We start from the raw sequence: 72,089 nt of genomic DNA, 5'->3' as shown, positions 1-72,089 counted from the left end.
AAGAAGAAAGCAAGAATTATGTTACTACTGTGATGAAAAATACTCCCTAGGTCATAAATGCAAGGAGCCCAAATTTTTTCAAATTGATGCCAATGATTACAGCTCATCAGAGGAAGATCCACCACTGGAGGAACATGAGGCGGTCGAAGAGGACAACCAAAAGGATAATGTCCCTAACGAACCAGTTATTTTGTTGCATGCTTTGGCAGGGATTTATTCACCTCAAACTCTCAAATTCAGAGGTTTTATTAAACATCGCCCAGTAGTAGTCTTGCTTGATAGTGGAAGTACACATAATTTCATCCATCAAAAAGTCGCGGAAGCAGTGCATTGTTTTGTACGAGCAGTTTCTAACTTCCAAGTCCAAATTGCGGGTGGGGGCACAATGAAATGTGAAGGCCGCTGTGAAAATGTCAAACTTCAAATGGGGGATTATCAGTTGAAGACCCACATGTTTGCCATACACATGGGAGGGTGCAGCATTTTCCTCGGTGCTGAATGGCTTCGCACTCTTGGGCCAATCACAATGGATTTCCAGGAGTTATATATGAGTTTTAAGCAGAACAACTCCACACATACCCTCCATGGACTCCAGGCGGGAGCTCCCTCTATCATCAACTCACATAGGATGGAAAAATTGATAAAAAAGGGCCATCATGGAGTTGTAGCTCAATTTAAAGCCATCCAGGCAGCCGAAACCAAGTCTCTGTTGATTCATCCTGAGATGCAACAGATTTTAAATAACCATCTGTCGGTCTTTGACAAGCATCATGAGCTTCCATCCTCGAGAGGGGAACATGATCATAGCATCACCTTGGTTCCAGGGGCCCAACCCCCAAATGTGCACCCATACAGATATCCGTTCACCCAAAAGAATGAAATAGAAAAAATAATCAAGGAACTTTTGGAAGCAGGTGTCATTCATCCCAGCATTAGTCCTTATTCATCAACGGTGGTCATGGTGCTAAAGAAAGATGGGGAGTGGCGGATGTGTCTAGACTTCAGGGTCCTCAATAAGTTGACAGTCAAAGATAAATTTCCCATCCCGATGGTTGACGATTTGCTGGATGAACTCAATGGGGCTCAATTCTTCACTAAGCTGGATCTTCGCTCGGGATACCACCAAATTCACATGAAGGAAGTCGACATTCCAAAGACTACTTTCAGAACTCATGAAGGCCATTATGAGTTCCTGGTCATGCCATTCGGTATTTGTAATGCACCCTCTACTTTTCAGAGCCTTATGAACCACATTCGCAAACCATATCTCAGGAAATTTGTCCTTTCCTTCTTCGATGACATCCTCATCTATAGTTGCACTTGCGCCGCACATCTTCAGCATGTAGATCTACTCTTGCAACTGCTCCACAAGCATAAATTATTTGTCAAGATGTGCAAGTGTTCTTTTGGCATGGAAGAAGTTGAGTATATGGGCCACATTGTGGGGCGTGAAGGTGTCAAGGTGGACCCCAAAAAGATCCAGAAAATGCAGGATTGGCCCTCAACCTAAGACCTTGAAGAGCTTGAGAGGATTTTTGGGTCTCACAAGCTATTATTGTAAATTTGTCTGCAGCTACGGTTTCATAGCGAAGCCCCTCACTCAACTCCTGAAGAAAAATTCATTCTTCTGGAATGAGGACGCACAACAAGCATTTACAGCTCTCAAAAATTCCATGTGTTCCACTCCAGTCTTAGCACTACCTGACTTCACCAAATCTTTTGTCATTGAACGTGATGCTTCAGGTACAGGTATTCGGGTGGTCTTAATGCAGGAAGGGCGACCTTTTGCCTTCAGAAGCCAACAACTAAGTGGGAAGAATCTAGGCCAATCTACCTACGAGAAGTAAATGATGGCCATCTTACATGCAGTAGAGACCTGACGACCTTACTTATTGGGGTGACGTTTCCAAATCCGCACAGACCATCATAGTCTTAAATATTTTTTGGAGCAACGCCTATCCTCCCCACAACAAAATAAATGGCTCGCCAAAACGCTGGGATATGATTTGAGATCATTTACAAGAAAGGGAAAGACAATAGTGTAGCAGATGCATTATCCCGCCAACTTGAGGAGGAAAGTACTATGTTAGCAATTTCCCTCCCCATTCCAGAATGGATTGAAGAGGCTCGCAGGGAATGGTTTTCACATCCCGGGCTCTCCCAACTCATTTCTCAATTGCAGGTAGATCCAAATTCCACCAAGGGATACTCATGGCAGGATGATATTCTTCACTAAAGGGACAGAGTCGTAATATCACCAACATCCACCCTCAAAAGTTGCATTTTGGAAAAATTGTACTCATCCCCCATTGCAGGACATTCAGGCTTTCAGAAGACATATGCTCGCACCAAAAGATCATTTTTTTGGACAGGCATGAGAAAGGACATCCTTACTTTCGTAGAAGAATGCGATGTCTATCAATGCCACAAAGGGGAGACCATCAACACACCAGGCACATTACAACTGTTGCCCATCCCGACATCAATTTGGACTGAGGTTTCTATGGATTTCATTACAAGTCTTCCAAAGTTAGGAAACAAGTCAGTCATCATGGTGGTTGTGGACAGACTTTCGAAGTATGCTCATTTCTGCGCCCTACCCCACCCGTTTACACCGAATTTGGTCGTTCAATCTTTCATGGATAAGATCTTCAAATTGCATGGCATGCCCACTTCTATTGTGTCTGATCGCGACCTGGTCTTCACCAGTAATTTTTGGTAGGAACTCTTCAGGCTACAAGGCACTCAACTAAAACTTAGCACATCCTACCATCCGCAAATGGATGGTCAAACTGAAGCCGTCAACAAATGTCTGGAAACATACCTTACGTGTTTCACTTCAGAAAAGCAACATCTTTGGGTACAGTGGTTACCTCTGGCTGAATGGTGGTATAACACCAACTATCATGCCACCACCAAAATGACTCCCTATGAAGCAGTATATGGTCAACTCCCTCCTTCCCCTACTTCTTATATCAAGGGGTGCTCAAAGGTACAAGCAGTGGATCAACTCCTACAACATCGCGCAACCATGCTTGCCCATCTTAGAGAGAATATTCATCAAGCCCAAAACCGCATGAAGCAACAGGTAGACCAGCATCGCTCAGAGTGCCAATTTTAAGAAGGGGATCAAGTCTTTTTGAGGTTGCAACCATATAAGCAAACATCACTCAAAGACAAGGGTTGTCAGAAACTATCTCCAAAATTATGCGGACCATATCAAGTACTTCAGCGCATTGGAGAAGTGGCTTACAAGTTGGCTTTGCCACCTACTATAAAAATCCATCTAGTTTTCCATGTCTCATGCCTCAAGAAAGTGATTGGGAAAAATTGCAGAATTCAAACCAGTCTACCTGAATTGAATGAAGAAGGGTCAGTCTGGCTCCAACCTGAACAGGTACTAGACACACGAGACAGGCACCTGCAGGGCCAAATGATTAGGGAAGCCCTCGTCAAGTGGAAAGACACCTCTCCGGAAGATGCAACTTGGGAACCAGCCACTATTCTGCAACAGTTTCCGCAGCTTCAGCCTTGAGGACAAGGCTAGTCTTAAGGGGGAGGGCATGTTAGGGTCCCACACTAACCCCCTTATTTATGTAATGGGATCGAGTCATAGTCAAGAGTCAATAAAGCCCATATTAGTAATTGTAAGTGGTTAACCTGTAATTAATGACGGGACCACAGTTAGTTGCAAATGGGTCGCAGTATTAGATAGATGATATTAATAAAACCCATGGTATTGATCCTTGGTATTGCATGTATGAGTCATATATAAATGATAGAGACTCCTTGCGAGGAGCATTGTGTCTTATTTTTGTATCGAGCTCTGCTCTATTGGAGGTTGCCCCCTCGAAGAGGCCAGTGAACATTACTTTCTGAATAATAAAATATTTGTTGTTGTCTCTCACTATTCTATGTTCTGGGTATCTTTATTCACATATTCTGTATTTGGGTATCTTTTTGCAGGTTAAGAGCATAACAAGGAGAATCCCAATCCCAAAGGGAAACACAAGAACATAGTGAGCAACTAGCAGAAGAAGGACATCAAGAGCAAGAAAAATCAGAGCAACTAGACATATCATAAGAGTTGGGTCAGCCATAACACATCATGCGTAATCCTCCTATTGTACAAACTCCTCTAAATGAGGAGAAGAATCCCAAAAGAGATAGAGAGGAGGCCACTCCTTTAGCAGACCTGTTGCACAAAATTATGTCAAGAGGCAAAGGTTAAATCCTTTTTCAGAACAAGAATTCACAGAGGAAACAGCTGGAACCATAGGTACATAAAGAGGAGAAAGTAGGCAGGCCGCTCCCTCTGGAGGTACACAAGAACCTTCCACTTCACAGGCTCAAATGCTAGAGAGACAATAAAGCGTGGAAGTATACTCATTTAGCGCTTCAATGGGCCAGAACTAGGACATTAGAGAGAAATACAAAGAAATAAAGGCCAGAAATGAAATATTGAAGGCCCAAAGTTATGCACAGTACCTTAAAATGGCACCCACAAATAAAACAAGGCTAATGTCATCCCTTGATGTAAAAGAAGGTAAAATGAAAATGACTTTCATGAAGCCTACCACACAGTAGCCCAGGTCTATAGACGATTACTTGAAGATAGATTTTTAGGTGTTTGCGAAGGATATACATCCTATTTACCAAATAGAATTACACAAACAGATCGCGGAAATGGTCTATTATACATTGACCAACAAGGCCATTTCAGCACATCAACTCCAAAATTCGTTGAATAATATATCAGCGCAATTCAAGTTAGAGAAGGCCTCTTCACAAGCCAAGGTTACTACGATAAAGTCCTTAGAGGAACTAATCATAGAGATGGGACATGATCCCAAGGATGTAAAGGCTGCATAAAAGCTAATTAAAAATAAAAATGATGACATATTTGCATTGAAAAATCAGCTTAAAATTCCTCCTCTACATCATCCACAAACAACTAAAGTATTGGAAACTCGGAAGGAGGAAGAGCTTATAGACTTAGTCATTAAGCTGAATGATCAGCTAAAATAAATAGAGAAGGAGTTGGATAACTTGATTTAGTCTAGATAGAGTGAGTTGGCCACCACTCCACAGACTGTCATTCCTACTGTCTCTACAATAGTGCCCTCCACATTGGATACTTCCTTAGCACCAATAGTTCCACTAGCTACAGCTATGCCAGTCATAGGTACACCTACAAGTGTAGGGACATCCACAGAAAAGACAGCTGAATTGGTAAAAGCCATGGAGGAAATGACCATCCAGGCTACCGAGATTAAAAAGCTTAGAGAAAAAGTGTCAAGTTTGGAGACTGATTGCAAACTTGCACAAATACAACAGAAGGAAGAAGCTCAGAAGAATCAAAGAATGGGATAAAGGATAAAAGTCCTTGAAAAGGACTTGACATTGCAATGGCCACTAGGAGATATGAAGGAAATGATCTGGGCCAACATCATTGACTCTGTCAATGATGTTTGGCCATCTATTCAAGTAGTTTTTGAGCAAACTGAACTGGTGAAAGTGGCCACTGAAGCAATTCATAAGACAAGAGAAGAGCTGGGAGACAAGCCTAAAGAGGCCAACCAATTGATAGCACTCTTGAATAGCAAGAACAGGTATCATCTGGATGAATTGGGCATAGAATATGGGATATGGACCATCATAGAAATCAAGAAGATTCTCACCAAAAGGAACCTTATGCTCAATCTTGAGAAAAGATGCCAAAGCATCCAAGCTAATATTGATAGATTTATGGCATAGTTTGGTATTTTAAGGGAAAAAGGAATCCCCAGTATTATGGTAATCCATGACAAGCTAATGACCTAGGATGATTACATTGAATGACTAAACAAGTTGGCTAGCAGCCAAGCTAGTACTTCATGGGTAAAATCTCTGCCCATGGGAACGGTATTATATGATAATTTGGAAAATCTATTTTTTCTAGAGCATGAGATAAAGCACCTATTCGTCAACAAGCCAAATTTTTCCAAGTACACTTAGGCTGATGAGATATATAGAAAAATGCTAAAGATGAAATTACTCGAAGGTGAATGGTGGATGAAATTAACAGATTTACTATAAAGTTACTGCAGTAAATCTATATGGCAGCTAGGTAAAACAGAGGAAACTAGTCAAAGTGTAGCAGGTAAAGAGTATCAATAGATTGAAGACATAAAGTTATTCCAGCACACAACTATAAATAAACTGAAAGAGCCAAATTCGAATTACAACAGCCAACACAATCACAATACAAGGGACAACAAGAAGGTAGTTCTCCATCTGTCTCTATCTTCATGCTTAAATATATTTTTGGTTTCCTAGAATAATTCTCATATTGTTATGAGATATTTTGTAACATTTTTTGTATAAATACTTCACATTTTGAAGTAATTAGGGTGGATTAAAATACATTTCTGTAGACATTTTATATCAAGCTAAGGAGTTATTGTATTCAAGACTGGACTAGTTTTGCTGGCTCATGAAATAAAGCTAAAGACATTTCACTGGATTTCTTGTGCACAGTTGGAACCAAATAAGTATTATCTCTTCATGTTTAATTATTGTTTTCTTGTCATGTTGTAAATATTCACATGTTTTCTCTATGAAATCTGAATAGTAAACAAGGAATGATATTTTAGAATTAGCTTAAATTCTCTCTATCTTAATTGTTTACTTTCTCATTGTTTTCTACTAAACTATCTTGGTTTGGGAATTCTTAATTGCTCCCTTACTTCCGTAGTTTCCCCCCTTAGGTCCATATAAAGGATTCTTAGTTTCTCTTTGCTACTGATCTCCTTCTGTTCTTCATCTTGATCTTGGTTTAAGGATTCTTCATTGCCATTTTACCCTGATTAGGACTACCTCATCCATTTGAACCTGCAGATTTGCTTTTTTCTGTGCTAGCTTTCCCTGCGAACTCCTCCTTTAGTAATTGATTTGATCCTGTTAAGGCACTCCTTGATTGACTCCATAGCCCAATGGCCTGAATACTTGTTCTACCCATTTGTTTTCTTAAGTCCACCACCCAATGAAAACCAAAACATCATGGGCACTAAGAACTAGCTTGAAATCCTACTCAAAACAAAGTTAAATTATAAAGAGAGAGGCCTCTCTAGACTTAGGTTGGCTAGAACCTGAGTCTAAAAGATTAGGTTTGTGGTTACCTCAGATTATTCCTTCTTTTATAACTTCTAAGGAAGACTTCTGAGTGCTAACACCCTCTTTACATTTTTTAATATTTAATATGGAAAATGTTTGTAGAAGGAAAAGGTATGTACAATATTACAAGGCTTAACCTTAGTCATTCAAAATTATGACTCCTATTGGTATAGGAACCTAATAATGGGTCCACATGAGGATGGAATTGCATGGTGAAATGTCAAGAACTTTGAAATCATTAGCCCTTTCAATTACGATTGAAGTTACGTTGTAAATTGTTCTTCTGTGATTGCCGCCTTATTGTATAATCTTTGTGACTAAAAATATTCAACTAAAATCATAGCCTTTTCTGCAAACTGAAATCTGACACATGTTGTACTGAAATCTCATCTGAAATAAACTTGCTGCTAAAAAATTGAATTTATTCAAACTGAAATCCTACCTACTTTTTCTAATCATTAGTCCAACTAATGGTTACATAAAATGAAATATCCAATGCAACCATTCAAGCATCATATACATTGGTGAATTTTGTTTCTCGTGCTTGTTTTTTATTAAAACTAAGATTCTAAAGCCAATTATAACCTAGTCAACAAATGAGAAGATAAGGAAATACTTGATTTCCTTTGTTGACTCTAGAAAATGTACAAAAGGATCTTCCAAAATATATACACTAATGTTTAACTGATGTAAGCAACTGTACAATTGTTCTGGATGGCCTCCATGCCATGAAACTAAAATATCAATTTCACCTTTATCACCCTGCATATTTTCAAACAAGCTTTGTGATGATGTTTCTTTTGATTGAAATGTTTGACTGATGAAACCTTTATCATCTTGATCTTGAATCTAATTGTTAGTTAATGAAGAACATTTTTGATTTCATTTACTGTCCAACCCATTAGTTATGGGACCATGAAAAACTTGGAAGGATTGCTGCAACTTATTACTCATAGGTTCAAATGGGACCTCACAAACTTCTACAAGCTCCCCATCCTTTTCTTTATAGTTTCATACCACATTTCCTTTAAAAATTGAAATGATTCAAAACATAGTGGTAAAGAAGCTTCACTTATTTCCAAATATTCTGCACTTCTTCCCCACATTCATAGCTGATATGGATAAGATGATCACTATTTTCAAGCTATTGAAACTCAATTCCTTTACTTCCCAAACTATTTTATGATTGCTTTGTAAAGCTAGTTTGGATTTGAAGAACATAATTATCATCATACTGATCATATTTATGAAAATCATTAAAATAAGTAATGTCATCAAACATGCACATTAGATCAACAGATTGCTTCTCCACATATTTCTCTATAAATCTATCTTCTGATCTATGGTAGTTGGAATTAGCAGGAATTTTTTCATGGCTATTGATCTCTTCTTTTTGTGAAATAAATGTGTCATGGTGATTTTGAGCAAAAAAATTATCTTTCATGGTGATATTATGTATCCTTTTCTCTATCTTTCTTACCAAAATGTCGAGTTTTACCTCTGCAATGTTGTTTTCCTCTACTTCTACTTTCAACTTTTCTCTTATAATTTGCAGATTAACTTCTACACCTCTGCAATGTTCTGCATCTGTTCCAGTGTTGAGGGGTTTATTTCTCTTAGCTGAAATTCTATCTCTGCATCAAATGATTTTGGATAATGCAAAAGAGTTGAATCAGGAGGAGGTATTATATTTGATGGCACTGAGTAATAGACATGATTAAATCTATCAAAAAATTGTTGTATTGTTTCATTTGGCTGTCTTTTTGACTGATTATATTCTTCTATGATCACAAAAATATTGACTTTGATTATCCATCTATCAAGGAAAAATTTGAAAAACTGTTGGAAATTTGAGATGCTTGCAATAGGTAAATTCTTGAACCAACTCTTTACTTTGCAAAGAAAGAGAAAAAGCCCGATAATAACATCATCTTAATCAATTTCAAATAAGTCGAGATAATTCTTAAAACCTTGAATATTTTTTTCAGCCGTGATACCCTTCTCTCCATCAAACCTTGGGAGATACTTGTAATAATTGTTAGGGAAAGCATGGAGTGCAGGAGGTAAGATGAGTGGCTTATATCTATCAGGAACTTTATAAGGTACAAGAATATGTATAGGGATTGTATGATTAGTCTTGATTGTTTGATGCTCCTCAATTGGAAAATGATCTTCATAAGAGTTAGAATAATGCTGCTCAAATGTGTAAGGAGACTTTATATCTACAATTTTCAAAGAAAAATAATAAAAAATTAATCTAAAATCTTCTATAAAATACAATATACATTGAAAAACTTTATTAATGAGAAAGAACATAATGCCTTGGATAAGTTAAAAGCCTGATCTTTTCATATTTTTTTTGCAGGTTCATTCCTCTAGTGGAGTCTTGATTGTGAAATTGATTTTGAGTCACTAGGTGGACGATTTTAACCTTTGTATGTCTCATCACTGTCCACCATCATAGATCAGATCTGAACCTGTAAAATATTTCTAAAGAAAATGTTAGTCTTCCCAGTATGGTCGCTACTATGTTATCACTCAGTTTTTTCTCAAGGTTAAAGAAATAAATTACCGAGATAACCACAAACCAACTTTGGAGCATAGGCTCTAGCCAATCTAGGCTCAAAGAGGGCTCTCTCTATATGATTTAGCTGTGTTTGTTGGGATTTTAGGCTAGTTCTTAAAGTTTAGGGCGTTTTGATTTGTATTGAAGGTCGGATGGTGGAATCCTTAAAATAGATGGATAGAATGATGCCTCCGGACTATTGGTCTATTGAGCCAAAGAAGGGCAACATAACTAGAATTAACTCATTAAAGGGAGTGTTTAAAGGGCAAGCTAGCAGAGTAAAGTGCAGGTCTTTGGGCCAGATGGGTGGAATGAATCTTAACCAGGGTGGGAGAGCACTTAAGAATTCTTATACTGGGATTAAGATGAGGAACAAAGGTTAATCACAAGAAAAGGGAAATTAAGAATCCTTTACTATAGATTAGAGGATGACTACCTATACTAAGGGGAAATTAAGAATTCCTTAATTTAGATAATTTGCAGAAAACATTAAAATGCATAATAGTTAAAACAGAGTGCAATGACGCAAATTCTGAGATATCATTCCATATTATAGCATTCAGATTTCAGATACATTAAAGATTATGGAAATTTTTTTAAAGAAAGATAACAACACAAGAGAAAATACTTGTATGTACTTCGCACTACACATGAATCCAGTGAAATGTCTTTTCTTTATTCATTAATCCAGCTTGCTAGTCTAAATAGTGATACAATAGCTTACAATATTTTGATCAAGGAAGTCTATAGAAATGTATAAGAATCCACCCAAAATACTTCAAATGAAGAATTATTTATACAAATTCTAAACTGAAATATCTTGAAAAAATATCAAGATTGGTTTTACAAATATCTCAAACTGTTTTATATTAATAGAAATTAAATAAAGGACACGCAAAAATAAGGAATCTATTTGGCACTATATTTATGGATGGATGGTGGCAAAGAAGAGAAGCTTGAATTTGATAGAAACTCTTAATTGATGGTTAGGCTTCCAAGTCATTAACTGCCTCCTTCCTTTGTGCATTGTGCTGTAGCAATTCTGCAAAATTAAGGTCCAGTGATACCTTTGTATATCTCAGTATGAGATAGATATGTAAACAGTGAAAGGGTTTATTGTATATAAGTATGTTATTTGAGATAAACCTCTTTCAGTTTCCCAAAATTCAGCTCCAGCTGTTCACAATATTATCTACAAAAATATGTCAAGAATAGGACATCGCATAGTCTGAAAAATAGGATCTGAAGATATGCATTTATCTCCCTTTTTGTAATACCTGTGTAAAACATGAGATAAGTTTTTGTATGCAGGCCTTTAGGAACACAAACCTCCTCTAGTTTCTAAAAATGCATCTTGGATTGGTGATAATAGTTTCTAAAACATTATGACTTAAACAAGAAATTTTTGGAAAATGTACCATTGTTGTTCTGATTTCATCTTTTTTCACTTTGATTTTTCAATCTAATACACTTTTACTGATACTCTTTCATTTGATACAATTTTAGTTTGATGACCTGTCAATATCCTTTACTGTGTTTTTACTTTTACTGTACATTTTAGCTTTTTACTGTGTATTTCAATAGTAAATCATTTAGTTTTTTATATGTATGAGCATATGGTAATGGATATTGATCAACTTTCTGTATGTTTCATTTGTTTGTATTCTAACTTCATACTTTGTATGGTCCCTCTATTTTAATAGTCAAGGCTCTATATGAATGTTTTCTTCTCGTCTCTATGTGTAATTGTCTTCTTCTCTGTTCCTTGTATAATTGTGTTCTTCTGAATATAGGTTTTTTGAATAGGTTTCCTACCAAGTCTTGGAGTAAACAGGTTTTGCAACTAGTATCAGAATTGTTTATCCAAGGTCTAGTCTTTTGCAGATTACATGCAAAATTCAATAATTATTAAGAAAACATAGGTTCACAGGGAAGGAGCCGGGGCAACATTCTGAACGTAAATAGAGGTTAGATGATGTTACAGAGGTTCAGGGTGGTGCTGAAGGGTTAACAGTTTGAACTCTGAAAGGAGTGAAAGGCACGAAAATGAAGGTTTTTGGGGTTTTAAGCTTAACAAGAAACTTTTTGAATATGGCGTGAAAATTCATATTAATGGATAATAGGTGGTTTTACGGGTTGGTGGGGGGTGGTATTAGAGGTCATCGCATCGCTTATGAGGCGAAAGCTATTTTTAGGAGGGGTCACCCGATATAGTCTAGAGCTTGACACGTAGACTTCAGGTGGTAGGGGAAAAAACACTTTATGGAGCGGGTAATGATCGGCCATCGGGCGCGGCCGATATCGCTGTGGACCACTAGATGAGGGGGATGGTGATCAGGCAACAATCGGGCAAGGGAAGCGTGTGCGTGATATGAACTAAGGTGTCGGGGGGGGGAGGACTTTGATCATAATGGATTGTGATTATTTAAGATTTAATCATGGGTTTAAAGCGATCGGGCAAGGCTTAATGACGATTTTATTCTAGGTTGATCATGCATGGGTGTATTAAAAGGGTTTTGTCGGGATATGGGGTGAATTGTATAGTTTTTATTAAAACTAAGCGTTGGGATATTACATAGGGGATTTAATTAATATAGGGGAAAAGGTATTATGGGAATTATATAATAAATTTAAAATCAATATGAAGTTGGCAGAGTGAATATACCCTTAAGTATAAATGTTAATGTAATATTTTCACACTCTATTTACATACACTTAATACTTAGGATATGATGTCTTTTGTGGGCTTTTAAATGAAATAGGATTTCAATGGGGGTTTTCACTTTTCCTAGGTAACTGAAGTTTATCCTTAGGAAAAGGGGTTTTATTTAGGGTAATGAGGGGGAAATGAATTTCATGAAGGGGATTCCAACACTTGATGTCGATAAGTCATTAAGTCGAGGGTCCAGTCCCACCAAGAGTTAGAGAAATGCTCTAAGCCTCTTTGACTTGAAGGATTTAAAGTGCTAGAATATAATTGTAGATAGGAAATTAGTGAGTAAGGGGAAAAATGAATGAGGGGGAGTTAAACATATTAGCTTTCAAACCTTTGTTTTTTCTTCCATAGTTGATCATACATATTAGCACATATGTATAGGCATGATGAATGTGTTTTGATCCAATCAACTTTATACTTCAACAACCTTTCTTCTACTTACCCCTTACCTACCCTAACATTTTATTCTTCTTTATACTTATTAGGGTGGATTTAGGCTAGCAAACCCTTTTCCTTCCTTTTATTTTATAAAAAAATTATCTACTTCTAACCTTATATCTTCCAAGGGCTCAGATTAAACTCATAAGCTCCTTTTATTTCTCTACCTATCTACTAATCTGCCAAGGTTAAGTTGTTTGGTTAGATTTTATTCTCTAAAAAACATAAAATTCAAATCATGAAATAACCAAGATTAAACAATTTGATTACCATGGACTGTGGCATGAATAACAAGCTACACACAATCATTATTATGCATGGAAGTAAATAGTAGTGGCATTTAGACTTGCACACTTTCATGGTCTCTTTTTGTTTTTGGGGTTCACATAAATTTCATTTTTTGACCTTCTCTTATTCTTTTTGTCCTTTGATATTTATTTTAGGACATACCCTCTTTACATTTTTTAATTTTTAATATGGAAAACATTTGCAAAAAGAAAAGGTATGTACAATATTACAAGGCTTAACCTTAGTCATTCAAAATTATGACTCCTATTGGTATAGGAACCTAAAACCACCTCCACCTCCAGGGAATTTCAGTATGGAAAATACAGTGAAGCTTCCTTTATTCAAAGGCTTGGGAAATGAGGACCTGGACCAATTCTAGTTCATTTTGAGGGTTGTATGGGAAGCTCAAGGTGTTATAGATGATCATATAAAGAAGGCCACACTAGTAGTGCTATACAAGATTGTGCGCTAACCTGATATATTAAGTACTCTAATGATAACTTGAATGCTGGAGTGGAAGACATCTAGACAACACTAAATAGAGAATTTAGTAGGCCTAAATCTGAGGCGCAGTCAATTGTGGGATTCAAAGAAATCGTGATGCAACCAGGCGAGATGGCTTGGTAACTAGATCCGAGGTTGAAGTGTACAATATGTGAAGCCAACATGAATTTGACAGACGGACAACATCGCGAGTGGTTCGTGGCTTCACTACTGCCACATTTAAGGGCCGCGTTGTAACAACAGAAGATAAAAACTTAGGCAGAGGCCTTGGAGATTTCCATGAGACTACATGAAACTTTAACGCAAGATCCAAACCTGGGGGTTCAACAGATCCATGCATAGCTAAAAAATCTGTGCCTTGAGATGAAAATTCTGAAGCAGGACAGAACGGTTTGACCAGAGGTGTGTGAGGAGGTATGGTGCTTGAAATGCAAGAGTCAAGGGCATGACAAGGACCATTGCTTGGTCTTTGCGAACTATATTGCAGGAGGGGGACCGATGCCTTTAAGGCCAGAAGCTGAAGCAAGACCTAGTGCGGGGCTTGTATTATGGTGTGCTATCTATTAGGTAGCAAGAAAACATGCCACAAATAATTGTCACAGGCTATAGAAGTTTGTACAAATACTGCAACAATTGTTCTACAACTTTTGTAGGTCACTAGGGCATGATGAGCGTACCTGCAGGAGCTATGAATTGATGATGGATAGAAATCCCACCTATAGGGTTTAGGCTAAAATGTGGCACAATAACCAGAGCACAGGGATGGTGCGGATGAGGTCGAGGCAGAGGAGGACAATTGATTTGTTACAATTACGGAGGACTAGGACACTATGCCCATGATTTCACTAACCCAACACATCCATCGTGCAAGTATTACACATTTTTTGATCATGAGATGGAAGACTATCCTACACTGATAGCTAGGATAGATGACAAAGGGGCACGACCACCTTCACCAACTTAGAATCTGCAGATGATGAGGTCTGATCTACACGAAGAGGATCCAAATGTAAATATAGTGGTCAGAAGTGGAATCGCGAGAGGAAATGACAAGGGGAAGCATCCCAAAGATAGTACATGGGCTCGCAAAGCTCCTATGAAGGAGGCTGAGTTTGATTTGGAGCGTGCACGTGAAACCTTCATGGAAGCTAAGAAGAGCTTCGCTGAGGCTTCCACCTCAGGAAGCAAGGATAAGCCTGAGTAGGAGATGGACCCCTCTATGCTCACAACTTTCTTGGAGACCTGTATGAAGTTACTACATGATAGTAAGGCTGTGAAAGGGTTACAAGAGCTCATCAATAGATGTGCTGGAACCACGTCAAGTGAGCCGCACATAGTATGAAAGATTGGCAAGCATAAAACAAGGACGGGATGGGAGATGAGACTGACTGTGCAGATAGGAGAGTATGAGATGGATTAAGTTATTTTGGACCTGGGGTCAGACGCAAACGTCCTACCGAAGCAGAATTGGGAAAGAATGGGGAGATCCATGCGACAATGGTCTTCGATTCGGCTAAGGATGGCTAATCAACAAAAGATCATCCCCATGGGGCGGCTGTAGGGGTTAACTATGGATATTGAGGGAGCAAGCGCGCTAGCTAACTTTGAAGTAATAGAGATAGTGGATGACATCAATCCCTATCGCGCACTCCTAGGAATTGATTGGGTCACTGATATGAACGGGGTAATCAATATAAAGAAGTGAAAGATGATCTTTGAGAAGAAATCACTATACGTAATAGTACCTCTAGATCCTGCTGAGGGGTCATGGTATACGGAACCCATCCGTGATTATGAGAGCAATGATGATTTGAACTGTATCTATAAGATAATGGTGCGAGATCAAGATTGGGAAAATCCCACCATGTATGGATGAATTACTTGGGATCGTGAGAGTTCCTGCACTTCGGACTCCGATGAAGAGTTAGAGCATTGGCAGAACTGGTTACATGAAGTGACTACACTGAACTACAACACGATGATCTGATCGTTGCACTGTGTGTCCTCAGAGGTAAGAAATCTTCCTACTTATGATGGCTTGAATGAGGTAGATATATTTTGGATGCATTTGAAAGGGAGGTACTAGAAAACCAATGCTTCCAAGCATTGAACTAGGCACTGCGCGCTACGCCCACATGATGGTGTGGTATGCACAAGGGAAGCTTTGATGATTGGCACGAAAGATGGAGAATGATGAGAACTTGTTTTGAGAAGCCGAAGATGCAAATGAAATATAGGTATGATGGGCAGGATGATCCATGCGTAAATTTTTCCAAATGGACCCAGGCTTACGGAGAAAAGCCCCAACCTAAATGGGTGCACTTGTTCTGTCATACACTAGATATTATCCCGATGAATTGGTATATAGAAATAGAGCTTCACCACAAGATAGGTGAATGGGATATCCTACAAGAGGGATTCATGATGACATTCCGTTTTGATGACGGGTTTGACAGTATTGATGAAGCACTACAAGAGGTGAAAGAAACAATCTTTACGATACCACAAGATCCTTTAGATGTGATTCAGACGGAATGGGCTACTCAGCTGAATCATGTGCTAGAACATTATAATGTAACTACTAAAGAAGAATATGAGGATCCATGGAAGATTGACATTCTAGAAACAAAAGGTCATCATGAGGTTAAAGGATCGCGGATTGAGAACCCTGATATAACCCCGCCATTGAAAATGAAATAAGTAAACATTGGTACAAAGGAAAAACCCAAATTCACGAAGATTGGAGACTACTGGGATGACGTGATGGTGGATAAGGTCATTGAATTCCTCCATGAATACCATGATTTATTCCCCACCAAGTTCAAGGATTTGAAAGGGATAATTGGGGACCTAGGAATGCTGAAGATTATGTTGAAACTAGATGTGAAGCCAGTTAAGCAAAGACCTTACCGTCTCTATCCAAAGTATAAGGAGAAGGTCCACTTAAAGCTATAAAACATGCTTGCAGCATGCATCATTGAGCCTTTGGAAGAATCTGACTGGGTAAGTCCAATGGTGTTATAGGAAAAGAAGCAGAAGGATGAAATAAGGATATGCGTGGATCTCAGAAAGCTGAATGACGCTTGCGTACATGATCCTTTCCCGACTCCGTTCATGGATGAAGTGTTGGACAATGTAGGTGGCCAGGAAGCATATTCCTTCACTCATGGGTTCACTGGGTACCACCAGATCAAAATCGCACTAGAGGACAGGAGCAAGAAATCCTTTGTGACTAAGTGGGGTTGCTTTCAGTACACTATAATGGCATTTTTATTGAAGAATGTGCCTACAATTTTCTTGCACATAGTTGTTGCTGCATTCAAGGAATTTATTCATAAGTTCCTGGAGGTATATTTTGATGACTGGACTATGTTTGGGTTGGTTAAACGCCATGTAGTAAGCTTGTGCGTGATGTTGGATACCTGTCGAAGTTACTAGATAGCACTCAATCTCATGAAGTGTTTATTTTTTGTTCCTTTTGGCAACTTGTTGGGGCATGTGGTTTGCAAATAGTGACTAATGGTAGATCCCACAAAGATCACGGTGATATTGAATTTGGAAGCGCCAAGGAGTGTGAAGTAGCTTCGCGCTACTCTGGGACATACGAGATATTACAAATTTTTTATCAAAGGCTACACCCATATCACTGCACCTATGGAGAAATTGTTGAAGAAGGATGTCACATTCTGTTGGAATGATGATTACAAGAAGAGCTTGGATATATTGAAAGAAAATATGGTCACCACGCCGATTCTAGTATTCCCTGATTTGAAGAAAGGTTTCATGTACATGTCGACGCATCATGTATTGCGCTGGGAGTAGTACTGACACAGGCTGGCAGAGAAGGCTTGGATCATCTTATCACGCTCGCAAGACGAAGATTATCCAAACTGGAGAAGAACTATTCCACCACCAAGCACGAAGGGCTAGCTATGGTGTATGCGCTCCAGAAGTATAAGCACTACTTGTTGGGAGGCCATTCTAAGATGTATACAGATCACTCTGTGCTGAATTTCTTGGTCAATAAGCCTAAGTTGGGGGGGGGAATCGACATATGGATCTTATTGTTCCAGGAGTATGATTTTGAAGTTGTTGTGAAGCCTAGACAACTGAACATAGGAATAGACCATTTGTCATGCATTGAAATAGGGGAAGAGCCCACTAATTTGGAGGAGGGATTGCCTGACACACAACTATTTGTAGTGCACATCACGGATGGTCATTTTTAGGATATAATGTAGTTCCTAATGACATGTATTGCACTAGAAGGATACACTATCCAACAAAAGAAGGAATTAGTGGTGTGCATGACAGATTTCTTTGTCATTACGGGCATTTGTACAAGATGGGGACTAATGAGATATTGCGACAATATGTACCTGAGTTTGAAAGAAGCAGCATCCTCGTGGATGCTCATGGGGGCGTCGTGGGAGGAAATTATGCAGGGAGAGAAACCACGCAGGGTTGTGGTGGCAAACCCTTCAACAGGATTCAAAAGCATATTGCAAGGTGTGTGATGTGTGTCAATGGACTGGCAGGCCATCGTGGAGGAATGAGATGCATTTGAATCCACAGATGACATTAACCCTTTGAAAAGTGGGTAATAGATTTTGTGGGACCTATTCAGCCATAAGGAAAGATGGGAGCAAGGTACATTGTCACTGTGATGGAGTATTTGATTTGTTGGGAAGAGGCACATCCTGTGAAGGATTGCATAGGTGCGAACACTACAAAATTCCTCTTTGAACATGTATTGACATGATTTCGATGTCTGAATTTCTTGATGAGTGATCGTGGTACACACTTCCTGAATGAGGCGATCAATGTGCTAACGAAGGAATTTCAAGTATACCACCAGAAGAGCACACCTTATCACCCCTAGGCTAACGAGACAGTGGAGGAATTCAACAAAGTGCTCGAAAATGTGCTGATCAAGGTTTACAATGCTCAGCAAAGTGACTGGGACCTACGCATACATGCAATACTATGGGCTTATTGAATGACATGCAAGAACTTGCTTGGAAAAACCCCCTTTATGCTTGTCTATGGTGTTGAAGTGGTAATGCCTATGGAATATATTGTGCATAGCAGTGCTCACAGGTATGACTAATCATAGAGCCCTAGAGGAGAGGCTCACATAGGAAGAAGAGATATTTTTGGCTAGATTTCACCAGCACGTCCAAAAGCAGTGCGAAAAGGCATGGCATGACCGACACATCAAGCTGCGCACATTTAAGGTAAATGACCTGGTTTTATTATATGATAGTATGTTTGATAAGTTTCTAGGGAAGTTCAGGATGCACTGGTTAGGGCCTTATGTTGTTAAGGAGATTACCAATGGAGGAGCGGTACAGCTAGTCAAATTGAATGGAGAACCCTTCCCAGGAAAGGTGAATGGCAGTTGCCTGAAGCCATACACCAGTGGTCCGGCCATGTGACTAAATGAAAGTAGCACAGTCTTAGCTCTCCAGGAAGCTGACAGGAGGCATGAGACTATAAAATACACTTCTTGGGTTGGGAGCTACGTGATTGGAGAATGGTGTGAAGCGAGGAAGTGTCACCAGGTCCATGGCAGTGTGGAGGGAGTTTCACTACCTAGCAATAAATCGCACAGGTTGGCCGGAAAGTGACTGTTACGGTCGCTGTTCGTGAAAAGATGATAGAAGTGAGGCCAAATGGAGCGGGCAATAGACATTTAAGACAAAATTTATGGCTTAGATCCTTGAAAATCTGCCACCAATCCAGCATTGATGAACTGATTTTGGGGGGAACAATCATATTTGAATTCAAAATGACCTATAAATTACAAGTGGTTTTCCAACAAGAAACACTTGGCATTTTGAGTATTCAATTGTTGAGTTATCATATGCCTATGGACCAAGAGTTCTTCGAGGCTCTTAAATAGGCTCCTGCATTTGCAAACGTACCTGAGACATCCTGTGCACTGATAGAGAGTGTTATGTCAGCACCCCCAGAAGTTATCAATACAAAGAAAGTAGTGGAAGAGCCGACACAAGAAATGGAAACATAAGCAGAAGTAGCTGAAGTATTGGTAGAGGTCCCTAAGTCACCGAGAACACTGAGACTGAAGCCAACGCCAGCCAAGGAAGCTAGGAAGGAAGAAAAGGGCAACTAGCCTACCATACCAGTGTGCACCTCGCCAAGGTGAAACCCACTGCACAGGAAAAGGGCAAGGCCATAAACTTAGAGATAGAGGATGAGGACATTGAAGACATCCCGATGGATGATGAACATGTGGGAACCGAAGTGGAGGAGGTTGAAGCCCATGGTACAGACCCTATTACACGGTTGTCGGAGTATGTCCCTCCGCGCAAGCCTAAGTCCATGTTATCACCCCAAGAAACTCTCGTAGGCTGTAGCTTGGAGATGCTCAGGAACATTACAAATTCAACTTATTGGCGCAAATGGATGAATGGAAGAGATGATGCTTGTTCAAGCCAGATAACCACTTCTACCTTGCTTGACTACAGACATGCGTGAACACCCCCAAACTACAAGGCTTTAGACCACCAGTTACTCACAATTTAAGGATTGGGTGAATATGGAGAATACTTACCACACTAGCATATGCACAATAACATGTGATGGCTGGCTGCACTAGTAAGGAAGCCTGTAAATCTAATTCCCCAACACACAAATACGATGAAAGCTCTCTGGCATTAAGTGAAAAGAAACCTGAATAACTCATTCACTGATACAAACGAGACTTTAACATAGAGGTAGGATGACAACTCCTCTAATGCTAAATATCAAGAGCTCAGAAATGCAGCATATCAGGCACAACTTAGAACAGAAAGAGAATAAAAAGTGAGAAATTAACAACAAAAGAATCTTGTATTAGCTGAAAATGAAGACGAGACACTGCAAGTATCAAAATAGTCACAGTTTCTAGAAGTTGAACCTTACATCAAAACATCAACCATCAATCCTAATTACATCTTGTTTCTAGGTATATATAGAATTTCATTACAAAGGTACTCAGCCATTCTAAGTATGGAGGGGTCATAATTAACCACCAATTGCTTTAACTACCTGATGGAGTCTAAGTGTGATTGCTTGTTGTAGTGGATGAATTTGATCTTCTTGGGTGCTCTTCTATCCTCTCAGGTGGCTGGCGTGTTGTATGGGATGAAGTCCCATAATTGTTAAATGCATTTACCTATTTTTGCTCTATCCTTTTCCTTCTTGGCCATACTGTCTGTTGCATGTGGTTGTTGAGGAGGAAATGCACCTAGTACTCATAGACTAGTCACCTTCATCCTTCGGGAGCACAAAACAGTTAAGAGACGTGGACTGCATAGCAGGTGGACGAGTAGGAGGAAGGAGAAGGGTCGGTCGTTGGATCAGGAGGATAGAAGGTGGAGATGGCTTGGCAAGGGATATCAGAAGAAGCGGGAGCGGAATGAGTGTGGGCCATTGGATCTTGGCAGAGGGATGATCGGATGAGTCGCTTTATCAGGCATGACGAGAGTCATCGAATCGGGTTTTTGGATCATGGGCCTTTACGTATGGTGACGTGTGATTGCAATAAAATTGCATCGCAATATCGCATCGACGGAAGTAGAGGGGCACGACTTTTATACATACACGGATGTGATTTGTGATTAGATCACATTGCAATATTGCATCAAAGGAAGCCAAGGGGCATGGCCTTGATACACACACGGATGCGAATTGCGATAGCAATTAAACCTGAACTTGGTAAATGAATTAATTTTTTTTGGGACTGATGAAGGGAGAATGAGCGGTGCAAGGGAAGGATAAAATGACCATTGTGAGCTTCATTTTAGTGGAACCAAGCGAACAAAGATCATCTTTGACTTTAAAAATCATCGTCATACAACAGAGCTAACACTAGCTCCTTCTGGGGATGAGATCCTCCCTATGAGGTCTCAAGAACTGCAGACCAATGTCTTTCCTACAAAAACTAGATCAACAAAATTTCCTAGTGTTCCATTGGGCATGGAGTCTAATTAATCTTACACTAAAACTGATAAAACAACATATTTACAACATTAAGGCCTGAAGACCTTAAATAACATAAATCTTCAAAAACTGCACATTTACTGGGCCATCAAAATTGTTTCTCCTTCCAAACTCTGCAGCATGAGGGTATTGTTTCCCTGGACCTAGGCGATGATGAATGATCTGGTCCATAGAGCATTTGTTTTACCAGGACCTCCTTGCCTTTCCTTCAGTGCATCCCTTTGAAGAAAACAATCATTATACTGAATATTGACCTCCTTTTCCTTTCTATGAAAGGGCTCCTTCTCTAGGCCAACATGCATGTCAGCCAATTCGTCAAAGATTTGCAAAATCGAGTTAATTTGATCATCTACCTCAAAACGTTTAGGGAATTTGACCTTATCAGGCAAAGATGGTTTACATTTCACCCCCTCTCTCTATGCTCTCATCGTTGGATGTTCTTCATGGGAGCTTTTGTACACCTGCTGAATAAAAAGTGCTAATGTGTACTCGGCTATGTCCTTTGCAGCCCAAAAAATTAATATAAATGGTGAATTGATGTATTCTCATGTGTGGGGCACAAAGATTTCACCTGCTTCTGTAGCTTGGTTATAACTAGCCCCATCCAAGGAGGTGTCTCAAATCTGTGCACCTTCTTCCTCTATGATATGGAAAACTGCCCTTTCAAGATGTGTGGAGGCCAACTGGGCAGGCTTCATGATATCAAGATTGAGATTGTCCGTGCTAGCCTTTGACACTGAGTTATGGCTGGCCTCAGCTCCTAGGGAGAAATTATGAGGGCTTGTCTCTTGAAAAGACAAAGAAACATAAGATGATGGGGAACTAACTTCACCCTTTTTAATCATTGGGCTGGGGATAACAGTGGGTTGGTCAATTTGCAGATTTGCATAGTCATGGGAAGTTGGGCTGGCTTTAAGCTCAAGATCTTCAAGGGTAGATTTCTTGAGGGGCTCATTCTTCACTGGTTCAATCAGAGGCATATATATTCTTTTCTTCTGAATTCCTAATTTAAAACTTAAAGAAGAAGGGGAACCCTCAAGGCCTTCTACCTCTATGGCTGGAACTTTGAGGATGATGGGATCTGCTGTTGGTTGCCTCTGCTGATAAGCTTGTTGTTCTGCAGGGACAACAAAATTATGAGCAGGGCCTTTGGAAAATGACTTCTCATAGGCAGCGTTGGTTAAGAAAGGGGCACTACCCTTGTTTTCCATACCATGGACCTCATCCTCCTCTTCAAATTTCTCTTCTTCCATGACTATGTCATGAAAAAGGGTCTTCACCCTTTGGTCTTTGCTTACATCTTTGTTTCTTTGCAAAATTTGCAGCTGCTCCTTTTCTCCTCTATATGGACTTGGATTTGGAAGAGCAAAGGTATAAGGAGCTCGTCCTTTCCCTGAATGTTGCTCAATCCTTAATTTGGAAACTTCAGAGGCTAATGACTCTATCATCCTGGCCATTTGATCGATCTTAGGATCTGACGATGATGAGAGCTCACCCCTCTGTCTTCTCCTATCAGTATTTCCTTCAAGCCTTTCTGCAGCCATGATGTTTGATTTTGCTTCTAGGGATGCATCTTGCATATCAACCAATGAAGCACATCTTCTCTCCCTCAATAGTAAGCAGAAAAGAGAATCGAAGGCATTGTCATAAGTAATCTTAGCAGAAGTGGGAGTGGGTTTCACTTTAGCTGGTATCCTGTTGTACATGCGGTTAAATCTCTTATTTAAATCATATATCAGCTCACCATTTCCCCTCTTCAAGTTCCCAAATTCAGTATGATAATAGAGTAGGTCTTTCTTATCCCCCCAATGCTTTAGGAGCACATCATCTAAGGCCTCAATGTCTTCTATAGACCCAGGGGTTAATTCTCTGAACCAATTTCTAGCCTCTCCATCTAGGCTTTGGACAAATACCCTCATCCACACATCATCTTCACTGATATCTAGATTATAAGCATAGCTATAAAAGGACTCAAGGTGTTCTTCAGCTATTACTCCCTCTGTACCAATGAAATTAGGCATGTATTTCTAGTATTCTTCTGCAGGTATGGCATTCAAAGGAGCGGGCAAGACCAGGGGTCCATACCTAGCAGCTATGATTCTTTCCATCTTAGTAGGAGTTCATGGGCCTGCCATGACCGGGATAGGTGGATGGATACTAGCATTTTGAAAGGTCAGGAGCTGTTGTTGGCTGGATAAATCATTCTTGCGGACAAGACCAATCTCCCTAGTATCACAAAATATCTAGCAACAAGCAGGACAAGCAAATCTACCTTTCTCTAAATATATTGCAGTTTATAAATAAAAACAAAGAGGTGTTTTAGACCCTACCTTAAGTCCAACGCTAGTTTGTGGAAGCCACGCTTCGACCGTCCAAATGAGTTTCCTTTTGAGAACCTGCAATCACAAACAAGCACACATCAAATAACACCTGCATAGCTAATATGATAAATCATATTCATCATGATGATCAAGGAATCCATGAAATAAACTATAAACGCAGCTAATTGAGAAAAATAAACTTGATTGTATTAGCTTTGGAAAAAGGAATAACTTTACAACCATTGGTGCCTTGATGTTGTACAAGCTCCTCCCAGGGTCCAGATAGGAATCTCCTCTACCTTGACAAGCCTCACACTCTTCCCAATGAGAACAAAAAAGGTATGTAATCTCTCCTCTCAAGCTCAATTAGGAAGACCTTATTCCAACAACATTTCACCTAAAAAATATTTAGCTTTCAACCTCCTCTGTAACTAGCCCAATGCCTCATTTTATAGTGCAAAGGAAGGAGGTTACAAGTCCACCTATGAAGGGATAGAGTCCTCATTCAAAGGGATAAGCTCCTCACATCAAGGGGTTATCTCCTTAAGGTATGGGATGCATGAACCTTAAAGGAGCGAACTTGCCACCTCAAGATTCCCTCTAGAAGCTTCCAGGAATAACCCAAAGTGAGTTTTTAAGAATGTACTTGCACCTTTTTGACTTTTACAGGGGTTTGCACCCATTACACAGAGACAGAGTGGTCAGGTACGCAGGGGACATGACCAATATGTGCGGGACCGCAGGTAATGCTAAGAGAAAGTGTAGAACTATAGTTTTAGAGATTTTTAAGGGTTTCTCTTATTTTTCAAGGCTTGACATGAAGAACTGAGGTTTAAGACTTGCAAAGGAGGAAAGTATGAGTGGTGATAGACTCACACTAATTGCAGAATGTCATGGTGACAATATTTCGTGCAACAGATTGCCCCCAAAAGTGTGAAGTTTGTAATAGATGACAATTTCATTCGTCATCTAACAAGAGTGAAGTACTTTATCATTTCAAAGATCATCCTGTGGACGCCCTAGTTCGAAACTATAAAAAAATTCAATACAAAATATATATATGCAAACATATCATTGTTGAGGTAGGCATTGCCATACTCAGATCAAAAACTAACTAGAAAACTAACTAAATGGCCTGATATAGGAATGATTTTGTAATACATCACAAGTATAGACATATGTAGACACAGTATGGGTGCAACCATCTATTTATAAATAGTCCACTGTCTAATGAATAACAAAATTCCTCACAGCCTGGATGGTAGAAACTAGATCCAGGGTCTTGATTTCTGCTTCCCGAACTAGTACGATTCTATCCATGTGAATGAATGTGTCGAAGTCGAACATGGTAAAAACCACTTGATTACTAGTTAATGATGTAAACTGTTAACAAGTGTGAGAGAAACCAACAGTAATGTCAATGGCTCTCAAAGTACTCAGTACAATCCATGAAATGTGAATAGATGAGCTGATGTCGAACATGTCATAGAATCCTTTGATCGAAGGTCAATGATGCAACCTATCGTCGAAGGCGAGAAACCTGCCATTAAGGCATGCAGATTCCAAGGTACTGATGATTTCTTGATCATCTTTCTAGATAATGAGATGAAGTCGATGGAAAGTGATCCGACATAGACAAGCCCACAACACGAAATCATAGATCAAGTTTGAAGAAATATGTTTGCAAGGACTAACTCAGGGATGGTCAAGATGGATGACAGATATTTTGCAGATGAATGGTTTATTTGAACTGACCTCTTGAACACATAACGACACTACAGATGGTTTGGTGACAATTGACCCAAAGCTAATACCCAGAAACTGGCTGAAGACTTTCAATATGGTTTGATTAACTGTTAGGCAAAGGATTTCCCAACCCAAGCGAACAAAAAGTGTCATGTTCAAGAGTGGTTGATGATATTCAAGGACACAAAGTATAACAAGCAGGTTCATTTTTCTCTCTTTGCCCCCACCATTTCTAGCAAGTACCTCTTTATTTTTGACAAGCTTGAGGAGGATAACATTTGCTTGGTTATAAGCTCATCTTTTCGATGAGTCCAACTTAGTTTAAAATTCGAACCCTAAGAAGGAGTGGTTCGTTCCTGTTTGAAATTGAACAGGTCCTTTATTTTTAAATTTTAACAAGTCCAGTATAGGAGAAACTCGACGTTTTCCAATTTTAGGGAGTCAGAAGAAAAACTTAAGAAAACTCCATGGTTGTCCTTTTTCGTAAATTTGTGTCTCCCAAGCCCAAAAAAGTATAAAATAATACTTGAGAGAACCGCTTGACCATTACGATGAAGGAGTACTTTTCATAATTAGTGCCTCTGATCTGAAAAAGTAAAAAAGAGACCAAAGATACGTCATTTTAAAACCAATATCAAACTTGAAACGACAAAATTCTAGCAATATTTTCATGTTTATACGGTCAGAAAAGAGCTATAAGTGAACCGTCCTTTTAATTCCGTTTTAACGAGCTTAAAAAGAAAAACCCGGCAATATTTTCATATTTAACGAGTTATAAAAGAGCTTAAAGATGACTCCAATGTTTTTGTTGAAATAAATTTCTCCTGAAAAATCCAATATTCTGCACAAAAACTCAAACATTACTCATACATGTTTAAAATAAATAAAAATGCATCAAAAAGTTACATTTTTAAAGTAAAAAAATAAACAAATTAAAAATTCATTTATTCAAAAAAGCTTATAAAAAGGGCTTTTATAAATTCATTTTTACCGTTTGACTTCAGAGTGAGAAAATAGAGATTTTGGGTAAGAAACTTCTTGTGAAGATTGCGGAAAATCCGTCCATTGGAATCGAAAACCGTTAGTTGCAGGTAATCCACATCACTTTAATCTTTCATTTCAACCATTTGAATTTTGCTTTTAGGCTTCCAATTTGATTTTGTAAGGAAAAATTAGTTTAAAAAACCACTCGCGGGGGTCCACATGCATAACATGCGAAACCTGCGGACCCAGAATTTTTTGACAAAGGAAAGTGCCAGGGGCCCACACCTGCTACTTGGGAAGAGTATGGACCTACGCACTATTCCTAACTGGCGGGTGCAGACCCCGCGAAATGGGTTTTGGAAATGCAAATTTTTCCATTTCTGCCCAAACTTTTTTGAACTAAAATGTTCTAATCCATTATTTTTGCAATGTAGGATATACACAATGCTCATTTGGTGGGAACAGGAGCACAAAGATGTGGACCTAGCCGCATTAGTTCATCCACCTTCCATACAGGCATTAAAAGCATGCGGTTTATATAAATTCTACGCCATACCTGGCATGAGGGCCGAAGTAGATTTTTTGCAGTGGCTGGTGGACAGATGGAATATACAGGACCAATGTTTCATTATTGGTGGCCACCGGCTCGAAATGGAGCTAGAGGACATTTAATTTTTGACTAGTTTTCCCAAGAGAGGTGAACGATTATCTCTATTCGGGACTAGGCCAGGTGGCCATTCTGTCGATAGTCTCCGACTAGAGTTTTGTAATGACCAAACAAAGGACAAAGGGATCGATATCAAAACTATCTTCCATCCTGAACTTAAAGTGATTGCATTTACTATCACCAGACTCTACGGAAGCGCAACATTGCATGTAGCTACCGAATCCCAAATGCAAATGGCAGTAGACTATTATCGAGGCACCATATTCAACTGGTGTGAAGCTGTGTTGGCGAATGTAAAAGGCCAACTAACTAGAGCAAGGAACGGACAACTAGAAAACTTTGGATATGGTTTCCTAGTTGTGAGTTTTGGTCTAGATAGGGTCCCAATTTTTGTCCCACAGCATCTTTCTGTCGGAGTTGGACTTCCTCGAGATTCTAAGCTCGTGTGATGGGTTACAGTTATGGCCTGTCATCCTGAGGAGGGTTCAGAGGTTGTTCGATTTCCGCCAGAGTATTTTTGTTGGTTGGAGAACCAAATTTTCATGATTCAGGATTTTCCTTATGCTGGGATGGATTATCATGGTGACCCAGACATGACTCTTCCACCAGGAGAGCAGTGGGATGATTCAGGTAAAATCATTCTCAACACTTTCTAGGTTTTAACTAAGTTTTTTTGTTTCTAAATCATCCAAAATTGATAATAAAAGTTTCAAATGCAGATGTGGGTCCATGGCGACCAGCCGCTCTCCGGCCCTATGAGAGGAGACACCCAGCTGTAGCAGTATCGGCCCCATGGGACGAATCTACAGAGACCCTGACCGAATTGGAAAATCATCTAGATCGTTTGACATCAGATATTCCGGAGACTAGCATAGATGATATTCCTCTTAGGTTACAGCGCTATGTGATTGGGGTCCCAGTACCTTTCAGGAGGTTCCTTTGTAGGGTGGCCCGAGCAGTGATTTCTTATCGCGATCATCACCAGTGATAGGATGATCGCCTTTTGTAGACTCATACGACATTTTTGCTTTTTGTACTATCATTTTTGTTGATCATAAGGTGTTTTTCAACCTATGATCGAAGACGATGTATATTTGACACACTTCTATGCTATCTTATATCACTATTACTGGCTATCTTGTATAACATGTTATGGAATGTTTTAAAATTTACTATTTGATTATTGCAAATGTCTATTTAACATTCGAGAAGCAATTTCATCTGCTAATATATTTAAATATCTTGGAATATGCTTGTTATCACTGACAAAATTTCAAAGAAAAAAGGTAAGGGAAGAGTTAATTGATCCTGGACATATTCATGCTGATCTTGGTCGTGTTCATGCAATAGACATTTGACCCAATTCTTAGTTTGAGCAAACAAGCCCATGGTGAGCAGAGATAAGAAATCTTCATCAAATTCAAGCAAGGCAAGATACATCAGATGGATTGATAATAGGCTCAGACCCAACATCAGAATTATGAAGAGGCAAATCGAGGATTTGAAGATACAACTAAGTCAGCAGAAAGGATTTCCTTAGCTAAGGAAAATCACATAGCAAACAAGTTTCAAGGCAGATGAGAAGGAAATTTCAAGATAAAGAAGCTCAAGACAGTCGAATTTGGCATGTAAGCTGTGTTTTTGAAATTACACAGCAGTTTCGTAGTGCGCTACGAAACTGCTGTAGGTGATGCCTCATGCACAACAGTTTCGTAGCGCGCTACGAAACTGCTGTAGCTACATATTATCATTCGATGGGCCAATTTTGAACAAAGGGAAACATTTTTGGAGCAAGTTACGCCTGGCATGGAAAACAAAATAATCAAATGCATTTTTTATGCAAATTAAAAGAAACAAAGAAGGACATTTGTGAACTCCAAAATTTCATGTTATAAAAACAGCAGCCAACTTCCAAGGGGATTACCAAGCAATGGAAAACTCATATCTGAAAAGTAAAAGAGGTTTTCATTACTAAGATACTAAAGTACAAAAACCTCTTCCACTTTCCTCAAATACATTACGATCTGAGAGAAATTAATGACCAAAGTTGCGCTACGAAACTGCTGTAGGTGCAGTTTTTCATCTCCTGTTTTACACCTGTTTTTCAAAGACACATTCTGGGCGGTAGGGAAGGTGTTTCAAAAAAAAAAGATAGGTTTTTCTTCAGCATGGATTGGTTCACAAACACCTCCTTCAGTTTTTCTAAATACAGTTTTTATGAGAAGTTATGAGCTCTGTCCCAAGACCTATTTTGCAGCCAGAACAGAGCAAGGGACAGTCTCCTAGTTTCTAGGAACAACAAAAGGATGAGTCATCAAGGGCCAGCTGGAAGGTTATGAGCACCATCAAATTCGACTTCATGGAGTTTTAGGTGTCTAAGAATGTTTTAAATGTTTATATAAGGTTGTTTTAATCATGATAAGGAGATACACTCCTAGTTGTATTAGGTCTCTAGGACTGCTAGTTAGGTGTCATTTGCATTTAATAGTTAGTTTTGAGTGTCATTAGGTGTCAGGTCAGGTAGAATTCGAATTTTCCTCATCCTAGAAGAGGACTCTAAGTTGTGTAAAGAGCTCTATATATAGCAGAAGAGCTGATGTACAAAGGGTTGGAAATTTTATGAAAAGCTTGTATTTGGCCTATGTAAAGACTCATTTTCAGTAATACATGCTTGACTTTACTTCTCAGGATTCATGAAGGATTTTTTATGTTCAGAATATGTGATGTTGTCCTTTCCTTAATTCTTATAGTGGTATGGATGTATAATCACTCAGAATTCACTGAATGTGCTCTGAATTCCTGTATACATTTATAAATTGTGTCGTCCCATATGAGTTTATGTTCTGAATGTTTAAATGCTGAATGCCCTGACTTCCATGTAGGGTTGAGTTCATTGTTATATTGAGGTGTTGTTGACTCCATAAGCCCAATGGATAGTTTTGTTTAATGTGTTTCCACCATTCATATTTTTCACAGTTGTTCTATAAGAGTTAGTCATCTTATCTTTAATCAAAATCATTAATCCATCAAGAGAGAGCCCTCTCAGGTTGAGGAGGCTAAGCCTCAGCCTAAAGTAGGTTGAAATAGTTACTTAGAGTCAACCTGACCAGCAGCCTATCAGGATCTGATTTTGAGATAACATTTTGGTGCGTCTGCCGCGAGTCTGAAGATTATTCATTCCCGAAATCAAGAGACTGAACTTCTGAAGGTAGTAGGAGCTTAGAAGAATTTTCGAGGCTGCAATCTACCTTGGCGACTCCATTGTTGAAGAATTCGAAATTCATAGATTCATGGTGATTCCACTAGAGTAATGAAGGACCCAGATGCTACCATTCTTATTTCAAGGTATGCATGCATAAATTTTTCAGGAATTCATGGTTTCCCAAATCATTTTCCCAAGGATGCATATTTTCTAAGGAACGGTCCAAAATTCAACGTAGAAGATTTGAATTTAACTTTGAAGCATATATCAGATTTTTGTTATTTTACAGAGCTTCTTAGAGTTAAACATGAGGATGTTTGCATTATATTGTTCTATGATTCATTTCAAGGGAAATGTAAACAATGAATTGAAAGCTTTCCTACCAAATCCATTAAGTCATTTGAAGACTTTTGGCTTATGTTTTTGGAGGAATGGATAGATAGATCAGATGTGGTGGCAAACTCTCCTTCAATTCAAGGTTTCAAACAATGGAATGATGATCATATTAATGAAGAAATAGATGAAAGTTTTTCTTTGTCCTTTTCTTTCTCCTTGTCTTCGTATCTAAAATCATTTGAGTGCAAGGCAAAGGATAAGATGAAATTTTTGGATGAAGTTGCTAAAGACATTGAGAAAGACATTGAAGGTTTACAAGGTCAAATTCAGGCATATAGTCTTCATAATCATGATCATTATTTTCAGAAGATTTCTATGGCAGAACACAAGGAGAGAGTGTTGCTTCCTTTCTCTTTCACGATTGAGGAACTGTACACTGTTGTTGAAGATCAGTTTGCACAACCAGAAAGTTACAAGAATCATCAAGCTGATCATGTATTCTGGGATCCTATAGCCAAATATATGGAAGAGTTTTACTTTCCAATGTTTAAGTTTTTCTATGAAGATCAGAGGCAATTTCAGTGGCACTGGTCATCACAATATCATTGTGGCTTTGAACTCCGATGCAGTCAAAAAACTCAAATATCAGATAAGACAAATGACTGGCTACATTGGAAATTTCACATTGATTGAGCTGAAAGAAGTTTGAATTGATAGGGTAGGTAGGTAGGAAAATGCAAATAAGCTCAAGGTTGACTGAGCAATTTTTGTTTTAGTAGATATAGACTTCTCTCTCCTATGGTGATTATCAAGTTCAAGCCCGAGGTGAAGGCCCCAGAAGCTTGAAAGGGATGCTTGTCAAGCAAATTTATGTTTGTCATAAGAGGATAAGGCACTGGAACTGCAGGTTCTTAGTGTACCACAAGGGCACACTATCCCAAGTGGAGCCACTGTTATCACTGACAAAATTTCAAAGAAAAAAGGTAAGGGAAGAGTTAATTGATCCTGGACATATTCATGCTGATCTTGGTCGTGTTCATGCAATAGAAATTTGACCCAATTCTTAGTTTGAGCAAACAAGCCCATGGTGAGCATAGATAAGAAATCTTCATCAAATTCAAGCAAGGCAAGATACATCAGATGGATTGATAATAGGCTCAGACCCAACATCAGAATTATGAAGAGGCAAATCGAGGATTTGAAGATACAACTAAGTCAGCAGAAAGGATTTCCTTAGCTAAGGAAAATCACATAGAAAACAAGTTTCAAGGAAGATGAGAAGGACATTTCAAGATAAAGAAGCTCAAGACAGTCGAATTTGGCATGTAAGCTGTGTTTTTGAAATTACACAGCAGTTTCGTAGTGCGCTACGAAACTGTTGTAGGTGATGCCTCATGCACAGTAGTTTCGTAGCGCGCTACAAAACTGCTGTAGCTACATATTATCATTCGATGGGCCAATTTTGAAGAACAAAGGGGAATATTTTTGGAGCAAGGTACACCTGGCATGGAAAACAAAATAATCAAATGCATTTTTTATGCAAATTAAAAGAAACAAAGAAGGACATTTGTGAACTCCAAAATTTCATGTTATGAAAACAGCAGCCAACTTCCAAGGGGATTACCAAGCAATGGAAAACTCATCTCTAAAAAGTAAAAGAGTTTTTCATTCCTAAGATAATAAAGTACAAAAACCTCTTCCACTTTCCTGAAATACATTACGATTTGAGAGAAATTAATGACCAAAGTTGCGCTACGAAACTGCTGTAGGTGCAGTTTTTCATCTCCTGTTTTACACCTGTTTTTCAAAGACACATTCTAGGCGATAGGGAAGGTGTTTCAAAAAACCAAGATAGGTTTTTTTTCAGCATGGATTGGTTCACAAAATTGTCCTTGATTTTTTCCAAATACATTTTTTATGAGAAGTTATGAGCTCTGTCCCAAGACCTATTTTGCAGCCAGAATAGAGCAAGGGACAGTCTCCTAGTTTCTAGGAACAACAAAAGGATGAGTCATCAAGGGCCAGCTGGAAGGTTATGAGCACCATCAAATTCGACTTCATGGAGTTTTAGGTGTCAAAGAATGTTTTAAATGTTTAGATAAGGTTGTTGTAATCATGATAAGGAGATACACTCCTAGTTGTATTAGGTCTCTAGGACTGCTAGTTAGGTGTCATTTGCATTTAATAGTTAGTTTTGAGTGTCATTAGGTGTCAGGTCAGGTAGAATTCGAATTTTCCTCATTCTAGAAGAGGAATCTAAGTTGTGTAAAGAGCTCTATATATAGCAGAAGAGCTGATGTGCAAAGGGTTGGAAATTTTATGAAAAGCTTGTATTTGGCCTATGTAAAGACTCATTTTCAGTAATACATGCTTGACTTTACTTCTCAGGATTCATGAAGGATTTTTTATGTTCAGAATATGTGATGTTATCCTTTCCTTAATTCTTACAGTGGTATGGATGTATAATCACTCAGAATTCACTGAATGTGCTCTGACTTCCTGTATACATTTATAAACTGTGTGGTCCCATATGAGTTTATGTTCTGAATGTTTAAATGCTGAATGCCCTGACTTCCATGTAGGGTTGAGTTCATTGTTATATTGAGGTGTTGTTGACTCCATAAGCCCAATGGATAGTTTTGTTTAATGTGTTTCCACCATTCATATTTTTCACAGTTGTTCTATAAGAGTTAGTCATCCTATCTTTAATCAAAATCATTAATCCATCAAGAGAGAGCCCTCTCAGGTTGAGGAGGCTAAGCCTTAGCCTAAAGTAGGTTGAAATAGTTACTTAGAGTCAACCTGACCAGTAGCCTACTAGGATCTGATTTTGAGATAACAATGCTGATATTCAATGTAGTCAAATTCACGTTCCAAGAGACGAACTCTAAAAAATAATCTTAATGACACTGGATTTCTAATGGCAGAAACTCTATTAAGCTGCAATACAACGAGTTCAGAATCTAACCTAACAATCAAACTTTGAATCCCGAATGAGATGGATTTAGATAATAACTCAATCACTGCACTATACTCTGCAATGTTGTTCGTTGTTTGACCGAGGCTTACCCCATGCATAGATACCAACTCATCAGAGGGTGAATAGATAACCCAAGCTACGGAAGAAATTTTCCATGTATTACGATAAGCGCCATCATCGAAACCAATGTATGTTTGAAGAGACGTCGACATCTGCAATATCAAGAGTAAAATCAAGATAAGCAAGAATAATGATAAAAACACTCTCTAAACTAAGCACACTTTTCTAATCTAAAACACACCAGCTAGAAAGAAATTAATCTAACTAAAATGTCCACATCCAAATTTAAGCATAATATCTCTTCAGATAAATACCATTTCTGGGTTTACCCAAAGAGACACCGTCAAAATCTACCAATTCATAGGCCCCTTTTGCCAGCTTTCGCTTAACAAAATAAGGACCATGCCACATAGGTACGAATTTTCCAGCCCCTAGCTTATCATTTGCTTGATTATATAGTAAGACAAGGTCTCCTTCCGAAAAATTACGAGGTGTAACATTTCGATCGTATTGAGCTTTAATTCGTTTGGCATGATTTTCGATTGCTAGTGCAGCATCACGTCGATTCTCATCTAGCTGTGCTAAGAACAACAAACATTTCTCCTCTTTGGAAGTGGCTAGAAGTAACTCTATGGCTATTTGCAATGATGGAATTTAGCATTGAATGGATAACACAACTTCCAAACCGTAAACCAGTTGAAAAGGAGTGAAACCAGTTGATGTTTTTACTGAGGTTCAATATGCCCAAAGCACCGAAAATAACATGTTATTCCAATTCTACCTATGAATGCCAATGATTCGTCAGATCATAATGACTAGAACTTTGTTGATGGCTTCAACCAAACCATTAGCCTGTGGGTAATATGGATTAGAACTATCGTGACACAGGCCAAGTTGAACTGTTAATTCAGTCATCATGATTTTTTGAAAATGACTCCCATGATCAGTAATAATCGCTTGTGGAACATCAAATCTAGTAATTATATGATTGTAAACGAAAATGTAGGCATCGCCTCAACCCACTTAGTAAAATAATCTACCGCAAGGATGATATATGCATGCCCCCCAGCCGAGTGAGGGTTACATAAAGTCGATACACCATTTTGCAAACGGACCGACGACAATTATAGGGTGGAGAGGAGCAGGTGGAGCATGCATCTTTCGATAAAAATTTTGACAATTGTGGCATTTTCGGACCGTGTAAATACAATCTTTAAATAAAGATAGCCAGAAATAACCAACGTGCAATATCTTTTGGGCTGTGGCATACCCAGACATATGACCACCACATGCTCCAGAGTGACAGTCATTTAGAACCTTTTCAGCTTCTTCATGAGTTAAACAACATCGGAAAACAAAATCTACCCCACAACGATAGAGTGTATCTCCAATAATTTTGTATTGTTGGGATTGGAAATGTATTTTCTGTCGCTGAGATCGTGAAATTTCAGGCCAAAAATATTGGGTTTGGAGATAAACTATGATATCTCCATACCATGGATCAAGAGTACTGATAAGAAACAAGGATTTGTCTGCAATGGGCTCTTCCACCACAGTTTCAGTATCAGCACATGGGAAATCACACATTAGTTCCACAAAAACCAAAGATTTCTTTGCCTTGGATTTTTCAAATTCCAAGTCAAATTCCTGCAGGATAACAATCCATTTGGAATACTTGCCCCCTAGCAATTGTTTGGTCAAAATATAGATCATAGGGTTACAGTAAAAAATTATGGTAGTTTTGCATAGTAAGATGTAATGATGAAATCTTTGGATAGCTTGAACAGTTGCCAAGGCCAATTTCTCCACATGTGAATATTTAAGCTCAGTCGGATTCAAATTTCGACTAGGATAGTAAATCACATGTTCACTATTGAATTCATCTTCTTGAACTAACACCATCCCTATGGTGGAATGAGAAGCGGCGAGGTACAAGAAGTAATCCTAGTTGTAGTTGGGAGGATGCAACAACGGTGCATGGGTCAATGCGTGTTTAAGTGCATCAAAATATTTGTTAGCTATCTCAACCCAAAAGAATGGAGTATTCTATTTCAACAACCTAGTAAAACCCTTTGTTATCTCGGCGTAGTTAGGAATGAAACGACATAAAAAGTTTTCTTTCCCTTGCAAGCTTTGGAGTTGGCGAAGAGTCAAAGGAGGAGGAAATTTGACAATAGCTTCAACCTTCGAGGGATCAACATGAATGCCAGCCTTTGAAACAATGAATCCCAATGAACAACCCTTTTCTATACAAAAAACACATTTGTGTGGATTCAACCTAATTCGATAATGCCTACATCTCATAAATATTGCTCGTAAATGAGTGAGATGATTGGCTCTACGTAATGAATGGGCAGGTAAATCATTGAGATATGGCTGCACAATGTGCTTGATGTCATGAAACGCATAAGACATAGCTCTTTGAAAAGTTTTTCCAGCATTCTTCAATCTAAAAGGTAATTTGCAGTAAGAAAATGTCCCCCGTGGACAAATGAAACCCATTTTTGGTTGATCAACATGTAGTATGTTGGCTTGATTGTAACTGGAAAAACCATCCATAAAGGAGAATATTTCACTGCGGCACAATAATCAATGATTTGATTGATATAGGGGGTTGGGTAATTGTCTTTGGGACAAGCTCGATTAATATCCCTATAATCGATACATATTCTTATTGTTCCTTTCTTTTTGTTAACAGGAACAATATTCGATACCCAATCCGTTAAAGGAATTGGATAAATGAAACCTGCTTGAAGTAATTTCTTAACTTCTGCTTTAATAGTAGCAACTTTTCACGAGTGTATCTAACGCAAATGTTGCCGGATAGGTTTAGCATCCGGGTAAGTTTTAATTTAATGAACAACAATTGCTGGATCAATTCCTGGCATTTCTTCATATGACCAGGCAAACATGTCGGGGAATTCTTGAAATAGGGCCTTATAAGTTTGGAGTTAAATTTCTGTATAAAAGGAACCTATATGAATGTTTTCAACAATTCCAAGTTTAACTGAAATGTCAATAGGAACAATTCGAGAAATATTTCCAAAATTTAATTCAAAACCAGGATTTTGCAATGGATTCTGTGGTTCTTTGACATAATCAGTAGTAAAAATAGATGAAAAATCATTTTCAAAATGATCAAGCTCCGTAAAAACGAAGATCAATGATGAAGATCTTCCCATGGTAAATCATCAATAGACAGAATTTCACGAATCTAATCATTAGTATGAACAAGCTTGGAAAAATTTGTTGAATCTGAGTTTGATATTGAAAGTGATTCTCCATGGACCTGTTGTGCTCTACAACAACCCCCCATTTCATATCATCTTTATTTATAAATATTAACGTATGAAATGGGTCCCTTTAAAGTTTAATTGGTATCAATACTTTTATTGTTCAAAAGAGGTCTGATAATCAAATGAATTCATTTTATAAAACCCTTTTTGAAAAAACCATTTAAAAATAAGGCAAATCTTTTTCATTGCGATAAAGCGATCGCAAGATCGCATATCGCAATGACATAAGAAATATAAATAAGCGGCACATTGATTACCCCTGATGCGATATCGCAATCGGCGATCGACAATACTCCATACACATCTTAAAAACGCACATAACATAAGCTCCGACGCGACGCAATATCGGCAATCGGCTATCGGCGATACTTCATATGTGGTCAAAGCATCTTAAGTCATTTACTCCGATCTGATGCAATTACGCAATCGGCAGTCAGCAACATCCCATGCACATTAATAAGGCGCCCAGGTCTTACCCCCGATGTGATTCGATATCGGCGATCGGGGAATCAGCAATTCACTCTAAATGCACCTTGTTATATTTCTTCACACTAATCCAATGCGACATCGCAATCGGCGTTCGGGAGGATCCTATGCTTATGATTATGTAATACCTATTCTCCTAAAGCGATGCGATATCATAATCGGCGATCGGAATTTCAAAAGGCATAGCTTGAAGATCTAAAGTATTATTGATATCCGATCGATAGAGCACAGATTTCGAAAAATCCGTTAAATGGAGGGATAAGGTGATCTATTCGTATTTAAAGTTTTGCCCCTTCGATTAATGATCACCTGCATTCAACCGCCAAAATATCCATTGCACGCTTAAGGGAGTCATTCAACCAGATAACAGTGTAATAAGCATTTGAGGAGTAGCAGGCCTTAAACAACCATTTAATATATCTGTAATATCTTCTCATTGATTGGATCCGCAGCCATTTTTGAGAGTTAATCTCTCAGCACGCTTCAATTGATATATCTCTCCCACCATAGGTCCTCATTATTATATTTCTATGTTACGGTTTTTCTTGCCTTTGTGCAAAATTCATCTTCCAAGAGAAGCCTGAGCATGATGGGAAAGAAATCTAAGAAGATTGCGGGTTCCGCTGCTACATCACTTGCAGGACAAACTGCCGCAGATAAAAAGAAGGGCTTAATATCAGATACTACATGCACGGGTCTTACCAGAGCTACATGGCAAGGCACGTATAATTTGATTAAAGTCGAACAACCAGAAAAGACAGTGACGGAAGCTACTGCAGATCCTACTCGCAAGTCTGATTGCACTCTCAAAGATTTAGCTGACTCTTTCCTTCACAGGATAGCGGCCAGAGAACAGATTCTTCCCTACACAGACGTCGTACGATGGCCAATTGAGGAAATTCCAATCCTCGACAGAACTTTTAACACCAGAGATGGGAGGATTTTCGGATCGTTCAAGCCAGAGCATCTAAGGCAAATGTATCATTTGCCTGAGCCAGAGAAAGTGTATAACAAGACGTTCCTGGAGAAATTTAAAAGTGATAATGAACTCGAATCCGAACCTATCCGGGATTGGAGACAGAATCCAGCCAAACACAAGCACGAGTCTTCCGGTAAGTACTCAGTCGATTCTTTGGCTTCTCCCTATTGCTATGCGGGGATAATGATGTGTAGGCTATGGGGACTACATGACTCCGCTAACTTTACCATAGAGATGGTTCCTCAAATGGAAGCAACAGTAAACAACATAATTATGGATTGGGCCACTATTCTCTCCGATAAGCTAGTCGTAGCTGTTCGTGATTTTAGAGCTAATTCTGTCGTCACTGAAAGGAAAATTCCCCCGATTTATTACAGTGCATATATTTTAGATACATTATGTTTCAATTCTGAGTTTCCCATCCTCGGTTGGAGGTGGACTGCCCAAGACCCCTCACCCATTCATATATACCACCAGAAATTGTAGAAATCTTCTTACAAACACCATTTATACCAAATCTGCAATGGCTTTATGGTTCCCATTCATTATTCTATTTTTGATAAGCCCATTCCCAGAATCTCCTATCTAGCTTCCTTTGATTTACCGGAGGTAGCAAGTTGGTTTGGAGAAGAGAGATTTACCTACATTAGGGTTTTCGGTAGCCAAGCCAATCCGCATGTTCTCCCTTTGTATATTCCAGATAAACTGCTAGCAAGAGAAATCGCCTATCAAATTATGGCAGAGAGTACTACACAGACTCTCAAGAAAGAAAAGAAGAGGGGCTGGCCCTCTTTTCCCTTGAGAATTGGTGTCTATACTCTGCATGATCTCAAACATGCAGAAAAGGAAGCCACAAAGATTCAGTCCTTAACCTTGGCCACTATCCCAAATAGGCTATATGATCCAAAGAAAAATGCCTATGCTGCATTGGAATAGGCCAAATTAACAAAATTTGACCATCAAGAAGATTGGTTTGACGACCTATTCGTTTCAATTGAAACAATAGGTCAAGCTAAAGAACTTGCTCGATTGAAATATAATGATGAAGGGTTAACTGAGTTCAATAAACTTAGGGAGCAGAGGTTGCAAACTCTGCCTCTAGATTTACTGGCAACAACCTCAGCGATGTCTTCAAGCGAGCCTGCTCGGCAACAGTCAAGCCAGCCTCCTGTTATAACAAAAGATTAGGAGAAGCAGCAGGAGGAAAGGCAAAAGAAGCAACAGGCAGAAAGGTAGAGGAAAGAACAAGCAGAAAAACAACAGAGAGCACAAATGGAACAAGAAGAGAAAAAGAAGAAAGAGGTAGAGGAACAGCAGAAGAGGGAACAAGAGGAGAAATAGAAAAAAGAACTGGAAGATAGGCAGAAAAGGGAACAAGAAGAAAAACAGAGGAGAGAGCAAGAGGAGCAGCAGAGGAAAGAGCAGGAAAAAGAGCGGAGCGACTCCCAAGCCGAAAAGCAGAAACAAACCACCATTGATCCCGAATTGCTCCAATAGTGGAAGCAATTTGACTCTATTATCAGTGGAATAGAATGTTCCAAAGATACAGACACCTCCAAAACAAATGACACACAGGACATCACTTCTCCTCAGGTTTTAAGCGAAACCAGCGGCCCACCCATTTCTAAGGATGTTGAGGTAATTCCTAAAGACCCTTCCGATCAAATCGTTCTCCAAGTGGAAGATATTCCTCCCTTGGATGTTTTCTACAGCCCAAGGCATAGAGCAATTGTAAAGCGATCAAGGAAAAGACGAAGGACTGATCAACCTTCTATCTTTCCAGAGCAAACAGTCACGGGTAATGTAGTATGGAAGGAGGAATTGGACCCCTCCAATGACCTAACAAAGCTGTCACAGTATGCAGGTGCCTATTCTGCAGCGACTATTGATAAGGCATCAGAGGTAAGTCTTCTACTGAAGACTAAGGACCAATAAATTTTTGCACTACAGGTAGAATTGACCAAGACAAAGCAGAAGGCAGCGCAAGCAGAGGAGCAGTTGCTGGTACAACAGCAAATGAATGATCAATTAACCCAGCAATTACAGGAAGAAAGGCAGAGGATCGACCAAAGTGCGATCTAGAAACAAAAAGAATTATCGTAGGCATTGGCACAGTTGAGGACAGCAAATGAGCTGATGATGAAAATGAAGGACGAGCAAATATCTCAATTTTCATCACGGCTCGAAGTCATAAAATGCACCCAAAAGGTGGAGGATTTCAGAGCAGAGGCATCGCAAATAAACAGTGCTTTAATATCGCAGGTTAGGATCCCGTGTAATCAACTCACTGAGGCAGAACCATTGTGCGAGCTAACTACATCAGTATGTCAGCAGGTAGAGAAGGCCAGGAATGAGTTAGACCAAGCTGAAGAAACCATAATCGTATATCTTGATTGGCAAGATACTGATGTGGGAAAAGCAGCGAATTTGCCTAGAATCCAAGAAACATACAAGGACATACTCTTTACAGAATGGCACACTCAAGTGATGAAAGCAGAAAGGGCAGCTTCAAGATGTAAATTAACTGCCAGCAATATGATTGATCTGATCAACAACACCCTCTACCTGGCAAACATGATCTCCCAGTGTACACCTGGAAGCATAACAACAACAAATGTGATTGATCAAACAAGTTATCCTGACTTAGAGGAGAAGGGGAGATTAATCGTTGGGGTTAACACTTTGACTTTCGATGCATATTGGCTCTTTCTGATCAAGCCACACACATAAAGGTCTGCCCTCAAGTGTTTAACTGATGCACTCGGGTGTATAATTCCCGATATTCAAGATGCCACATATGTTGCTCAGCTCAGTTCGCGCCTCAACAAACCGCCTGAAGTAGAGCCAATGCTAGCGATAAGTCAGCTCAGGTTTAAAGGCAAAGAGCCTACCTGATGAATCATTACCGCCGATTGCCAGATCATTCCAGGAAATAGGATCAATATTTATTGATACCAATTATGTAGGATTTCTGTTTATTAGATATTTAGATTAGCTTAGTATTTATAGACCCTTTCATTGTTTTGGAAAGGGTCGTAAAATTTTGTAATAGACTTAAAGACTAAAGTTTTCACTACTGTGCTTTAGCCTATATTCTTTTATGAAAATCGACCAATCGTTCTTAATTTGACAAGGAAGTTTCTTTATGCAATTGCACACTAATGTCTTTTGTTGGGGACGTTTTTTGAGTCGAAGGAAGAACTGCGACATAGCGATTGATATATGGGAGTGCTAAGCAGCTTATATGGTACTTTTATCTGCATCTGTATTCATTCCTTTTATATGAATTGTTGTGTAATTATTCTTGCTATTGTTGAATACATGTATGTGCTGTAACAACAAATCTCTATCTCATTCCACTATTGGATGTTTTGCGATATGCCTTTTCCTTTAATCATGCATGTAACAGTGATATAAATGATAAAGTGTGGTAATTTCGCTGTTATCGCTCTGCGTAACTATTTATGCACAGCAGTCTTGAATGATTTAATATCTATGTTTTAGAGATGGAGTCATCTATATCTTAAAGCACAGATCATCAAACGCTACGCTTTAGAAAATCAATAAGTCCCCGGGATAGATCATAGTTATTATATTTTGCTGATAGTTTTAGTTATTCGCTTATCACCAGCATATTCTATAAGTCATTCATCCATCTCGTTTACCTATAACTTTTGGGAAACTGGTCCCATTATCCCCAGTCGGAGCCACTATTCCAAATGGAAAAGGAGCTGTATTAAGGTCCGGACTGGGTGGTTTCCCCAATGTTGTTGCAACGATTTTCGAGGTTTCAACATAATTGGTGCTAGAAGGAGGGCCATCAACTGTGAATGGCACATAAGTCAAAACCTATAAGCCATTCTAAGAGTAATTCTCCCTCCGAATCCCCTCGATCTTCCCATTTGCATACTGGTTCGCCGATATCCAAACAAGGAGAAGGGGAATCAACTACCACTGCTCAAACCCATCATACTCCAGAACAATTAAGTCTTGAATCACCTGAAGTCCAGTCTCTAATCCATAAACTTCAGAGCTTCTCGATTTCACCACAGAAATCTAAGGTATCACAAAGCAGTGCGACTTCACAGTTCAATTTAACTCATCCTCTCACCAGACTTCGGAGCGAAAAAATCGGTATTGAACCCACTGAGTTCCCTTTACCCAAAAGGAAAAAGGCGAAGAAAATTACTAAAGGATCTGATAGTGAAGAGCTTTCATCCACATCCTCCATTGCATCTTCCCCTCTGCAAAGTCAACCACCCACTTCCCCATTACATATTGTAGTTCACCAGGGATTAGAAGCCTCAACATCCCAACCTGTTCACTCCTCATCATTAATTCCTTCCCATACATCTGGAATTCCAACAATAGTATCAACCACTGTTGCTATTATAATGGCAGACCCATGGACTAGGCCAGGTGCAGTCAACATGCCTGCACCATTGCATCCTTTACCAGATGCTCCTGAAAAATGGCTACCTAAATTTAACCCAGATGACGGGACCCAGGCTGAAGAACACATTAATAATTTTATGTTAGCAGTTAACTTGAAAGGAGTGACAGAACAAGATGTTGTTGTAAGACTCTTCCCTTACACCTTGCAAGGATCAGCAGGATCCTGGTATTTTTCCTTACCCTTTGGTTCCATTACCAGTTGGAACACTTTCCAAGAGCAGTTTCTTACCAAATATGGAGATGATAGGTCCTTAGCTACTTTAATAAACGACCTCTCCAATCTGAGAATAGAGCATAGGGAACCAATAAAGGAATTTAACGCTAGATTTAATAAACTCCTGAATAAAATCCCTACAGCTTCCAAACCAAGTGAACAAATTCGAAGCGAATGGTATATTACCGCCCTACCTGCCAACATAGCCATTTTTGTCGACAGGGCTGGGAAACCTACCTTAGCTGAAAACATGAGAGAAGCACTTGATGTAGAAAAGCGCATTAATGCTCTAGAGAAGAAAGCTGCTTTGGAAGACAGAAAAGCCAAAAAAGTCTCGTTTAAAGAGGATTCCAGGAAGAAAACCACAAAAGACCCATACGATATGGAGGGTTTGCAAAAGGTCCTGAAGAGTTTGTCTAACGAAATTGTTGAAATAAAGAAACAGGTGGCCGAAACCTCAAACAAAAGACCATTTAGGACTTATAAGAAAACTGAAACAAAGCCACCGAATGTCATATCTAATGCAGATTCAGAGCAAGAAGAAGAGGAAGAGGAAACAACCTCACAAACTGATGATGAAGAAGAAGTAGCTAAATGCCACGGAATGTGGGATTTTATACTCCCCAACTCTGATACCGATAACGAAGAAGAAGCCTTCCCGGTTACTACAAGAAGTAAAAGTACTTCTGAACCTGCCCAGGTAACTTCAAAGAAAAGGAGTGCAAGTGCTACCACAACAAAGGAAAAATTTCCCCCAAAGAAATCACCTGTAGTAGTTCCCCAAAACCAGCCTTCAACTTCTAATCCTCCTTCAACATCCAAAACATTAGTGGTATTCGATTCAATGGAATATAACATTGTTGATGACATGAAGAAAACTAAAGCAAACATAACTATGTTTGAACTTAGTAAATTAAAGCATCAACAAAAATTACTTCTTAAAGAATTGAATGTTGTTCCCTCTACACCCCTTCCCAGTGCAAAAGCTGCTAATGATTCAGGCCAACCTCCTCCAGGTATGGTTGAAGCTACCGATTCAGTTCTAATTGGAGACAGATCCAATTCTCATACTCCACCCTTCCTGCTGACCTATGAGATTTATAACAGAAACCTGCACAACCGTTTAATTGATTCAGGGGCATCATCTAACATAATGCCAGCTTCAGTTTAATCTAAACTGAACATTGAACCCCAGAAATCTGCTATTCATATTGTACAGTTGGACAGGACCAAAGTGCAGGTTGTGGGAGAAATTAATTCCGTAACTATCAGGTTGTCTGCCGACCCTAGAATTGTACAAAGGATTGACATCTTAATAGCTGACATACCTGAATTTTACGGTTTAATTTTGAGTAGAGATTGGTCCGAAAAATTGCATGGGTATATTTCCACAGATTGGTCACATATGTGGCTTCCCTACAAGGGGAAGCCAAATCAAATAAGGATCGATTGAGAGAAGCACATGACCCACACAGTTACTGAATTTGAGAAAGAAAACCAACCTGTAGCGTTCAACAACAACATTTTGGGGAATTATTCGTCAGAGTCATTCTTTGGCAACTTTGTTGCCCAACCATCTCCTTTTTTAGTTAATCATTTTACATCTCAGATTGAAAATTTTTCACAAACTGATAAGTCTAGATGTTTTAATGATGCTGAGGAAAATGTAAATATTTTTGTTAATACTGCTTTATTTTGGTCTTTATATTTTGATGGCTCTAAGTCCAGCGAGGGCTCAGGAGCAGGTTGCATTTTGGTTAGTCCACAAGGAGAAAAGAAAATGTTGTCTTGTAGGTTAGAATTTGAATGCACTAACAACACAGCCGAATATGAAGCTTTAGTCCAGGGATTATATAAAGCAATCGGTCTTAAAGTGCAATATCTAAAAGTATTCGGCGATTCAGAAATTATTGTTAAACAGGTGAGGAATGAAATTCATTGTCTTTCAAATCACCTCAAGCATTATCAATCGCTAGTACAGGATCTTACCTCACACTTTTCAGCATTTAACATTTCCTCCATTCCTAGGTCGCAAAATTCGGCAGCCGACCTACTAGCCAATGTAGCTTCCAAGCTTCTACCTTCTGAAGACTACAACCTTGATAGATTTTCCGTAGAATTGCTTTTTAGGCCTTCAATTCCTGACAATGTCACTAATTGGAGAGTATTTAACCATGATGAAGATATCTTGCAATTTCTAACTTCCGAAAAGTCCTATGACAATCAAATTATTGAGGAAAATGACCATGATCTATAGATGAAAGAAACACCTCAGGAAAATTCAATTCCTAAACCAGTGGTAAAGTTCGAAGATCTTTATGATATCAAAGACAGGTTTAAACCTGTAATTAATGCAAAGCTTCAAAGTTCTACCCTTAGGTTTGAATTGATAAATCTAGGTACTGACCATGCTCCTCAAAACATCAATTTAGGACTAGGACTTTCCTTGGAAGAGAAGGAGGCATTCATCCAACTGTTAAGAAAAAACAAACAAGTCTTTGCTTGGAAGTATGATGATTTGAAGACATATGATACATCTATTATCCAGCATACCATTCCTATGCTTCCTGATCAGAAACCGATTCAGCAGAAGTTAAGAAAAATACATCCAAATTTAGAGAGACAGATAAAGTCGGAACTTAACAAGCTCTTGAAAGCCAAGATTATTTTTCCTGTCCGACACTCAAACTGGGTCTCTAATATGGTGCCAGTCAGAAAGAAAAATGGCGACATTCGAATTTGTATTGATTTCAGGAACCTGAACAAAGCGAGCTTGAAAGATAACTTCCCATTACCTACTATGGAGCAAATACTCCAATCTGTAGCTGGCTCTGAATTGATGTCCTTTCTTGATGGATTCTCAGGATATAACCAAGTTCTGGTTCATCCTGATGACCAACTTAAAACTACATTCAGAGCAAAATGGGGAACATATGCGTATCAGAAAATTCCTTTCGGACTTATAAATGCAGGAGCGACATTCCAGAGAGCTATGGATATAGCCTTTAGAGGGTTGATTAATCGAACAGTAGTCGTCTATCTGGACGATATTACTGTATTTTCTAAGAAGAGGTATAATCATTTGCATGATTTAAATCAAATCTTTCAGTGATGCAAAAGATATGGTATTTCTCTGAACCCAAAAAAAATCTTTCTTTGCTCTTGATCAAGGTAAACTCTTAGGCTTTATTGTATCCAAAGATGGCATTTATATCGATCCTGATCGGATCAAGGAAATTTCTGAAATCCCTTTCCCACACAATAAAAAGTCGATGCAGTCATTTTTAGGCCAGATCAATTTTGTTAAACGATTTGTTCCAGATTTTTCTCAAATTATATTACCACTTCAGACAATGATCAAGAAGAATTTAGTCTTCAAGTGGGGATCAACAGAAAAGCAAGCTTTTGATGTAATCAAGCAATCAATAATCAATGCCCCAGCCTTGAATACTCCAAATTTTTCTAATCATTTTACATTGTATACCATTGCATCCGACGTGTCTTATGCTGCAGTTCTCACGCAGCCAAATGCTCACAATTTGGAAGCACCCATATCATTCTTCAGCTCAAATCTTCAGGGTGCCGAATTAAATTACTCCGATGTAGAAAAACAAGCCTTTGCTGTATTTAAAGCGGTCAAACATTATAGACCCTTCCTTTTGAAAACCCATACAAAAGTAATAGTTCCTTTCCCGGCAGTTAGGCAACTATTAATCCAAAAAGAGCTGGGTGAAAAAAGGGCAAATTGGGTCACAGCGCTTCAAGAGTATGACTTAGAAATTAGGCCAGCAAAGATTGTTAGGGGCCAAGGTTTTTGCAGGATATTGGTAGGAGCATCCAACATTCCAGAATCAAGCGATACAAATCAAAATCAAGAAATTAATCAGATAAGTGTGACTGATTCTGGATCTCAATATGCAGATTTAATCTTTTATTTAAAGAATGGTTATGCACCTCCGAATTTGTCTTACAAAAACAAAAGGGCCATTAGATTAAAAGCGAAGAATTTTACAATCATTGATGACATGATTTTTAGGCAGAATTATGATTCTATCTTGTTAAGATGCCTTGAGAAACCTGAAGCCCAAAAGGTTTTGCAGGAATTACATGATGGACCAGCAAGAGGACATTTCGGAGCTGACACAACAGCTCACAAAATTATTCATGCTGGTTACTATTGGCCTACTCTGTTTAAAGATGTCCATGAGTATGTAAGGAAATGTCTCAATTGTCAAACTGCTAGTGGAAGACAACGTCAACCAGCTTTCCCTCTACAACCGGTCAACATTGAAAAACCATTTGAGCAATGGGGATTGGACATCATTGGAGAGATTACTCCACCATCTTCCAAACAGCATAAGTATATCCTTACTGCTATCGATTACTTTACAAAGTGGGTTGAGGAAATCCCTTTAAAGACAACAAATTCTGAAGCAATTGTTGAATTCATAGATCAATTCATTATTACCAGGTTTGGTGTTCCAAATGATCTTGTTTTTGATAATGCATCTTAGTTTTTAGGCAATGCTATGTTTGATTTCGCTATTAAAAGAGGATTTAAGTTAAAATATTCTGCTAATTACTATCCCCAAGGAAATGGTTTAGCGGAATCTACTAATAAAAATCTGATTAAAATCATTAAGCGAACTATCGAACAAAATCAGAGAAATTGGCACAAATCCTTATTGTTTGCATTATGGGCTGATAGGATAACACAGAAAGCTTCTATTGGAACTTCTCCATTTAATCTTGTATATGGAAAAGAAGAAATCCTACCCACAAATCTTGTTCTTCCTTCTTTAGCCCTAGTACAGTTTATTGAGGAAACTCCTTCCTCTTCTATTCAATTTGGACATGACCAGATTCTAAAATTAGAAGAGGAAAGAGAAAAAGCCAAGGTTATCCATGCCAAACATCAGCAAGTCATCAAAGCAGCTTTTGATTCAGTCTCATCCGGTTCAAAACAATTCCAAGTCGGTGATTTAGTTCTGAAATGGGACAAAGCCCATGAGGACAAGGGTAAACACTCCAAGTTCCAGAAGTTGTGGCTTGGACCATTTCAGATCTGTGAGAAGATAGGCCATTCAACCTTTATATTGCAAGATTTATCAGGTTTGAGAGACTCTCTCCCTGTTAATGGCCTTGTCTTGAAGAAATTCTTTAACTGAGGAGGTAACCCCTTCTCCTTTCATTTCAGTAGGATTTTATAGTTTGTAGGATTTTTAGGAAATAAGGTTGTGAGATGTCTCCCATTGACCTTTTGCTGTGTTTGAAAAGTTGTCCCACAGAACTAGTATGAACATTTGCTTTTAAAATGATAGAATTTTTAACCAAAAAAGGATAATTTCTAGGGAATTAGATATCATTATATTCTGAAATCACAATTCAAGTTTTGTCAACTCCTCTCAAAGCATAGAAATATTCTAAATCATTTTCTGTTTTCAAATTGGTCTTAAAAGGTTATCAATATCAAGATAGAAATCAATCCAATCTCAGCATCTTCAACTCTTACCCTGTCATCCATTTACTCTTAAGGAGAAATTTGTTCACCCCATTCATTAAAGTTTATGATTATTCAGAGTGTAATTCTAAAATATAAGATATTAAAGATGAGAGGTCTTATTACAAGCCTGCTTACCACGTTCATAGAGAAATAGTTTATTTCACATTACCAATACTGCAAACCAAAACAGGGTAATGGCTTGAAGTTACAAGACAAGGGGTCTCATCATGAGCCAGCTTGTTCAGTTAGACTACTATCAGTGAGTGGCATTGTCAACAGCTAGCCACCAAACCAAGACAATGGCTTTTTATCTTATCAATGACAAAGAAGAAAAAAGGAAATGAAGTACAAAATATGAAAAAATATTTTGAATTCATTCTGTTAATCACACTCTTAATTGGATGGGACAATGGACAATCACATGGTTGAAAGGTATCCCTGTCGAAACTATAGATGTTTGCTGGCAGCAGAGGCTCTACCTATGACAGATGAGTTTACTATAAAGGCTGATTTGGAAAGGTATTCTATTTTATCATTATAAACCAATAAAGGCCTATTTTAAAGCTTAGAATGTTTTTATTTTCTTAAAAAAGAGGAAGTCAACAAAATAGTTTCATTTTTCTCAGAATACATAGAAATCTAGTTATATTAGAATTTTCCCCATTGATTGAAACTCTATTTTTGAAAAAGCTTAAATGTTTCTATTTTTGAAAGAGATAACTGGTTCTTCCAGCGAATCGCCAATTGTTGTGCTCTACAACAACCCCCCATTTCATATCATCTTTATTTATAAATATTAACGTATGAAATGGGTCCCTTTAAAGTTTAATTGGTATCAATACTTTTATTGTTCAAAAGAGGTCCGATAATCAAATGAATTCATTTTATAAAACCCTTTTTGAAAAAACCATTTAAAAAATAAGGCAAATCTTTGTCATTGCGATAAAGCGATCACAAGATCGCATATCGCAATGACATAAGAAATATAAATAGGCGGCACATTGATTACCCCCGATGCGATATCGCAATCGGCGATCGGCAATACTCCATACACATCTTAAAAACGCACATAACATAAGCTCCGACGCGACGCGATATCGGCGATACTTCGTATGCGGTCAAAGCATCTTAAGTCATTTACTCTGATCCGATGCAATTGCGCAATCGGCAGTCGGCAACATCCCATGCACATTAATAAGGCGCCCAGGTCTTACCCCCGATGCAATTCGATATCGGCAATCGGGGAATCGGAAATTCACTATAAATGCACCTTGTTATATTTCTTCACACTAATCCGATGCGACGTCACAATCGGCGTTTGGGAGGATCCTATGCTTATGATTATGTAATACCTATTCTCCTAAAGCAATGCGATATCGCAATCGGCGATCGGAATTTCAAAAGGCATAGCTTGAAGATCTAAAGTACTATTGATATCCGATCGATAGAGCGCAGATTTCGAAAAAGCCGTTAAATGGAGCGATAAGGTGATGTATTCGTATTTAAAGTTTTTCCCCTTCGATTAACGATCACCTGCGTTCAACCACCAAAATATCCATTGCACGCTTAAGGGAGTCATTCAACCGGATAACGGTGTAATAAGCATTTAAGGAGTAGCAGGCCTTAAACAGCCATTTAATATATCTGTAATATCTTCTCATTGATTGGATCCACAGCCATTTTTGAGAGTTAATCTCTCGGCACGCTTCAATTGATATATCTCTCCCACCATAGGTCCTCATTATTATATTTCTATGTTACGGTTTTTATTGCCTTTGTGCAGAATTCATCTTTCAAGAGAAGCCTGAGCATGATGGGAAAGAAATCTAAGAAGATTGTAGGTTCCGCTGCTACATCAGTTGCAGGACAAACTACCGCAGATAAAAAGAAGGGCTTAATATCAGATACTACAGGCACGGGTCTTACCAGAGCTACATGGCAAGGCACGTATAATTTGATTGAAGCCGAACAACCAGAAAAGAAAGTGATGGAAGCTACTGCAGATCCTACTCGCAAGTCTGATTGCACTCTCAAAGATTTAGCCGACTCTTTCCTTCACAGGATAGCGGCCAGAGAACAGATTCTTCCCTACACAGAGGAAATTCCAATCCTCGACAGAACTTTTAACACCAGAGATGGGAGGATTTTCGGATCGTTCAAGACAGAGCATCTAAGGCAAATGTATCATTTGCCTGAGCCAGAGAAAGTGTATAACAAGACGCTCCTGGAGAAATTTGCAAGTGATAATGAAGTCGAATCCGAACCTATCCGGGATTGGAGACAGAATCCAGCCAAACACAAGCACGAGTCTTTCGGTAAGTACTCAGTCGATTCTTTGGCTTCTCCCTATTGCTATGTGGGGATAATGATGTGTAGGCTATGGGGATTACATGACTCCGCTACCTTTACCATAGAGATGGTTCCTCTAATGGAAGCAGCAGTAAACAACATAATTATGGATTGGGCCACTATTCTCTCCGATAAGCTAGCCGTAGCTGTTCGTGATTTTAGAGCTAATTCTGTTGTCACTGAAAGGAAAATTCCCCCGTTTTATTACAATGCATATATTTTAGATACATTATGTTTCAATTCTTAGTTTCCCATCCTCGGTTGGAGGTGGACTGCCCAAGACCCCTCACCCATTCATATATACCACCAGAAATTGTAGAAATCTTCTTACAAACACCATTTATACCAAATCTGCAATGGCTTTATGGTTCCCATTCATTATTCTATTTTTGATAAGCCCATTCCCAGAATCTCCTATCTAGCTTCATTTGATTTACCGGTGGTAGCAAGTTGGTTTGGAGAAGAGAGATTTACCTACATTAGGGTTTTCGGCAGCCAAGCCAATCCGCATGTTCTCCCTTTGTATATTCCAGATAAACTGCTAGCAAGAGAAATCGCCTATCAAATTATGGCAGAGAGTACTACACAGACTCTCAAGAAAGAAAAGAAGAGGGGCTGGCCCTCTTTTCCTTTGAGAATTGGTGTCTATACTCTGCATGATCTCAAACATGCAGAAAAGGAAGCCACAAAGATTCAGTCCTTAACCTTGGCCACTATCCCAAATAGGCTATATGATCCAAAGAAAAATGCCTATGCTGCATTGGAACAGGCCAAATTAACAAAATTTGACCATCAAGAAGATTGGTTTGACGACCTATTCGTTTCAATCGAAACAATAGGTCAAGCTAAAGAACTTGCTCGATTGAAATATAGTGATGAAGGGTTAACTGAGTTCAATAAACATAGGGAGCAGAGGTTGCAAACTTTGCCTCTACATTTACTGGCAACAACCCCAGCAACGTCTTCAAGCGAGCCTGCTCGGAAACAGTCAAGCCAGCCTCCTGTTATAACAAAAGATCAAGAGAAGCAGCAGGAGGAAAGGCAAAATAAGCAACAGGCAGAAAGGCAGAGGAAAGAAGAAGCAGAAAAACAACAGAGAGCACAAATGGAACACGAAGAGAAAAAGAAGAAAGAGGTAGAGGAACAGCAGAAGTGGGAACAAGAGGAGAAACAGAAAAAAGAACTGGCAGATAGCCAGAAAAGGGAGCAAGAAGAAAAAAAGAGGAGAGAGCAAGAGGAGCAGCAGAGGAAAGAGCAGGAAAAAGAGCGGAGCGAGTCCCAAGCCGAAAAGCAGAAACAAACCACCATTGATCCCGAATTGCTCCAACAGTGGAAGCAATTTGACTCTATTATCAGTGGAATAGAATGTTCCTAAGATACAGACACCTCCAAAACAAATGACACACAGGACATCACTTCTCCTCAGGTTTTAAGCGGAACCAGCGGCCCACCCATTTCTAAGGATGTTGAGGTAATTCCTAAATACCCTTCCGATCAAATCGTTCTCCAAGTGGAAGATATTCCTCCCTTGGATGTTTTCTACAGCCCAAGGCATAGAGCAGTTGTAAAGCGATCAAGGAAAAGACGAAGGACTGATCAACCTTCTATATTTCCAGAGCAAATAGTCACGGGTAATGCAGTATGGAAGGAGGAATTGGACCCCTTCGATGACCTAACAAAGCTGTCACAATATGCAGGTGCCTATTCTGCAGCGACTATTGACAAGGCATCAGAGGTAAGTCTTCTACTGAAGACTAAGGACCAAGAAATTTTTGCACTACAGGCAGAATTGACCGAGACAAAGCAGAAGGCAGCGCAAGCAGAGGAGCAGTTGTTGGTACAACAGCAAATGAATGATCAATTAACCCAGCAATTACAAGAAGAAAGGCAGAGGATCGACCAAAGCGTGATCTAGAAACAAAAAGAATTATCGGAGGCATTGGCACAGTTAAGGACAGCAAATGAGCTGATGATGAAAACGAAGGACGAGCAAATATCTTAATTGTCATCACGGCTCGAAGTCATAAAAGGAACCCAAAAGGTGGAGGATTTCAGAGCAGAGGCATCGCAAATAAACAGTGCTTTAATATCGCAGATTAGGCTCTTGCGTAATCAACTCACTGAGGCAGAACCATTGTGCGAGCTAACTACATCAGTATGTCAGCAGGTAGAGAAGGCCAGGAATGAGTTAGACCAAGCTGAAGAAACCATAATCGCATATCTTGATTGGCAAGATACTGATGTGGGAAAAGAAGCGAATTTGCCTTGAATCCAAGAAACATACAAGGACATACTCTTTACAGAATGGCACACTCAAGTGATGAAAGTAGAAAGGGCGACTTCAAGATGTAAATTAACTGCCAGCAATATGATTGATCTGATCAACAACACCCTCTACCTGGCAAACATGATCTCCCAGTGTACACCTGGAAGCATAACAACAACAAATGTGATTGAGCAAACAAGTTATCCTGACTTAGAGGAGAAGGGGAGATTAATCGCTGGGGTTAACACTTTGACTTTCGATGCATATTGGCTCTTTCTGATCAAGCCACACACACAAAGGTCTGCCCTCAAGTGTTTAACTGGTGCACTCGGGTGTATAATTCCCGATATTCAAGATGCCACATACGCTGCTCAGCTCAGTTCACGCCTCAAAAAACCGCCTGAAGTAGAGCCAATGCTAGCGATAAGTCAGCTCAGGTTTAAAGGCAAAGAGCCTACCTGATGAATCATTGCCACCGATTGCCAGATCATTCCAGGAAATAGGATCAATATTTATTGATACCAATTATGTAGGATTTCTGTTTATTAGATATTTAGATTAGCTTAGTATTTATAGACCCTTTCATTGTTTTGGAAAAGGTCGTAAAATTTTGTAATAGACTTAAAGGCTGAAGTTTGCACTACTGTGCTTCAGCCTATATTCTTTTATGAAACTCGACCAATCGTTCTTAATTTGACAAGGAAGTTTCTTTATGCAATTGCGCACTACTGTCTTTTGTTGGGGACGTTCTCTAAGTCGAAGGAAGAACTGCGACATAGCAATTGATATATGGGAGTGCTAAGCAACTTATATGGTACTTTTATCTGCATCTGTATTCATTCCTTTTATATGAATTGTTGTGTAATTATTCTTGCTATTGTTGAATACATGTATGTGCTGTAACAGCAAATCTCTATCTCATTCCACTATTGGATGTTTTACGATATGCCTTTTCCTTTAATCATGCATGTAACAATGATATAAATGATAAAGTGTGGTAATTTCGCTGTTATCGCTCTGCGTAACTATTTATGCACAGCAGTCTTGAATGATTTAATATCTATGTTTTAGAGATGGAGTCATCTATATGCCTGTCTTAAAGCACAGATCATCAAACGCTACGCTTTAGAAAATCAATAAGTCCCCGGGATAGATCATAGTTATTATATTTTGCTGATAGTTTTAGTTATTCGCTTATCGCCAGCATATTCTATAAGTCATTCATCCATCTCGTTTACCTATAATTTTTGGGAAACTGGTCCCATTATCCCCAGTTGGAGCCACTATTCCAAACGGAAAAGTAGCTATATTAAGGTCCGGACCGGGTGGTTTCCCCAATGTTGTTGCAGCGATTTTCGAGGCTTCAACAGGACCACATTCATTAAATCAATTTCGGTTGAACAAGGGTCGTAAAATCACTGTACAACCTGATATACAATTTCATAAGGACTCAAATGCATCGCATCACCAAATGAATCCACCTCAGATTCGGAAGGTACGATCCAAGGATCATCCAAAACAATAGTGTTTGATGAAATCATATGAATGGTTGCAGTAGAAGGCAATACGTTAGGAGGAGGAAAGGAAAAAGTTCCTAGTAAACCAGAACCTTTAACCAATCCTACCCCAAAATCCTTGTAAGGGATAGTTGTTTTACTAACATGTTGGATACTTTCAAAAGAGGCTAAGTCGGATGAAAAGTAAGTCAGCTGGTCTATGGTTATGGTATTTCCATTATGAGGAAACTTTATAAGCTGAAAGACCAATCAAACAACATCAGTCATAGCATAAGACCAACTGCGATCCAAGAGAAGGTTGTAATCTAGAGGGGCATCAACCACTTCCATGTCTAGATTAACAGTTTTGCCTTCAACCCCTATAGGTAAATCCTATAGAATGCCAAAAGGATGGAACCCATGACCATCAAAAGCCTTTACAATTGTCGGGGATTGATTGAGTGTGGGAGAACCAAGCGATCTCCAACACTGGATTGACACAATACAAGTAGAAGCTCCCTTATCAATTATAGTCCTAAAGCAAGGTCTATTTTTGACTAACACTGGAATCTGGAAAGCCATTTGATGAGGTAGGAGAGGTGTACTATTTTCTAAATCGAAGAATATAAGGTTCGAGTCCTGAATATCAATAGCTCCTATAGCCAACAATAGTACTTTATGTTGTGCTGGGCATGATTGCAGCACCTCCAAAGCCGACAATGCTAAAGGGGAAATAACTAAGTCTTCAACAATGTTATAATTCTGAGCAGCTCTTGCATGCGGATTGAAAGCTGACTTCCAAAGTATAACTTTAGCAGGAAGTTTGATTACTAATTCTGGGTTAGGTTTCTCGATCTGTTGCGGATCAGAACGAGGAGTTGAAGTTGATGGGTTTGAATTAGAAGATTTTGCTTCCTTACCACCAACAAGACCTTTACTTCCATAATCTTGTGATCGCGTCGCAGTCCTAACATGGGACATCATCATTATGGGTTCTTCTGAGGCATTTGAGGAAGAACCAATCATCTTACTATCTTGACTAGGAAAAGGATCCTTCAAGACAGCAGGTGTTTGAGAACCTTTGATGATTTTCGCAACCTCAGCGCGATGTGGGCAGTCTCTTATAAAATGCTCTTCGTCACAAATGAGACAAGGATAGTGGGGTTCACATTTCTCATTCGTAGATTCAGTTTTATCTAGTTTCTATTTTGAGTTTTTTTTATTTTTCTTCTTCCCCTTCTTTTTAGCATTGGATTTTGATTTGGTCGTAGATGATTCTATGACATGAATATCGGCAGGAATTTTAGCGGAAGAGTCTCCTGTCGGGGAATTTGGTAAAGTTATAATAGGAGAAGAATTCTTTGAAGATTTCTTCTTACTTTTGGTGTTAACTGAACCAATCATACCATCAGCGGCATGAGACCCTGAAGGAGCTACAGTTATTTGATTTTGTTTCGGAAGGTCGGGGATTTTTTCGTGTAAAGTACTCGACTGCGTATAAACAAGGTCAAGGTACTAAGCTTGAGAAATTACGTGCTCTTCAATAACAACTCCTGCCTTAGCTACATCCTCAGTGATTTTAGGTAATAATGATTTAACAGACCATTCTGCTAAAATTTGATCCGGAATAAAAACTTTCACTAAACGTCATCGACGTCGCCATTCATGAATATGATCTGAAATATATGTGGACATTAACTGTTTTAATGAAGTTAATAATTCCATGCCATTGTCATATTTGACAAGCAACTGAAAATGAGTTAAGAATGAAGTAGCTAGCTGACTAAGGTTATAAAAAGAGGCTCGTAGTAACTCAATGTACCACTTGGCCACAAGACCAATCAGAGTGCGTTGAAAAAGACATAAACAAATTGAATAATCTATAATGGAATTAGATGCACAACAGAGGTGATAAGTCACCACATGGTTTAACGGATCCTCTCCTAATTTACCTTCAAACTTTGGGATATCACTGGGAAACTTATTCGGCATTGGTGGCCAAAACAGAAGATAATTAATTGGATCATTCATAAGGCATGACAAATCAGGCAAGTCCAAAGTTGCAATAAATGGTAACTGGCGGTTAGGGTCACGAAAACCCTGGGTCATAAGACCAGCCCCAGGAAGAGGATATCTCGGATAACATGGAATTGGAATCACATTAGGAATATTATATCCTCCTAGAAAACCAGGATTAACTGGACGAAACTGGGGTTGTCGAGGTTGCTGATAAGTATATCCAGGGTATGGTTAATACTGGTAAACTGGGCTTTGAACAATAGGACCAAATTGGTATTGTCCCTAGTACGGTTGATAAGTAAATTGTGGTTGACTTGTGACAACCGTACTTGGACCAGGTTGTCCTTCAGTCATCTGAACCGAAGTCTAAATTCAAGGTCCCGACTGAGGTATAGAGGCTTGAGGAGTTAATGGAGGAATAGTAGAAACTGGAGTTGCCAATATTGCAGAAGTAGGTGGGGTAGATTGAACAGAAGTTGTAGTAGTTGCAACAGTCATTTGAGGCAGAGTTCGAGGCGAACTAAGCCCAGACTGATGAGCTACACCAGGTGCAGATGTTTGAATAGTAGTCTAGATGGGTTGCTGGGTTGAACTAGAAACCAAAGGTTGTCCAGATTGAGATGACAACTACACATTAGGTTGCAAAATCTGTTGAGTTTGAGATGGATCCCACACCATGTTCATTCCGGGGTATGGACCCATAGTAGGTTGAACATATTGAGGACCGTAACCGGGTTGAGCGTAGGGCTGATAATTCAAAGGTACATTTCCAGCTCCTTGTACAAATGATTGACCAGAAGGTGGTTGGAAACCTTGGGTTGGGTACTGACCTTGAGGTTGATAACCTTGAGGCACGTACTGAAACTGGGGTTGACCTTGAGGTATATATTGATACTGGGGTTGACCTTGAGGTATGTACTGAGTCTGGGGTTGACCTTTAGGTATGTATTGTCCCGAAGGTATGTATTGTCCTTGAGGTTGCCCACCAATCGGTAATTGACTACCTTGAGGTTGCCCCCCAGGTGATAATTGAGTACCTTGAGGTTGCCCCCCAGGCGGTAACTGACTACCTTGAGGTTTTTGATTTGGAATAGTACCAGACATCATAAGAATTTCTTCTACTCAACGTTTTAGTTCTGTTATTACCAACTCATAGCCCATGTTCAATGGGTTGAGGAGATGCTCCTAAAAAAGTACCAGTGAGTGACTGATACCTAGAAGGAACAGAAGGAAGGCCATATAAGAATATTTCCAATGATTGGGAAAACATGGATGATTTTCTCGACATATTCAAAGGAGGATAATAACCTCTAGGTGTTGGATGAAAAGGAATTCAAGGTGGTGAAAAACTTAGACCTAGATTTTCTAAAAAGTTGGTCAATGAGACGTACCAAGCATCCCTCCTAGGTGGACTGTAAAAGATTGATTCACGCTCCCTAAGTTCTAAAGTTGGTTGATTTTCAGGGAGAGTTATATCTTCTTCCGGACTAACAAGTTCTTCAATAGAAATGAGTCCAGAGGGGAGATTTTGGGTAATGATCCTTCCTACCCTGGGTGAACCAGGACCACTAGAAGTTGGAGAAGAAAATCCTGAGGATGGAGTAGTAGCAGGTTCAGTTTCAGGCTCAGAAATTTCAGGTTCTTCAGCTAATTCACTAGCAGAAGAAATACTACCAGTAACTTCAGAAAATGAAATTGGTTCAGAAATATACTCTGTTGCTTGAACTTGATAACCAGGATGAACAACTAAAGAATATTCCCTATCTTCCGGTGACCCAACTCTACTATCACTAGGAGTTACAAGAGCTCGTAGCCCTTCAAGCTGGCTTGGTGTATACTTGGGAGGTTGCCCCCGAAGTCTACATGATTGTCTCAGTAATTCAACCACGATTAGATATTTTAATTACTTCACACGTAAAGAAAGAAAAAATCTCAATAAAACCACCTAAAGTCTCTAAAGAACCAAACAATTGAATCACACGCCTAAAAATATAGGAGTTCAAAAAGCACACAAACAGTAAATTTCCATACCAAAAACACTAGTTGGTGATGAAATCCAACATTGCAGAATTCAATATAAAAAGGGCATTTGGAACAGTTATCCTGACAACTTACTTAATGAAATAGACTGGCACAAGTTTCTTCACAAAACCATCTCAAGTGAAGAGAACCCCCAAAGAGTCCAAGTGAGTCTAGTCGATGTCTACTCCAGGTACAGTGGGATCTTCCCTCCACCGTCACCTTAGGAAAGAATCCTATAGATAATAGACACTAAGGTTACCAATGGAAACAAATATACCTGGGGGAACAATCTATGATCCGATACACACGCAAGGGCAGAGTAACAAAGCTCAATCCCCTTGAAGGCTCCTTGACATAATCCAAGGTTTACCAACAAGTGACCCCAGGCTCCTCAACAATGGTCAATCCGAGGTTTACCATTTTTAATACGTGTATATCTACTATCGTTCCCAATGAGGAAGGATTGATTACCTCACTAGTTCAGATATGATATCATGCTTGACTCCTTTAAGAGGAGCTTCCCAGAGCATACATGCAACAATTGGATTTGTTTCCTACCACTAGATATAGCTACTTGTTTGTTTTAACTATCTTGGAGAGTTAATTACTCCCTACTCCAAGATACTAGCCTAAGCTATGTTGGTGATAAGAGACCTAGAAATAAAAAGATTGCCAGATGAATCTTACTTTAAGCGTTATTTTTATAGGTTGTTTGTTAAGTAAATATGAATGGAGATGAAAATTTATGGTGTGAAGACTCGACTCCAAAACACTAAAAATGCACCTAAGATGATAAATAATTATTTTTCTTCCATGAATTTCTAACTAAAGAAAGAGTTGAGAATGCAATTCTTTGAAAAACAAATCTTTCTTCAACATATAAATGAAAAGAATTTTTTTTATGTCTTTTTCAATAAACTCAAAACGAGACTACTGATTATGCTCACGAAAAAATCCTTTTGCTTTTTCAACACTCAAAAACTACAAAAACAAATTCTTTCAAAAGAGATTCTAAAATTTCTAGAAAACACTCAAAACTATAAAAAACTAATCTTGAGATCTACAACTTCTAAAAACCTAATTGAAGTAAAAGCTTTAAAAATTTCTTTTTGAGGATTTTTTACTTAGTTATTCAATAAACTAAGGACTAATTCACTTATAATAACAAATTAATCAAAAAACACCCAGCTATGTTTTCTTTTTTTTTTTAAATGAAATTCAAAACTTTCAAACAAGTTCTTTCAAAGCTTTGCAAAGAGAAAATGAGATCTATTCCTCACCAAGGGAAGATTTCAAAAAATAGTCAAACTCATCAGGAAGACCAAAAAGACCAGGGTAATATGAGGTTTCTTAGGCTTCTAATCTCTGAGTTACTAAAAATGCCAGATGAAAATCAAGCCAGGCACGCAAAACTTCTAGAAAATCACCTAAAACCAAAATGCCAATGGAACTCACTTACAAGAAATTTTTGACAGGACACATGTAGATCTGGGTAGAGACTAAAAAGTGTAAATAAATCCTAAGCTTAACTGGATGAAAACAATTTAGGTTTTTCAAAAAGTTTGATAGGGTCCGCAGGCTTCCCTTATAACCAGATGTGGTACCGCTCTGTGTAGTAAAGTGACAGTGCGGGGATGTCCTCATTATGTTACAAGTAGAACGTGCGGTCCTCTTCAAAATTTTAGAAAAACAAAATATACTCCAGATCCTAAAAAACTACCCAATCCCACACACATCAAGCAAAAACCAGAAACAAGAAAAAGCTTCTTAAGTCAAAGTAAAAGGAAAGGCAAAAAACCAAAATTCAAGTCCCCAGTGGAGTCACGAATTTGTTGGCCAGATAAATCATTCTTGCGGACAAGACTGATGTCCCTAGTATCAACTGATATCTAGCAACAATCAGGACAAGCAAATCTAACTTTCTCTAAATATATTGCGATTTATAAATAAAAACCAAGAGGTTTTTTAGACCCTACCTTAAGTCCAACGCTAGTTTGTGGTAGCCACACTTCGACCGTCCAAATGAGTTTCCTTTTGAATACTTGCAATCACAAAAAAGCACACATCAAATAACACCTGCATAGCTAATATAATAAATCATATTCATCATGGTGATCAAGAAATCCATGAAATAAACCATAAACACAGCTTATTGAGAAAAATAAACTTGATTGTATTTACTTTGAAAAAAAGAAGAACTTTACAACCATTGGTGCCTTGATGTTGTATAAGCTCCTCCCAGGGTCTAGACAGGAATCTCCTCTACTTTGACAAGCCTCACACTCTTCCCAATGAGATCAAAAATGGTATGTAATCTCTCCTCTCAAGCTCAGTTAGGAAGACTAGATTCCAACAACATTTCAGCTCAAAAATCTTTAGCTTTCAACCTCCTCAGTAACCAGCCCAATGCCTCATTTTATAGTGCAAAGGAAGGAGGTTACAGGTCCATCTATGAAGGGATAGAGTGCTCCTTCAAAGGGATAACCTCCTCACATCAAGGGGTTAGCTCCTTAAGGTATGGGATGCATGAACCTTAAAGGAGTGAACTTGCCACCTCAAGATTCCCTCTAGAAGCTTCCAGAAATAACCCAAAGTGAGTTTTTAAGAATTTACTTGCGCCTTTTTGACTTTTACAGGGGTCTGCACCCATTACACAGAGACAGAGTGGTCAGGTATGCAGGGGACATGACCAGTAGGTGCGAGACCGCAGGTAATGCTAAGAGAAAGTGTGGAACCAGAGTTTTAGAGATTTTTAAGGGCTTTCTCTTATTTTTCAAGGCTTGACATGAAGAACTGAGGTTTAAGACTTGCAAAGGAGGAAAGTATGAGTGGTGATAGACTCACACTGATTGTAGAATGTCATGGTGACAATATTTTGTGCAAGAACTGTGAAATGAATGACAGGGACAAAGGAATATGATGGACTTTGTGGGAGGTTTTCTTTGGACAAAGATCCAAAGGGGGACTTAATGAAAAAGGAGCTTTATGAATCTCTCAGGGTATTCCTTCACTAATAATGCTAGGCTCTATATCTTCAAACTATACATGCTCAGCTACAAGCCTCTCTTGCAGAGATACATAATATTGTTTAGGCTTACCTGATCCTGATGCTCCTTTCTAAATGATATTTTTCTGCTTAACAATCCTCTCAGGGTCAGGCACTAGGTTAGTTGGTGATTTCTGAGGATTTCTCCAGGTATGCCTCACAATCTGAGCCAGAACTGTAATGTGGAGTCGCCAGATAGATGATTACAACCATAAATGTGTCTAGACTTTGTCTATCATCAAAGCGTGGAATCGTGTCATTTTCCCAGGGAAGCTGAGCTTCAATCTCCTCTCCTCGACAAAGATGCCAATTAATGTTATCACCCCAAGAAACTCTCCTAGGTTGTAGCTCGGAGATGCTCAGGAAAATTATAAATTCAACTTATTGTTGCAAATGGATTAATGGAAGAGATGATGCTTGTTCAAGCCAGATAACCACTTCTACCTTGCTTCACTCTAGACATGAATGAACACCCCCAGAATACAAGGCTTTAGACCACCAATTACTCACAATTTAAGGATTGGGTGAATATGGAGAATATTGACCACACCAGTAGATGCACAAGACCATGTGATGGCCAGCTACAACTAGTAAGGAAGCCTAGAAATCTAATTCCCCAACACACAGATAGGATGACAGCTCTTTGGCACTAGGTGAAAAGAAACCTGAATAACTCATTCATTGATACAAACAAGACTTTAACACAGAGGTAGGATGACAGCTCCTCTAATGCTAAATATCAAGAGCTCAGAAATGTAGCATATCAGACACAACGTAGAACAAAAAGAGAATGAAAAGTGAGCAATTAACAACAAAAGAAGCTTGTATTAGCTGAAAATGAAGATGAGACACTACAAGTATCAAAATAGTCACAGTCTCTAGAAGTTGAACCTTACATCAAAACATCAACCATCAACCCTGATTACATCTTGTTTCTGGGTATATATAAAGTTTCATTACAAAGGCACTTGGCCATTTTAAGTATGGAGGGGTCATGATTAACCACCAACCGCTTTAACTGCCTGATGGAGTCTGAGTGCGATTGCTTGCTATAGTGGACGAATTTGATCTTCTTGGGTGCTTTGTTGTCCTCTCAGGTGGCTAGAGTGTCATTTGGGATGAAGTCCCATAACTGTTAAATGCATTTGCCTGTTCATGCTCTGTCCTTTTCCTTCTCGGCCATACTGTCTATTGAATGTGGTTATTGAGGAGGAAATGCACCTGGTACTGGTAGACTGGTCACCTTCATCCTTCAGGAGCACAGAACAGTTAAGAGATGCGGACTGCACAACAGGTGGATGAGTAGTAAGAAGGAGAAGGGTTGGTTGTTGGATTAGGAGGATAGATGGTGGAGATGGTTTGGCGAGGGATATCGAAAGAAGCAGGAGCCGAATGAGCATGGGCCATTGGATCTTGGCGGATCTGATCGGTTGGCGGAGGGATGATCAGGCGAGTAACTTTATCGGGTGCGACGGGAGTCGTCGTATCGGGTTTTTAGATCTTGGGCCTTTACGTATGCCAACGTGTGATTGCGATCAGATTGCATCGCAATATCGCATCGGTGGAAGCAGAGGGGCACGACTTTTATACACACATGGATGCAATTTGCGATCAGATCACATCACAATATTGCATCGGTGGAAGCCAAGGGGCGAGGCCTTGATACACACATGGATGTAATTTTTGATAGCGATTAAACTCAAACCTAATAAAGGAATTAATCGTTTTTGGGACTGATGAAAGGAGAATGAGCGGTGCAAGGGAAGGATAAAATGACCATTGTGAGCTTCTTTTTAGCGAAACCAAGCGGACCAAGATCATCTCTGACTTTAAAAATCATCGTCATATAGCAGAGTTAACAGTCCAAGGTCCCAAAGGACATTGATGAGAGTAAGACTCCCCTGGCAACCCCTCTACTACTAGATGAAATTTCTTTCGACGATCCATGCTTGGCCCAAGTGTCAATATTAAAGCTTGAATACTGGGACTTGGTGGACCACAAGAAGTGCCCACACCTAGCAATCGAGTAGCTGATGTGCCACATCATAGACATGAATACGGGGATGACCGCATTAGAGCTGTGAAAGTGGCTTAGGGGAGTAGAGAAGTCAGGATTTCTCAACCTTCTCTGGGTGTTGCACTATAACCGCACCCTGGTGACAGTGTTGTCATCAATCAACTGTTGTGCTTGGTGCATGATTGATGTCTGTGGTTGGAGAAGCCAATACCGATCACCAATATGTTGATTCATCGAATAACACGCTTGCCATATACAGGTGAGAATCCAACGATGGCGGTAAGGGTGGTGAGCAGGGTCTCGCAGAGTCAATGAAAGAAAAATTCAAACAGGTGAAGAAGCCGTGCAGGTATGCTATCTCCAAATTCTGCAACCTCATTGTGAAGGTAGCAACGCAGATCCTTGCATGGAAGGTGATGTGGAAGTGTCACGCTGACAAGTGCTAGTGCTTATCGTCACGCTCACACAGTAGTGCATGGAAGGAGTCTAGTTTAACTGGTCATACTACCATTGCGGAGAGTTCTTGGTGAATGGCCATGAAGCGCAAGAAAAAAGCAAGACATTCCACTATGTGACTCTTGTTGTCAATTGTGCTGGTAGCATGGGAGCTACTAGAGGAGAGCCAGTTCCCTTTAGGCATCCCAAACCTCCCTGAAGTAGCGAAGTATGCTTCATTGTGAGTGACCAAGGAAGTGCAGTGAGTTCGGGACAACAAGATCTTTTGGATCTTGATGGAGATGAATATTAGGATGGCCATCAATCACAAGTCATGACTGTCACCCATGGTGTACGCTAACCTGCAAAGCTATGCCGAGTTCAAAGCTGACTTCCATCGCGTATCAATCAGGGCACAGAAGGACCCTGCGCAAAAGTGGTACAACTTTTTGTATCTGACCATAGATGATGCCATTGATGTGATGCTTGATCAATCGCCGATGGAGTGGCACACTACCATGGACTTGGCAGTGGGTGGAAGTAATTTTGTAGCACAGAAGAAGAAGGAGGAGGCCAAGTTGAAGATGGTGTAGCTGGTCGAGAAGAAGTAAAAGGAGAACTCTGAGAAGGCCCAGGTAGAATAGGAAGAAAAGGAGGTAGGAAACAGATAGGTGGCATAGAGTGGGGCTCTGACAAAGGCATGTGGTCGTCTTCACCTGAGATTGAAGAGGAAGAAACAGAATAGCACGACGCAGACCCTCAAGAGATGTCCACCCACATTAAGCGCCCAAGAGAGTTGGAGAAGGGAGGGTATAGAAAGAAATCTAAGGCAACCAAGACCTCCCTAGACCCCATCACATTAGTGAAGGGAAACTTACATGATATCGGTGACACAGTCAGAGATGTCACCGTGGAGTGTATAAATTATCTACAAATATAGCTTTGAGACCATGTAGAAAATCTGATGCAGGTTAACCTGATAATGCAATATAAATCAAAGAAGAATACTATAACCTACTTCTACTATGAATTTGTGGAAGCTTAAAGATTGAGTTGAACAATATAACCAGAAGAAGAAGAATCGATGCATAATAGACATGAGAATACTTTAGGGAAAGCCTCAACTAAAAACCCCACTATCTGTATTATCATACAAGATGGAAATACATAGGAATTAAACAAAACCTTAGCTCTCACAACTAGCCAACTCTCAGTACAATCCTCACAGATGCTCACAGGAAATCTTGGCTTGTCTCCAGCCTTCTCCTATTCCCTCCAAGCTCCTATTTCCTTGCGCCATTCCTTTTTGATGATTCACCTTCAACCAAGTGGAACATTCTGATCTCACACACTGTCAGAACTACACAATCCTCAAGGAATGATTGCCTTGAATATATGCATGAGTTTTCTTTATAAGAAAACACATGCAATTGATAATACATTGTCCTTGACTTTAATCTCAACTGGGTATTTTTCAAAATAGACATGCATGAGTTTCTGATGAGGGAATATTCAATTAACTGGAGTAGACTAGTTGAGTGCATGCATGCATCAACTGACTATTAACTCTCTATTAGTTCCTCAAATAGTTTGGAACTAATTTAACTAGACTTAACTTAGTCAGCTGAGTTAACTAATTACAACTCAAATATAACTCAATATTATCTCCTTAATTTAAGGGATAACTCTTGCATGACTTCAGAAAGACTTCTAACTTGAATTTCTCCAACTAATTAATTAAAAATGAATTAATCAATTATTTCCAAGTAGCTGTTAAGACTAAACTTTATTTTAATTCACAATTTAATTCAAGGAAAAATTAAATTGGAATATTTTTGTTGTCATATTTCAACACTCCCTCTCAACAAGAAAGGGATTATCTGCCACCCCAATCTTGTCTCTATGGAACTCGAATTTACACTTTGACAATGCCTTTGTCAAAATGTCAGCATCTTGCTCCTTTGTCGAAATAAACTACAACAACATGATCCTACATTCTCTCTCGCATTCTCCAACAATCTGCCAGCTTCTTTTGTGCACTTTTTCCCATCTCTGGAAGACTCTACTTGAGTGGATGTCTCCACTCCTGGAACCTCTGCATGAAGCTGCTCTGCATTAGTCAACTCGTGTTTAATTCCTTCCGCTGCACAGAAGTCCTGAAACTCTTAAGAGACATATTCTCCACTGTTGTCACTTCGCAAGGCCTTGATCTTCTTCCCTAACTCTTTCTCGACCAAAGCTTTGAACTCACAAAAATTTGTTAAGGTTTGGTCCTTCTTCTGCATGAAATAAATCCAGCATTTACGAGAATAGTCATCAATGAAAATCAAATAATACCCTTTATTCGCTATGGATGCCGTCGAGAATGGTCCACACACATCAATATGAACTCGCTACAAAATAGCCTCTGCTTGACTATCTTGATCATGAAAGAAAGAATTGGTGTAATTTCCCAAGGTACAACCTTTTCATGTGTCAAATTGCTCAATTTTACCTTTGGGAAGTCCTGTAGATAGCTGCTGCATTATCTTTAAAGCCCCATGATGCAAATGGCCCAACTGCTTGTGCCACAACTCGCCAATGTCTTGGCTTTGCACCAATTCTAATTTCGTATTCAAAGTTGCACAATTAGCTAACTCTAGTTTATAGAGATTCTTCATTCGAATCCCTATCCTCTTGGTCTGACCCGTGGCTATGTGTCTTAGGAACGCCTTTCCTTTACTGAAGACAACATCGTAGCCTTTTTACATCAACATCGTGACTGATACCAAGTTCTTCTTCATTCCAGGCACATACTTCACATCTGTCAAGGTGATAGGAGCTCCATGCTCCCTCTGAAAAGCAACCGTGCCCACTCCTGAAACACTATACCTTCCATCATCACCCATCTCTATTTACATCTTGAGGTATTTCCCCTCCAAGGCATTGAATAAACTTTTATCGTCGATCATGTGGAATGAGGCTCCATTGTCAAGATACCAGACACAACCCATCATTGATGACACCATGCATGTGATGAGGGTAATGTCCATTTCGAACTGAGAGGCTAATGCCTCACCTTCCGATCCTTTTGAGGATCCCTTCTTGGAATTCTTCGATGGGCATTTAGTCACATAATGTCCCATCTCATGACAATTAAAGAATCTCACTTTAAACATGTCACCCTTCTTCCCTCAATGAGAAGAATTCGATTTGGAATGGGAAGCCTTCCCATTCCCTTTCCTTGACTTACTTGCTAAGGCCATATTTTCTTCGTCATCATTCTTGGATGAAGAACCATATTGTGCGTCTGGATATCCTCCTGCATAAGATCTGACCATAGTCGTTCCCAATCCTAAAGTTTCTCCCTTCCATTCACGGAGTCCTGGTAGCTATTCCAACTCTTTAGAAGGCCAAGGAGAGTGAGGTTCACCATATCTTCATCAACAATAGTTATTCCCACACAACCAAGCTCATCTCTACAGGTGATTATCTTGTTTAGATATGTGGAAATAGTATCACCCTTCTCCATCTTGATTCTTCGAAGCTTTTCCTTGAGTGCTAATTTCCGCTGGTCACTTGTTCTGGTAGAGGTCCTTCAATGTATTCCACATTGAAAATGGAGTATCCTTCCCATGGAGACTTGAGACAATATGGTCTCTAACTCCCTCAAGGATGATCTGTCTTGCCTTCACCACACACTTCTTCCACTTAGCCAACTCTTGTGCATTAGTTGAAGCTGGCTTTGGGATTTCTTGATCAATGAATTCCTTCAAGCCATTGTCTTCTAATATACCCTCCATTCTATATTTCCATGCTATGTAATTAAAGCTACCTTCCAAGGCATACTTGAGTCTCAAGCCATAGAACACCATTGACTAACCTTGAAGTATGATATGAATTCGATTTTCAACTGCAACCCTGAACTTCAAACTTTGAATTCTCTTCTCAGTATACTATTCACAACTCTAATACCATGTAGAAATTCTCTACAAATCTAGCTTTGAGACCATGTAGAAAATCTGATGCAGGTTAACCCGATAATGTAATATAAGTCAAAGAAGAATACTATAACCTACTTCTACTATCAATTTTCGGAAGCTTAAAGATCGAGCTGAACAATATAACCATAAGAAGAAGAATCAATGCATAATACACATGAGAATACTTTGGGGAAAGCCTCAGTTAAAAACCCCACTATCTATATTATCATACAAGGTGGAAATACATAGGAATTATACAAAACCTTATCTCTCATAGCTAGTCAGCTCTCAGTACAATCCTCAAAGATGCTCACAGGAAATCTTGGCTTCTCTCTAGCCTTCTCCTCTACCCTCCAAGCTCCTATTTTCTTGCACTATTCCTCTGGGATGATTCACCTTTAACCAAGTGGAACACTCTAATCTCACATATTGTCAGAACTGTGCAATCCTCAAAGAATGATTTCCTTGACTGCATGCATGATAATTCTTTATAAGAAAACACATGCAACTGATAGTACACTGTCCTTGACTTTAATCTCAACTGGGCCTTTCTCAAAATAAGCATGCACAAGTTTTTGATGAGGGAATCTTCAGTTAACTGGAGTACACTAGTTGAGTGCATGAATGCATCAACTAATTGTTAACTCTCTATTAGTACCTCAAATAGTTTGGAACTAATTTAACTGGACTTAACTCAGTAAACTGAGTTAACTAATTACAACTCAAATATAACTCAATCTTATCTCCTTAATTTAAGGGATAACTCTTGCATGACTTCAAAAATACTTCTAACTTGAATTTCTCCAACTAAATAATTCAAAATGAATTAATCAATTATTTCCAAGTAGCTGTTAAGACTAAATTTGATTTTAATTCACAATTTAATTCAATAACAAATTAAATAGGAATATTCTTGTTGCCATGTTTCAACACGGAGGCCCTGCAGCAATTTGAATAGCAACATCAGATCATACTAGGGGCTATCCAAACCAGTTTGCAGGAGTTGTAGACCCACATGTCGTAAGTTGGCATGGTGTCTACCATCTTGGCTATGGACACTTCAGAGGATGCTGATTTCTTGCACACAAAGGCTTCCATTGCGATAGTGATACTAGAGGAAGCAATGACCATTGAAAATGAAGCTAACGGGCCCACTGTCAGTGGCCTAAAGGGAGTTGGGCTAACCTAGCAGTGCTTTTGCACGAAGCACTCTACCTCTTACAGGATGGAGTAATTGTAGAGCTGAGGGCCCGTGAGCACTGTGCCCTCCAGATAATCAATGAACATCAGATAAAAAAAGAATATATGGCCCTATAGAGAAATATTTCCATCATCACTGAGGCCGAGGTGACCAACCAGAGAAACAAGATTATGCAGTTCATTGAGGAGGCATGCAGAATGGTCCCAGAGTTGGCCATTCTAGAGGAGAAGCTAGTTGAGGTTCGCATCCACAAGTTGGACATAAGGGTTCATGACACTTAGACTAACATGGCATAGATTCAGTTGGAGTTGAACCTACAAATTATAGAGCTTCAGTTGAGGCCCTAGCCTTCAACATCGCTAGAGGTAAATGAACAGTGGACGATTGTTGTCACAGAAGTAGTCGTGGTAATGGATAGTGCAGTAGCAGACTGCACACAGTTGTTCGAAAAATCATTTGAGTTCTGATAAGATTGCGGGACGACTGAAATATATAGAGGCTAGATACAGAGGTGTGTGATCTACAACAGTGTTATGATGAAGTTAAGGGCACATCACAAACTGTTGCATTACACAGAGGCTAGCCAAGTTGCAGGAAGCCAAGCAGCTAAAAGAACAGGTGGATGGAGCGCTCCACAAGGAAGCAGTGTTGAAGGTGCCACTAAAACCCTGGATGGAGGAAGCTTACATAGTCACAAGAAATATTGAAGGTAAGCTTGCGACTTTGCAAGCGATGCAACACAAGCTTTAGGATAATATCTTAGGAGCTATGATTGAGAAAACAGTTGAAGATGTGAAGCAGGTGGTAGCTCAATGCACAACCGAGGTAACGGTCATCCGAGTCGAGCTGGAGGGGCTTCACAAAGATCTCCGCACCTACCAAGTGACTCGAGGGAGAGTCATGATGTTTGTGTTGGGGTCCCATTGGGAGCGGGATCCCCCAAGGGTAGTTTTGGGGCTAAAAGCCCATGTTTGAGTAAATTTTGTAATAAAATGGTAAAGTCTCCGCATTTTGTGGTCGGGGAGTGCGAAGGTGTAATGTGTCAAAAAGGGTAGTCCGCCCTTACTTTTGTAAAGTAAATTTGGTTATAAGAGACATACCCATGGTCCACAGACCATGGGATTGTATAAAATGAACTAAGCTCTAAGTAGTTAGAAGCATCAAACATGGAATAGAGTCATAGATTTGAGGTAGGAAGTCTAAGTAGAAATCCGCAGCTGAGTGCGTGGACCCCTGCAGCTGTGTGGATAGGGTGGACAAAGTTTATAAAAACTTGGAAGATATTAATAAAGAAATATATTCTACAATTTATGTGTCTTTATTCTGTTGATGCATCTTGATATTTTATATATGAATTTCCTTTATTATGTTTATATGATGCGCAAATGAATACAAATACATTGGATAACTGAACGTGATCAAGGCTATCTATTTACACGGTCTTAACTCTAATTATTTGATAAGATTTGCAAGTCACTTAGAGTAATTTGGGAATCTGCATGACACGCTGCCATAACGGTGCCAAAGTACCTGGAGCAACAGGCTAGGGCTGTGCGAAGGTCGATCATACCCTTTCGTGGAGGTATTAAAGGAACTAATAAAGGGATCATTTTATAAGCCTTAGAGCAAAGCGACCTGCGCGAAGGTAGGGATAGAGGGAATCAAATGACATCATAACCATCTGAGGGTGTGGAAACTTGGTTCCAGGATCTGCCCATACTACTTTGGGTGAGACTTTGGCCTGCGCTCCATGGGCTGATTCCGAAAGGGCTAGTAGTGTAGGGATTTGTTTGGCTAATTAACGTTGAACTTGGGTCAGGCCCCCTCAAGCCAATAGTGTCTCTTAGCATGGTATCCTTCCCCATCTCCTTCATCATCATCCTGTCATAGCATGGAAGAATACCTACAACTCCAATCCTCATGAAAGAAATGACATTAGTCCAATAAACCCCTAATCTAAGATGCTTCATGAAATCGCTAATTGGGGCTGGAACTAGTGACTAGTTGAGTGACTAACCCAGGGATTATTTTGTTCCAAAGGTCAAGGTCTAGGACTGCGGCTTGAGACTACACAATGTGAAGCTCTAGAGGCCTGGGCAAAGCGACTGTGTAGTTAAGGGACTCAAGATCTCAAGATGGAGGCATGAGGTTTGAGACTATGTAGTGCAGAGTTCGGAAGGCCTAGGTTGAGTGACTACAGAGTTGAGGGACTTAAGATGTCAATATTGAGGCTTGAAGTTTCCTAATGTGTAGTTCAAACATAAGAAGAGGCTGGATGTTGCACACTTAATGGGTTAAAGGGATCAAGCTTGAGGCTTGATGCTCAAAGTTTCCTAATGGGTATTTCAAGAGAGATAGAGGCAAAGAGATTAC

Source organism: Pinus tabuliformis, chromosome 9, assembly GCF_031772625.1.
Source record: "Pinus tabuliformis cultivar Carrire ecotype Pingquan chromosome 9, CPIR1, whole genome shotgun sequence".
NCBI lineage: Eukaryota > Viridiplantae > Streptophyta > Pinopsida > Pinales > Pinaceae > Pinus > Pinus tabuliformis.
This window is presented reverse-complemented; position numbering follows the sequence as displayed.